Genomic DNA, 72,089 nt, shown 5'->3' on the forward strand with positions numbered 1-72,089 from the left:
AGACCACCTCCCATCGTGGGCCAGGTCGAAGAATGGCGCCAAAAGCGGAGACCGCCCCCACCAGCAGAGACTGCAATGATTGAGATGTCCATCAGTGTGAGAGAACTGCCCCTGGAGCTGACAATCACCAAGTTGCCCCGGAACCACCCTGAATGGGGGAGGAGAGAGGACAAAAGAGAGAAGATGGGAGCCGCTTGGAGGAGTCTAGAGAGATCGCACCCGGAGATGGAGGGAGAGTCAGGCAGCACCGACCCTGTGGTCAGGAGCCTGTTGCAGGCCGCCACTCCAGAAGGCCTGCTGGAGATCCTGGCGCAGCTCCCCGGAGATCGGGAGCGTGCACAGACCGCGCTGGAGGGCCTCGCACGGAAGATGGCCCGGGTACAGCAGGAAGCGCTGGCGGAGTGGAGCAAGGAGATGGCCCAGCAGGCTGGAACCCGCCAGCGAAGCACGCCACCCACGACAAGGAGCATGTCCGCCTCTGAGGAAGGTGCAGGAGGGACGACGGCCGGAGACGACGCCGCGGAGGGAGTTGAAGAAAAGGGAGCAGGTAATGGGGACGACAACACCCCGTGCCCGATGGTCGCAAGCCTGCCCCAGCTCCCCGTCGCAGAGCCCGAGACCCCACTCACCACTCACGTTGCTGCATCGTCACCGCTCCGAGCTAGGCCTCAGGCGGCAGGAGCCGCGGCCACGCCCCCTGCTACGTCATGCGCCTCGACTCAGAGCGCGGCCAAGCAAGAAGCGCCCCCGGCCTGGTCGCAAGGCCAAGTACCCCCGGGCGCCGCCGTCTTCACAGCGCCCTCTACCTCCATCATGCCACCGGTCTGGTCGCAAGGCCTGGTAGACCCGGGCGCCGCAGCCTTTAAAGCGCCCTTTGTATTCAGACTACCTTCGGCCTGGACGCAAGGCCAGGAGCCCCTGGGCGCCGCAAACACCACAGCGCCCTCTGCCTCCACAGCACCCCGTCTGGGCGAAGACCGCTCCGCACAAAACACCACCCAGGACGGGCTGCTCTTCGTGTGGCCACCTGAATATATTCACCCTCGATTCCGGAGGGAACGGCCTCTGGATGAGCCTCTAATTCCGGCTCCTGCGGCCGCCAAACTCGATCCGCTTCCGTTGGACGCCCAATTTGAGTGGGACCCTACCGGTGAGGACCTGATGGGATTCACCGAGGAGACCCGGGCAGCCGCAGCCCAGCGTACGGAGTGCTGCCGGCAAAAATTGGAGGTTTTTGCTAAGGAGCGACGAGAGAGGCGGGTCCGCGAGGAGAGGCTCCAAGTCCAGAGCGCCGAGCAATAGCGCCGGGCCCGCAGACACCCCCGTACTGCCCACGGTCCCCGTGCCAGCGGGACTGTAATAAAATTCCAAATGGAGCACGGGTGGGGTTTTATACGGGACCACAGAACCCCCGGCGACGTATTTGTCACCCGCAGAGACGTAGAAAGCCATCTGCCGGAGAGACACAGAGGTCGTGACCTTTACTTGGGAGATGAGGTCACCTTCACCCGGCACCAGTGTGCCAAAGGACCCTATGCCCTTCATGTACATCGCCTGACTGAGGAGGAGTTACGGAGTGAGGAGGATCAAGAGGACCCGGACGGGTCTGAAGATTACCCTCAGGCAGGAGCAGGAGGACGTCACCACTGATGTACAGTAAGAGCATTGTAAATAGTTACCCGTGAGAGTACAGGAACTGTTACCAGTACGATGTAGTCCCCGTTGGGACCAGCAAACTGTTACCGTGTATTCCCTATCCCTTACCAGGCTGAGGACTGTGAACAGCCATGCCTATTCCCCACTGGCCGAGGACTGAGAGCGGCCATATCCCTTGTAAATAGTTGTGCTTCTTAAAGCGCCCCCTACTGGTTTTATAGGAAACTGTTTTTTCTACAAGAGACTGTGGCACTTACCTGGTCACAATTTGCACAAGTGGCCAGAGGTCAAAATTGTTTTATATGAAAAGTTTTATTATGCTGAAAGAGTTAATATTATTTTATGATGTGTCCGTAACATTTTAAAAGAGAAGTACCTCCCATAAAGGGATGATTGAAGGTTACTGTTTATATATTTTATATGTAGTGCACTTTAAAAAACTTGTATGTTTTATGTTTTGTTCTTTTACAGCCCGAGGACGTGCTGTGATTTACCAGGGGGGAATGTAGCACCCCGAGGACTCGGCTGATACAGGGGTATTGCACCTCGAACCAGAGGTGTGGTATTCCACTCCCGGGTTAGGATGGAGTGTGGGACTGAGCTCAGAAGGCTGCATGCACTACATGCATCCCATTTCCGGGGGACAGAACTACGGTACTCCCACCAGATAAATGTGCAGGTACGACAGCGTCTGTCCCTGGCTGGAGTGGGAGGGGGGGTGGAACATCCCAGTAGTGTAGGGGCAGATAGGGAAGGGGCTCTGGGCATAGAGGTAGGAGCCCATTGGGTGCTAGTCACCTGGGCTCACACATAGAGGGAGTATATATGGTGGGCACCATCTTAGATCAGGGTCAGTCAGTCAGTCAGACAGTCCAGGAGAAGCAGAGCAGAGGAGCTCAGCCAGGAGGGCTGACAGGGAGCTGTGGCTCCGGCTGGGCCCAGCTCCAGGGCCAGGCCTGAAGCAGAGAGGAAGAAGAAAGGCCCAGAGACGCAGAGCCAGAGGGAACCCTGAGATCCCAGAATTAAGCCAAAAGGGTGAAGGGTTGGCAGAAGAGGGCACCGGATCCCAAGCTGGCGGAGGCAAAAGTAACCCTTAGCCAGGAACCGGAGGTCGTGGTCAAGCTTTGCCACGACCCTCACCACATCCACCAGGAAGGTACACCAAGAGTAGGGTCAGGAAAGCCAGAGAAGGTTTTGCCACCAGGAGGCCCAAGGGAACCGGACAAAGGTGGATCCCTGGTGGGGACGGCCAGCAGAGAGAGAAAGAGAAGGGAGCTCAGGACCACGCTCCGGAACTGCCTGGGGGTTAGCCGAGTCCCACACCTGGTGAATGCAGCACGGCTCGGGTGGTCACTCAAGGCCAGAGTGACTGAAGGAACACCAGTGAGTAAAAACCCTGAAACTGCATCTCACGTCTCTGACTCTCCTTTCTGCACTATCACTACCCCCATCATCCGCACCAGCTGCCCTGAGGCCATACCCCTCCCGTTGGGGGTTATACCACCATCGCTGCACCCATACTACCGGCCTCAGCGGACTGTTCTGCAGCGGCGGCCTTGTGACCGCAAATCAACAGGTGGCGTAGTCGACACTTAACAACATCTGCAAAGACTGCCACACACTTAGTTTGACACCCTGGGCACGGACCGGGTCACCGCCACGAGGACTACTACCCCTGTCAGATCCGGCTCCGGGTATCCCCTGAACATGGCCCAGGGGGCGTGTCAACTTCCCGGCAAACTGCCGGTCTGTGAGGAAGATGCAGGCGGACATGTTAGGTTGCCTTGATCCAAAGGTGGTGCTATCGATGTCGGACAGCGCTCAACACCAGCTGGTGTTACCACCTCCAAAGAAAATGATGACCTGCCAATCACGCTGGCTGTTGCGGGTAAAGAGGTGGCAGGTCTGCGCCCCAAAACAGGTGTGACTGCTGTCCCCCCAGTCACAGAGGATGAAGAGGCCGCGGATGCACAAGATATGGCAGACGGTGGTTGGCCCGGCCGGCTAGGCCGCATTGTAGCACACTGAGCTTCCCACTGCAACTTATGCTTCATGTCCATGTGCCGGTTCATGCATGAAGTACTCAAACTATGTACTTTTTGGCCTCTACTTAGCTTTTGCTGACAAATGTTACAGATAACACGAGTTGGGTCATCTTTATCGATCTGAAAAAATGACCAGGCTATGCAAGGCTTAGCACCCATGCGACCTGAAGAGCCACCACGACTTGTGGTGAGAGGCAGAGTTGTGTTTGAGGATGCAGTTGTTGACGTGCTTCCAGTACTACGTCTCTGTCCAGGAAGGCGCAACCTGACCTCGTCGTCACTAGCATCTTCCTCCACCTCCTCTGCTGACCTCATCTCTTGGCTGACTGTGGGTTGACAGTAAGTGGGATCTCCAACCTCATCATCATCACCCTGTGCGTTATCACACCCGTCGTCCTCAGAGCCAACCTGTTCCTGCCCTGACAAAAAACTAAAGTTGTCGCTCCAATCAGGTATTTGAGTCTCATCATCGTCTTCCTCATTGTCTCCACCAACAGGAGTTACAGTTTGGGAATGAGGGTCTACATTATGGTCAGAACCTTCTGCGTCTGGTCCTGGATCCGACTCATAAAGATTCTGGGCATCAGTGCAGATCATTTCCTCGTCTGGATTCACAGAAGCGCTGGAGTCGACCTCTGATTCCCAGGCTATAGTATGAGTAAACAGCTCTGCAGACTCAACCATCTGTTCTACCTCATACTCAGTATTTGTGATGTTGAAGTTGATGTGGAGGAGAGCCCACTTAAAGGAGCACTTGATATCCGTTGAAGCACCTGCTGTTTTTGTGCCTCATCTGGAATTTGTAGCGATTGGCGTGGCCGTAAGAAAGGGATCTTATCACATTGTCCGCTAAAAGAAGTAGACATTTTAGTTTGGCTGGAAGATGGTCTTTCTTCTGCAGATGTTACTGTTGCTTTAACACCTACCCCACGGACACAACCTTTTTTCCCCTTCCCAACACGCCTATTCCCCTTTCCACCAGCAGCAGGCCTTTTTCCACTCATTTTGGTGGTTAACTAATTCACAACTCTGGAGTTGTTTGCACAAAAAAACAATGGATGGGAACCGAGCAGAGCTGAGTGGCCAAACTGTGGTATTAGGCCAAAACTATTGGCTGGGTTAGATGCAGAAAAAAATTATATTCAATTTGCAACCTGATGGAGGTCAGTATAGATGGACTAATAGAACAAGTCCCACACACAGCTAGAAGCCCAAATATTTTTTCAGAGGTAGATGCAGAAAAAAAAATATTCAGTTTGCAACCTGATGGAGGTCAGTATAGATGGACTAATAGAGAAAGTCCCACACACTGCTAGAAGGCCAAATATTTTTTCAGAGCTAGATGCAGAAAAAAATTATATTCAGTTTGCAACCTGATGGAGGTCAGTATAGATGGACTAATAGAGAAAGTCCCACACACTGCTAGAAGGCCAAATATTTTTTCAGAGCTAGATGCAGAAAAAAATTATATTCAGTTTGCAACCTGATGGAGGTCAGTATAGATGGACTAATAGAGAAAGTCCCACACACTGCTAGAAGGCCAAATATTTTTTCAGAGCTAGATGCAGAAAAAAATTATATTCAGTTTGCAACCTGATGGAGGTCAGTATAGATGGACTAATACAACAAGTCCCACACACAGCTAGAAGCCCAATATTTTTTCAGAGGTAGATGCAGAAAAAAATATATTTAGTTTGCAACCTGATGGAGGTCAGTATAGATGGACTAATACAACAAGTCCCACACACAGCTAGAAGCCCAATATTTTTTCAGAGCTAGATGCAGAAAAAAATTATATTCAATTTGCAACCTGATGGAGGTCTGTATAGATGGATTAATAGAACAAGTCCCACACACAGCTAGAAGCCCAATATTTTTTCAGAGGTAGATGCAGAAAAAAATATATTCAGTTTGCAACCTGATGGAGGTCAGTATAGATGGACTAATACAACAAGTCCCACACACAGCTAGAAGCCCAATATTTTTTCAGAGCTAGATGCAGAAAAAAATTATATTCAATTTGCAACCTGATGGAGGTCAGTATAGATGGACTAATAGAACAAGTCCCACACACAGCTAGAAGCCCAAATATTTTTTCAGAGCTAGATGCAGATAAAAATTATTTTTAATTTGCAACCTGATGGAGGTCAGTATAGATGGACTAATAGAGAAAGTCCCACACACTGCTAGAAGCCCAAATATTTTTTCAGAGTTAGATGCAGAAAAAAATTATATTCAGTTTGCAACCTGATGGAGGTCAGTATAGATGGACTAATAGAACAAGTCCCACACACTGCTAGAAGGCCAAATATTTTTTCAGAGCTAGATGCAGAAAAAAATTATATTCAGTTTGCAACCTGATGGAGGTCTGTATAGATGGATTAATAGAACAAGTCCCACACACAGCTAGAAGCCCAATATTTTTTCAGAGGTAGATGCAGAAAAAAATATATTCAGTTTGCAACCTGATGGAGGTCAGTATAGATGGACTAATACAACAAGTCCCACACACAGCTAGAAGCCCAATATTTTTTCAGAGCTAGATGCAGAAAAAAATTATATTCAATTTGCAACCTGATGGAGGCCAGTATAGATGGAGTAATAGAACAAGTCCCACACACAGCTAGAAGCCCAAATATTTTTTCAGAGCTAGATGCAGATAAAAATTATTTTTAATTTGCAACCTGATGGAGGTCAGTATAGATGGACTAATAGAGAAAGTCCCACACACTGCTAGAAGGCCAAATATTTTTTCAGAGGTAGATGCAGAAAAAAATTATATTCAGTTTGCAACCTGATGGAGGTCAGTATAGATGGACTAATAGAGAAAGTCCCACACACTGCTAGAAGGCCAAATATTTTTTCAGAGCTAGATGCAGAAAAAAATTATATTCAGTTTGCAACCTGATGGAGGTCAGTATAGATGGACTAATAGAACAAGTCCCACACACTGCTAGAAGGCCAAATATTTTTTCAGAGCTAGATGCAGAAAAAAATTATATTCAGTTTGCAACCTGATGGAGGTCTGTATAGATGGATTAATAGAACAAGTCCCACACACAGCTAGAAGCCCAATATTTTTTCAGAGGTAGATGCAGAAAAAAATATATTCAGTTTGCAACCTGATGGAGGTCAGTATAGATGGACTAATACAACAAGTCCCACACACAGCTAGAAGCCCAATATTTTTTCAGAGCTAGATGCAGAAAAAAATTATATTCAATTTGCAACCTGATAGAGGTCAGTATAGATGGAGTAATAGAACAAGTCCCACACACAGCTAGAAGCCCAAATATTTTTTCAGAGCTAGATGCAGATAAAAATTATTTTTAATTTGCAACCTGATGGAGGTCAGTATAGATGGACTAATAGAGAAAGTCCCACACACTGCTAGAAGGCCAAATATTTTTTCAGAGGTAGATGCAGAAAAAAATATATTCAGTTTGCAACCTGATGGAGGTCAGTATAGATGGAGTAATAGAACAAGTCCCACACACTGCTAGAAGCCCAAATATTTTTTCAGAGGTAGATGCAGAAAAAAATATATTCAGTTTGCAACCTGATGGAGGTCAGTATAGATGGACTAATAGAGAAAGTCCCACACACTGCTAGAAGGCCAAATATTTTTTCAGAGCTAGATGCAGAAAAAAATTATATTCAATTTGCAACCTGATGGAGGTCAGTATAGATGGACTAATAGAATGATGCTATGCCCAAAAGATTTTACTTCACTAGGTGCAGTAAAAAAATTGGTATTCTATACACAGGTGGTATATCTTGCAACACAGATAGGCTACTCCACTGACTAACACACTCTGCAATAGGCCAAAAAGGATTAGCTTTGCTAGATTCAGCCAAATGCTGTGAAAAAAACTTGCACAGCACTGGCACAGACCTGCCTGGCAAAAACTGATAGGAACTGATGTAACCTAGTCCTGAAAAGGACTGCAATTACAATTAGTCTTTACTCCCACAATCTATCTATTTAAGAGCACAGACCTGCCTGATAAAAGTCGTAGGAAATGCTGTAACCTAGTCCTTAAAAGGACTGCAATCACAACTATTCCCTACTCCCAAGCTATCTGTAGATTTGTGCGAAAATTGGCTTGAAATTAACAAGGTATAGCGCACACAGCAACAGCGGTGCCGTCTAACACGCAGCTGCAGCAGTGAGAAAATGGTGGCGACGGGGAAAATGGCTTGGTCTTATAGGGCAAGGACATGTGACATACACTGCCAATCACACATGCCCTTGCTTGTGTGAAAAAAAGCACTTCGCTCCGTGTGTGCGCTGCTGATAGGCTGACAGACTGCACCTCCCCACTGTAAATGCGGGAAAGAGAAAAAAAAATGGAATTCTTCATTATTCCTGCAGAGATCCATCCCCTGCCCCTCCCCCCACCCCGCTGTACACTCAAACTGCGTATTAACATTAATTTTCATCATTACTGAGAAAAAATCCAGTTATGATTTTGGTGCACGAACAGTTATCGAACATAACCTCGAACAGCCGAATTTTTCTCAAATCGTTCGTGTTCGCCGAACGGCTCGAACACCGCCCAAAACAGCTCGAATTTGAGATTGGCGAACAGTTCAAGTAGAACAACGCTCATCTCTACTCATCACCTGCTGTTATAATCTTAGCATCAGTGGATACCAGGTCACTTCCACTTCAGGATCAATGAAGTCCTCTTCTTCTGCATAGCTCATTTTCATCAACTTACTCATGGCCCTCTATGCCCTCTTGATGACACCGTTCTTATAGTAAACCTGCCTTACCTTATATAATGACGTGAGTGGAAAGGTCACTGCCTCCCAAAACGTAGACACAATCCTTTTCTGCTGTATAGCTCAGTTCCATCAACTGACTGGTTGCAGTTATCTATGTAAACTGCACTGCACGATACTGCCCTCACAGTAATCCTGTTATATTTAATATAATGACATGAGTGGACAGGTCACTGACTCCCACAAGGTAAACATAATGCTCCCTTAGTGCTGTGATGAATCTATAGATATAATTTGCTGCAGTAAGTTCAAACACCATATAGGCTATGATGTCATTTCTCCAAAAACACGCACTACCTCTGTGTTATATAGCCTGTTCTTTATAATATAAATATACAGGTGTGTATGAGTTTACAGGTCACTTTCTTACATATTAGTCATCACACTCATCACCTGCAGTTATAATTCGCATGATTTGATTGACTACATGTTATTTTCTCTTTTTGTACTTACAGCACTGTGTCCTATTCAATGTTGTACTCAATAAAAGACACAATCCTTTTTGTTAAAGGGGTTGTTTGAGAACATATACCACCTGTACACAAGATAAGTGCTATTGTAGAATTACTGTTGACCGCTGAGAACCCCATCAATCATGAGAACCAAGGTCTCCCCGTGTGAATGAAGTGGTACTGAGCATGTGCGGCTGCCTATCCATTCACTCTCTATATGTAGTTATTGCACATGCTCACTGCCGCTCCAGTCACTTAGAGGGTCTTGGGTCCACTGTTCTCAGGAACACTGGGGGGGTTAAACATCTGCGCCCCCAGTGAGCATATATTTATTATTTCCAACTGTTTTAATCAATACACTCATCTCCTTCCACTGCAACAGATCTTGACTTGATTGACTGCGCTGACATCCCGCTCTTGATAATGTATTTATATAGGTCACTGCCCCCCCATACTAATCATCACAATCATCTCCTGCTGTTATGGCCATTCCCAAAATTTGATTGCTTACACAACATTTTTTTCTTTATGCTTTCTCTCCTTTCCTACACAATCTACTCCAGATATTATATGCCTTCAGGTCACTGCCCCCCCCCCCAATACTAATCATCACACTCATCTCCTGCTGTTATAGCCATTCCCAACATTTTATTGGCTACACTGCATTTTTTCCTTTACACTTTCTCTTCTTTCCTAGACAACCTACTCTCCTCTCCCTTCCTAGACAACCCACTATATATCCTAGACAACCCATTATATGCATACAGGTCACTGCCCCCCCATACTAATCATCACACTAATGTCCTGCTGTTATAGCCATTCCCAACATGTTATTGGCTACACTGCATTTTTTCCTTTACACGTTCTCTCCTTTCCTAGACAACCCACTCTCCTCTCCTTTCCTAGACAACCCACTATATATCCTAGACAACCCATGGCCATTTCTAAAACTTAAATCTTACAATTTTATTCTGTTCACTTACATGTAATATTCTTTCCTATGCAGTCCAGTCTTAATAGCAGGAATATACAGGTCACTGCCCCCCGTACTAATCATCACACTCATCTCCTGCTGTTATGATCATTCCAATCCTCTGATACGTTAATAAACCTCGGGGACTAGTAAAATGCACCATAAAAAGGGATATAACATTGCCACAAAAAGTAACGACTTTACATCCGCCTCCCTTTTGCACATTTGACAACTAATTACTAATTTGTAGCCGGGGGTTAAAGAACATTATGCTCGTGCCGTTGAATAAGACTCTGAATGTTTTGCTCCTCATCCGCTCGACAATGAGAAGTCTTAAGAGCCAAGTGACTCTTTTCATTTTCCTTTTATTGGAAAACACAAAGGGAAGACCACGTTCAGGCGAGGTGAGATCCGAGCACTCAAGGAAATAGCTTTCCTACTCTCGGAAATAAGTCTGTGGGCAAAAGATGTTCGACGGCGGCAGACAAATACACAATTACACCGGCTTTCTTCTTAATATGTGATGAGTTTAGGAAGTTCTCCGCAGAGTTTGTTGTCCAAAAGTGTGAAAATAATGCACAAACCCAATTTGATTTACGCACCTTTTGTAGCCGGATTAATATTTCGGCTTATACGCATGCAGTTCCTTCTTGGCATGAGACTTTGGCTTTCACATACGTGAATATTTATCCTCAGATACTTGTAGCCAAGCCCGGGTTTAAGCAATGGACTGTTCTTTGTATTGTACCAGATGTTTCCGTTCCCGCCGCCTGGTAACTGCTAGCATTGTGGCACCTTATTAAACAGCTCCTTCTGGTAATGATGCCAGAGCACCTTTAGAATCAGCCAACAGAGTGGCTGAGTCAATGAGACAGCTGGTGCTAACCTCCCGAGAGAGTGAATACGGTACCTACATGATTCATGCGGCTTGTACGAGCCCGAATTCAGGATCACATGAATGATTTTTCTTAGAGAGAGGAGATAAATGAGGACAGAAATGCTTTGTAAACCTAATTCAGGAGGAGTTGGGAACTTCTCGGTTTTTGGAGAGTGATATCGTCAGATTGATTCCTTATCTTTTCTTCTTTTTTTTTTTTAAGTATCGGGATTGTCAAAAAGAAAAAAAAAATATTCGAAATCTTTACATTTCTTAAAAGTCCTTGGGATGATACCTTCATGAAATGAGAAAGACTTGAAAATTGCATTGGAGAAGAAGCAAAAATGAGATGGAAAAAAAGGACAAACTTGTAATTCGGTTTTCGAGGAGTGTAACAAAGGATATGGTCTACGGCAGTGTTCCCCAACTCCAGTTCTCAAGAGCCACCAACAGATCATGTTTTCAGGGTTTCCTTAGTATTGCACAAGTGATGAAGTTATCACCTGGGCAATGATAATGAAATCCTGAAAAAATGATCTATTGTAAAGTTGAGGTCTTTGGCGCTCTACATGGTCCTTCACTGGTCCTAACCATTTGCAAGCTGTGCTTGAACTTTTAGTTATAACACCTTCATTGATAGATCCTTGATCTCCATAGTTCAGGAGGGCTTGCCCAAGCTTTACTGCTATTTTTGAATTTGAAAGCTGTGCTTGATCTTTTAGTTATCTCCACACCTTCATTGATACACCCTTGATCTCCATGGTTCAGCAGGGCTTTTTGATGTATATTCGGCATGGACCATACAGTTAGAATCCTTGGTTGGCCCTTCTGGATCTATTTGGCTTGGGAGCCTAGTTCTGACTTCCCTACCTTCTACCATACCTCTTGTCTATCCAACAAGTATTTAGTTGTCTTTCTGGTGCCACTTCAGGTATTCATATTTTGGGTTTCCTTAGTATTGCACAGGTGATGAAGTTATCACTTGGGCAATAATAATGAATTCCGGAAAAAAATGATCTATTGGTGCCTCTTGAGGAGCTGAAGAGCACTGGTCTAGGGTTTTGTAAAGCTGACATCTTTGGTGCTCTACATGGTCCTTCACTGGTCCTAACGATTTGAAAGCTGTGCTTTATCTTCACACCTCCATTGATGTCAAGGATGGCTAGTCATGTCTTATTGTTAGATCCTTGATCTTCATGGTTCAGGAGGACTTGCTCATAAGATACTGTCTTTGTGCCTTTTCTGCAAAATTGGTCCCATCCGGTGTCCGGCCAATTGCAGTGACGGAAGCAAGTGTGCCCATTCCTAGTTCTTCTACCCCTTCTTACTCCGTGTTCATTACATCAGTCCTCACAACTATCTTTAGATCATCTTGTATCCCAGCCAGACTACACTAAACTTCCGCAGCATCTATCGTACAGTATCTTACATTTTGTCCCACCATTTAGCCTTCAGCCAAATCCAGTCATGATGAGTAAGTCTGCATACCTCACCAAAAATAAAGAAACACAACAGTTTCCTCAAGATTTTTTTCAACATCCTAGTCAATCATTTAAATGGTTTTCTCTTTAATAGTAGAGGAGGACGAGGGCTGCACTGCGATAAATGAGAAGCCTTTTGTTTTCCAAAATGGTTCTTTATTGTTCCAATGCGTTTTGGTACCAGACCAACGCCTTTCTCAAGTTTCAAGATAAAAAAACAAATATATGAAATATATTTGTTTGTTTTTTACCTTGAGAAAGTTGGCGGTTCAACACCGAAATGCATTGGAACAATAAAGAGCCATTTTGGAATACAAAAGGCTACTTATTTAGCACAATGCAGCCGATCCAACGTGATATCATCTTCCTCTACTATTATTCGTCTGGAAGTAATTTTTTTCCTCCAGCCATGGGGCCGCAACAGCAGTTACGCGCGTCTACAGGTGTTGTGCCTTCACACACTCCTACCTATCACTAACCTTCCCAGGTGACACTGCTCTATGTGTGAGAACTTTTGTCCCACAAAGAGTTCTTCAGTTTTCTCTTTAAAAGGTTCATGACTTTAACAAATGGAAGAAAGATTGCAAAATGTAGATGTGTTACTTGCACTACTTTTCTGTGCCTCTCCTTTAGTTACAACTATTAAGCCTGAATGCCTCTGCGGAGAAAAGTTAAATTTTTGTGAAGACACTTTGTGACAATACTGCAAAATTTACCCCATCTGATGCCCAGCCAATTTGAGCAATGGTAGCCTGTGTGCCCATTCCTGGTTCTTCTGCACTTTCTTACAAACTGTTCAATATCTCGGCTGTTACAATTATCTCCTGACTCTGGCCGGGCCAGATAACACTACACTTCCTCAGTCTAATCTGAACAGTATTGTACATTTGTCCCACAATTTAGCTCTCAGCTATTTCCAGCGATCTTGTTCACCTCACGAGAAATGGAATTTACAACAGTTGCCTAAAGGTAATTTTTGACACCTTAGTTGGTTACTCAGCTGCTTTTTTCTTCAAAGATCCTGTGACATCACCCAAAGGAAGGAAGACGGTAAAACGTTATCTCTGTAGATGTTATTGCTCCGTAATGTTACTTGCCCCTTTTGTTGATGATCGATGTTACTTGCCCCTTTTTAGGTAATATAGATGCCAGGAAAATGGAGTGAGAATTTGTATAGTTGGGAAGCTTTTTTTTTTTTTTTTCCGAGCAAACATCAAAAATATTTTTCTGTATAAATCCTGACAGCCGTGTAGCTGAGAAGCGAGCACAATGAATGTGATATCTTATTATTAAAGCAGACACATTGGATCGACAGGATCTTAAACAGCGGACTTCACGTAGGGGGGTTATTTGTGAAAGGGAATTTCAATGCACCTTATCGTCAGCGCGTTTGACCCTCTGTGTACTTAACTTATAGGAATTTCACACACAGATAGTTATTCTTTATTAATATGGGAATACACAGTTATTTCGACGGAGCCGGATGAAAAGAACTTGTAAAAAAAAGTTATTCTAGATACAAACTCTTTCACTGAACCGAAACAGCATCAGATGAATCAGCTGGGAATACAAGGAAATGATCATGTTCTCCTTATTAGTCCTTGTAATAGAAGATTCCTGCAAAGAATAGGATTTTACGTTGTATATCGGGGAAAGAGTGACTTCGGCACACAAAGCATAGATGTTCAAGCACCACTATGAAAAGTTCTAAACCCAACCATCTTGCCATACAAATAATACCCCCCTATGTTATAATCGCATTAAAAATCCATAGACCGTACATACAAATATTATAGATTCAACTACTTTGGCTAAGAAAAATTTAAAAAAATTGAACATATTAATAAAAATGTAAAAACCCACTGCCAGGTCATGGCGAACCTCTTAGTAGATCCCTAACCTATTAGGAGTAGCGCTGAGCAGTAGCTACCACTGCCATGACCCCGCTCCATCAGGGGGAGCGACCCTGATGCCCCACAACACCAATGCTGCCCTCGGATTAACACCACCCCACCCCACAGGCACAACACCACAGCAGCAATGGTGTTAAAGAGGTTGTCCACAACTTTTACTTTCATGGCCTATACTTAGGATAGGTCATCAATGTTTGACCGGCCGTGGTTCGACACCCGGCACCCCTGTTGATCAGCTGTTGTCGATGGCAGAGGCCACAGGCCGGAAGTACTTACTTGCAGAGCTGGCTGTCTACTTGTAGTGGCTGCCAAAGGGTACTACACATCCGCCTCCTATTGATTTGAACGGGGGGCGAATGTGCAGTAACAAGCCCCAGCCACTACAAGTAGACGGCCAGCTCCGCAAGTAAGTACTTTCTTCCGTCGTCGTCAACACCGATAACAGCTGATCGGTGGGGGTGCAGGGTGTCAGACCTTGGCCGATCAGATATTGATGGCCTATCCTAAAGATAGGCCATCAGTGTGAAACTTGTGGACAACCTCTAAAAGGCTCAAAAGGTGGTGTGGATCCTTTAAGCCCCAGGTCCGGGTGAGCACATGGACCTTGGGTACTGATGCAGCAAGCTGGAAGGCACAAGAGTAGCGAGAACTTGGCACACACAGGAACGGCAGGACGGATGAAGTGGAATCCAACGGGAATGAATGCAAGTAAAGCACAGTGTGTACAACAGGTGGAGCACATCAAACTTAGAGGTCCAGAGACTCACAGGTTTGTGTCTACATGGGCTTTAAGTACGTCTAGGGAGATGATGTCATTGATCCACACTGGGCAACCTGCAAAACAGTACGTGAAGTGCAACAGAGGGCAGCAGATCCAGGGGAAGGAAGCGGAGCTCGGGATGCCTAGGACAGGTGTAAACACTAAGTGAACTGATCTAAAAAAATCACTTATATATGGTCTCAGGCAAAATGCTCAGTAGCAAAACAGGCAGTACTCTTTTTTTTGCAGTCCCCTAGTTTAAAAACACCTGGGCCAAATGGGGGGAGAGCTGGCATGAAAGAAAACTGAAAAAAGCAGGTGACAGACTATGCAATACACCATAGCTGTAGAAATAGACATGGACCGTGCAGCCAAATATTATACATTGATCTAAGCAACACCATCAGAACTGAAGCCAGGGTTCTTAGTTAACATTTTGATCAAAATGTATGAGCTCACTGCCACATCACAGAAGGTCCTTAACTTTTTAGGGAACCTGCTACCCCTGAGTGCGCTCTCAGTTCTTGTCTCCACATTCTTAGTTCACAGTGTAGTTAATGCACTATGGATGGATTATAACCCCTTGGTCCCTCCTTTAATGCCAACGGTTGGGGTTAATGAGGACATCGACCATGCAAAAGAAAGACATGTTTTAACTCAAATTCATAAAACTGCTTGGCTAAAAAATCATGTTAATAATTGGGTTTCAATTAAAAATGTTGCACTGTTTTCCTTCTATATCCTCTGTGTTGTGCTGTGTTTTGCTGGCGGCAGGATGAGTTAACTGAGATTCTGTAAGTGAGCTCGTTATGATGGTCCAATAGAAGAGTTTGTGAAAACTCTTTTATCTGCCCTTTTCTGAGTTTTCTTGTGGCCATCTATAAGCTTCTTGCTCTTCTCAGCTGGGATTTTCTCCACTCTTACTTTGTAGTTTGTTCAAGCTCTTGAATGTTTGCAGGGTTCTTTCTCCCAATGGCAGATTTCTGCTCACCCCAAAGATTTTCAACGTGATTGAGGTCAGAACTCATTGCTGGCCATTTCAAAACAGTCCATTTTTTATTTTTCAACCATTCCTATTGTATGTGTTCTTTGGGTCATTGTCTTGCTGGAGAACCCATGATCTTCAACTCAAACCAAGTTTTCTTAGACTGGGTAGGACATTTCGCTCTAAAATCCTTGATAATTCTCTGATTTCATGACTCCTGTGATACGGTCAAGGCCTCCAATACCGGATGCACCAAAGCAACTCCACAGCATTATGGATCCTCCAACATGCTTAACTGTTGGTAAGGTGTTCTTTTTCTTATAAGCTTCATTGCCCAGTCTGTAAACAAACTGTTGCTTTGCATTGCCAAAAAGCTCTATTTTTGTTTCATCTGTCCACAGAACATTTTCCCAGAAGGATTGTGGTTTGTCAAGGTACTCTTTGGTAAAGATCAGTCGTTCCTTTTATGTCTTTTCTTCAGCAATGATTTCTTCCTTGGCCTTTGCCCATAAAACTTTGTTTTTGTTTAGTGTGCAGCATATGGTACTTGTTGAAACCATGACCCCAAACTGTTCCTGGTTGACCTTCAGGTCTTCGGATGGTTGACGTGGTGTTTTTTCCACCAATCGTATCAACCTTCGAAGACATCTCTTGTAAATTTTCCTCTTCCCCCACGTACAGGGAGGTTGTTGACAATTCCATGCTTGCCAAACTTATAATAACATTGCGCACTGTTGAAACTGGGATACCAAGGTCTTTGGAGACGGCCTTCTACCGTTTGGAAGTCTTGTGTTTGTTAATAATAGCAGTTCTGATGTCCTTAGACAGCTCCTTTGTCTGAATCATTGTGACAAAGGAACAGGGCCTACCATGTGTTTTTTTAAAACACTGAAGTCATCATTCATTGGCTAATTCATGTCACATGGGCACGGACAATTAATCACAGGTGAATCTCTTTTGTGATTTACCACAGGCGAGTCAAAATGTGTTTCCATAAAATTAATGTAAAGGTGCCAATACCAGTGACACAGCAAGCTTTAGGATTTTCTAATTTTCCTTCCCATTGTTTTTGGTTTTAAATTATTGTTTATCATCTGTTCTTTTGTATTTAACACGAGTCTCTATACAAAAAAACTGTTTCACTGGATTCATTTCTTTCGGGAGATATTCCACATTATGTACTTACACTTCATGAATGCCAATAACGATGAGCAGGACTGTAGGTATTATTTGACATAACATACTAATCATGGGAGTCCAACTGCTGGGGCCCCAAAACTGACCGAACTCAATCTTTGGCACTCTGAGTAAGACCTCAAACTACATTTTTTTTCTATAGCACCATCACTGTTCATGTACTATGCAGTGCAAAGAACACCAGTCACTTCAATGTGGCAGAGCAGCAGTTTTTTGCACATTGGTGGATCGGACCCCCATTATCTGCTAATGATTACTTATCCTAACTGTATACCTTTAATTAGATATCCCTTTAAATGGATAAGTGAGGTCAAATCAATAAGGAGTTAAATGCCAGAGCTTTGACAGGTTTTAGTAAACAGTTCTAATACTTTCTTCCAAAACTGTAAGTCCGAGTCTCCAAACACATTCTCATTCATCTCCATAGTGACATATCAAACCTGATACTTTTACGAGACATTTGTATTTTATTTTAGCGTTTATTTCAAGGACTAAGAGTTCTGCAAATCAACCAATGAAGAAAAATTGTCAACATTTTTTGGGGGTCTAATTTTTGATGTTTTCGCCTTATTCTTGCTTTAACTTACGCCATTTTTAAAGTCTATTTTATATATATTTACCTAGGGGTTTTTGTTTATGTTCATCATTGTAGGTTCGTTTTTTTTTTTCCAGATGTTTTCAGGTTAATCCATCAACAGCGACTTTTAAAAATAGTTGCAAAATTTTGAATAAATGTACTCCAGCATTCCCCCTGGAGGGGTGATTTTATGCATGCCTGAATTTTTTTGCTAAAATTTTGTGACATATTTGGACAATAGGATGCATAAAAAAGTGGAAGACAAATATTGAAGAGCATTTCTGGTACAAAATGAATGATCCACACGCGCCATATTGAAGAATTTGCTGCAAAAAAAACACCACAAATAAAAAGTGACCTAAAAAAATGCAAACTTTGAATCGAGCCATAAGAACTTCTAACTATTGTCTATAAATGTCTTGAAGGGGACATCCACTTCTACCTAAAAAGTTAGTAACAGATGAACAGATGCTACTTGATATATACTTTCTTAACTTCCAGGAGTCAGTCCATAATTCAAGGTAACTCTTCTTGTTACCCTTCTTCACAGTTGGTGTAAAGCAGTGAAGACCTCCCTCATCATGTGAGATATACTGTCTAAATTACACTCTAAAGATAAGATAAGGAGGGCACAACAGCCGGGCTTCTGACCCAGAATGGTGGGGCAATGATTATTACTATCTCGGCCACTATTTTATATTTTAATTTGCGCTCTTGATCTTTCGCTTAATAAATGGTCCATTCCAAATTGAAATCCATCGTGACCTCCATTGACCCATTTCTCACTCCATGTCGTCAGCCGATTGGTATCACCAATGGTATTCTTCCCAAGTCAGTCAAGCTCCAGGTCCAAGGAATCTGGAAGACTTGCATATGGATGGATAGAGGTAGCATTTTTTTTAAAGGGTTAACTCAAGAAGCAGAGACAACCAAAAAGAAAAAAGCCCCCTAAAAAATAACTTTTAATAATTTAATCTAAAAAGGACTGAAACAATCCATAAACAAACAACATTGATACTCCTAATGATAGGACATCAAAATTAGGTAATACACCGACAGGGAGGGAATACAGATTAATCCTGTCCCTATTTTATCCCTAATTCCTCTCCCTTCCTAGCAGCGAAGGTTGGCACCCTAATTTGTACTTCGTGGCGCATCCGCTCCACGTCGGTGTCCCTAATGTCCCTACAAAAACCCTTATCATAATATTAACAAAACCACAATGGTGAGAAAGGGTAGAAAAAAGTGAACGTATAAGTAAAGAAGTCGATCAGCCTTATCCAAGGAATCTGGTAGACTTGCATATGGACGGATAGCGGTAGCATTTTTTTTTAAAGGGTTAACTCAAGAAGCCACTGTAGCATCGGCGTCTCTGCCTCCTGCCGGTCAGAGACGCCGTTCCCCTCACCGCCGCGGTCCCGGTCGGGTGTCTTCCTGTTCTCCTCCTGCTGCTATGGCGCGCACTGTGCTCAGCTTCCCGGGCACTGTGCTTAGGGCGCGCACGCGCGCGCTCCCTCCCTCTTAAAGGGGCCACGCGCGCCGTCCTAAAGAGTCCCCGGCCAATGGCCGGAGGACTTCCCCTATATAAGGCACCTCCTCCAAAATGGAGGTGCCTGTGCAAGGTTGTTGTTTTGTGTGCTAAGACTTTCCTCAGCCCTCAGGTCCCGCTGCCTGTCAGCCTTGCCCGCCAGTCTGTCTATCAGCCGTGCCCACCAGCCTGCCTACCTGGAGCACCTGCCAGTTACCTGCCGTGCCCGCCAGCCAGCCTACCCGGAGCACCTGTCAGTTACCTGCCGTGCCCACCAGCCTGCCTAACTGGAGCACCTGCCAGTTACCTTTGCCCGCCAGCCTGCCTACCTGGTGCACCTGCCAGTTACCTGTCGTGCCTGCCAACTTACCTACCCGGAGCACCTGTCTGGCTATCAGCCGTACCTGCCTGCTTATCTACCCGGATCACTCGCCAGCCTTCCTGCCGTGCTCATCAGCTGTACCAGTCAGCTCCTGTCATCTGACCCGTGGGAGTCACCTGCTCTCACACAAGGTCAGTCCCAGAGTGGCACCTGGTTCACTTGCCCGGTCCCTCCCTGGTTCACGGAGTTGACTAAGCCGCCGTGTGACCTGGGTCGGTCCAAGTAGGCACTTAGTTACGCCCCTCTGGTCCCTCCTTGCACCGAAGCAAAGATGTTCCACCACCCTGACCCATAACAGTTTGCACAGGCCATGGAACCCGGTTGTTCCCAGGCTCCTTTGCTCTCAGACCTGTACCAAGAGGTCTCTCACCAGAGATCCCAACAGAATACTATCTTGTCCTATCGGTGGACAGTCAACTCCCGCCTGGATGCGCTGTCCACCCCGACTGTGTCCGTCTCTAACCAAGCGGCACCCGCATCGGCGGCACCTCAACCCAGTGGCGCTGTGGCACACGGTTTTGGATCCCGGCTCTCTACGCCTTCACGTTTTGGTGATGACCCCGTCCTATGTCGGGTCTTTATAAATCAGTGCACGCTGCACTTTGAACTCCTGGCACACCAGTTCACCTCCGACCGGGCCCAGGTGGTGTTCATTATGTCTCACCTCACCGGAGAGGCGCTGGCATGGCTTAACCCTCTGTGGGAAAGAGGGGATCCCCTGGTGTACGATATTCTGGCTTTCATCGCTGCCTTCCGGAAGGTCTTCGATGAGCCCGGATGAAAATCTTCTACTGCCTCCTCACTTCTCCGTCTCCACCAAGGGAGTCTCAATGTGGGCCAGTATGCCGTACGTTTACGAACCTTGCATCTGAACTTGCCTGGAACAATGAGGCCCTGGTGTCCACCTTTTGGGAGGGCCTTTCCGGACAGATCAAGGATGAGCTAGCCAGTCGTGACATTCCTTCCACCCTGGACGACCTGGTGTCATTAGCTACCCGGATTGACATCCATTTTCGGGAACATGCTAAGGAGATGTGTAGCGCCCCGAGGGTTCGGTCGCTACAGAGGTATTGCACCTCAACCAGAGGTGTGATATCCCACTCCCGGGTAAGGATGGTGTGTGGACCGAGACTCAGTTAGCTGCATGCATCACACGCACCCCATTTCCGGGGGACAGCTCAACGGTGCTCCCATTAGTACAGTAATGCAGGCACGACAGAACATGTCCCTGGCTGGAGTGAGGAGGGGGGAGGAAAACCCAGTGATGTAGGAGCAGGAGGGGACGGTTTCAGGGCATAGGTAGGAGCCCATTGGTTGCAAGTCACCTGGGCTCATACACAGAGAGGGAGGTATAAGAGGTGGGCACCATCTTAGTTCTGTGTTCAGTGAGAGAAGGAGTTCAGCCAGAGAGGGCTGACAGGGAGCTGTGGCTCAGTCTGGGCCCAGCTCCACGAGGCAGGCCTGGAGTGGAGGCCAGAGCCAGAGGAGAGGAACGGAAACAGAAAGGAACAGAAAGGAAAGTAAGAAGGAACAGAACACCAAGAGAGGCCCAGAGACACGAAGGCGGAAGGAACCCTAAGGACCCAGGAGATTACGGGTGACGGGTTGGCAGAACAGGGTACTGGATCCCAAGTTGGTGGAGGTGACTAATCCTCAGCCAAGGACCGGCGGTCGTGACCATTTACTGGTGCGACCCCTCACGACACCTACTAGAAAGGCGCACCACATAGGGTCAGGGAAGTGGACACCCAGCCTCCCAAGAGAAGACCCGAGGCAGCTGGACAGAAGTAGTGTCACTGGTGGGGCACGGCTGACGAAAGGATAGAAGGGAGTCCTGTGCCACACTCCGGAATTACCTGGGGGTTGACCGAGCCCCCTGCCTGGTGGATGCAGCACGGCTCGGGCGGTCTTACCTGCGCATAAGTGACCTGGATGAGAACTGTGAGTAAAGAACTTGAACTGCAATACCTTGTCTCTGTGCTTTCTCACCGCATACAGCACTACTAGTGCTGGGACGCCCGCACCATCACCCCCACCATCTACTACACTGCCCTGGGGCTGCACTCCTCCCGTGGGGAGTTACACGACCTCAGCTGCATACACCATCAGCCCCAGCGGTCTGCCTTGCAGCGGTGGTTCGCACTGACCGCAATCCACGGGTGGCGTAGTCGGACATTAAACCACAAAAACCCTATAAAGACTGCCACTGGTTTGACCACCCTGAGCCACGGGACCGGGTCGCCGCCACGGTGACTACAACCCCCAGCGTCCACAAAAAGGGCCCGGTTCCGGGTTCCCCACGCGGCCCAGGGGGCACGTCAGATGACCCGAGAGAGAAGATTTCTGCATCTCGCTCCAACATTCCAAAGGCCAGTCTCGCAACCAGCAATCCCCCGGGCATGTTCGTCTGAGCCTATGCAAATTGACCAAACCAAGATGGTCAAGTCTCGCCTGGAGACATGCCGCGCCAAGGGGAGTTGTTTCTACTGAGGCAGTACAGAGCATCTGATCCGTTCCTACCCGGTGAGGCCGGGAATGTCCAGTGTCTAGGACCGCTCGGAGAGGTCGTCCTAGGCAAGAGTAAATCCTCTCCGCCCAGACCCTGTCTGTTTCTATTTCCAGTGGTGAGACCCGCTTCTTCGAGACTGCCCATCTGGATTCCAGAGCCGCTGGGAACCTCATTCAACAGGCTGTTGTGGAGCGTTATCAGATTCCTACTGTACGTCTGGCTGAACCGTTGGCAGTTGCCTCCGTGGATGGGAGGCTTTTTCTGGAAACCATCTTGCTTGTCACAGATCCTGTAACCCTTCAGGTGGGAATGCTGCACTCGGAGAAGATCTCCTTTCATGTGCTGTCCGGTCTCTCTCACTCCCTCTTGCTTGGTCTACCCTGGTTACAAAGACATGAGCCCATCCTGAATTGGAGATCTGGTGAAGTGCTCCGTTGGGGGTCAGGAATGCCATGAGTCCTGTCTGGTTCCGGTTCGTCCTGCTCGACCCCCATCTACTCAGGCTAATCTACCAGGTCTGCCGGCACCCTACTGGTCCTATGCGGACGTCTTTGACAAAAAGGAAGCGGAGACACTACCACCTCATGGCCAAATTATTGCCCCATCGACCTGGTACCTGGTGCTTCTCCTCCCCGTGGGCGAATCTACCCTTTGTCGCTGGCCGAGACCCATGCCATGTTTGAGTACATAGAGGAGAATCTTGCTAGGGGATTTATCCTGAAATCTACCTCCCCGGCTGGAGCAGGATTCTTCTTCGTCAAGAAGAAAGACAGCTCTCTACGTCCCTGTATCGATTACAAGGGCCTAAATCAGATTACCATCAAAAACAAGTACCCCCTACCTCTCATCTCGGAGCTATTTGACCGCATTAAAGGCGCGAAGATCTTCACCAAGCTCGATCTTCGTGGGGCATACAATTTGGTCCGGATTCGCCAGGGAGACGAAGACGGCATTCAACACCCGGGACGGTCACTACGAATACCGCGTGATGCCCTTTGGTCTCTGTAATACTCCAGCCGTCTTCCAGGACCTGGTTAACGACATCTTCCGAGATCTCCTGTATTCTTGCGTGGTGGTGAACCTGGATGATATCTTGGTTTTCTCTCCAGATCTGCTCTCACACCGGAGGGATGTTCATCAGGTTCTGCTGAGGCTCCAGAAGAATCACCTGTACGCTAAATACGAGAAATGCCTCTTTGAGCAGACCTCTCTGCCGTTCCTGGGTTATATTATCTCCGAGACTGGTCTGCAGATGGATCCCGAGAAGGTGTTTGCCATCTTAAATTGGCCCCGTCCAGAGGGGTTGAAGGCGATTCAACGATTCCTGGGCTTCTCAAACTATTACCGCCTCTTCATTCCTCATTTCTCCTACCGGACAGTTCCCATCTCTGCGCTCACCCGTAAAGGAGCAAATCCCAGGGAATGGACTTCCGAAGCGGAGAAGGCCTTCATCTCCCTTAAACAAGACTTCTCCACCGCTCCTGTGCGACACCGTCTGGATTGCAACAAGCAGTTCTTCCCGGAGGTTTATGCCTCCTCCTCCGGGGCCAGAGCAGTGCTCACCCTCGTCCGGGTGAATGGTGACCTGCGGATTCTTCTCCAAGCTCTTCTCCTCGTCCGAACCCAACTACTCTATAGGAGATAGAGAGCTGCTGGCCATCAAGTTAGCGCTGGAGGAGTGGCACTATTTGCTTGAGGGGGCTCTGCACCAGGTAATCATCTACACTCACCATAATAACCTCGCTTATTTGCAGAACGCCCAAAGATTAAATCCGAGTCAGGCCAGGTGGTCTCTATTCTTTGCCCGATTCTGCTTCACTCTGCACTACCGCCCGGCGGACAAGAACATTAAAACATACGCTCTATCCCGCTCATTCCTGTCTTCCGACCAAGAGGAGGAGCCTCTACATATCATTGACCCCTCCAAAGTAATGACTGTTGCTCCGTTTGACCTATCTCATCTTCCACTCGGTAAGACCTTTGTAGCGGTTCCGGATTGGAAGAAGGTTCTACTCTGGGGCCATTCATTCAAACTAGCCGGTCATGCAGGCCAGAGGAAGACCTTTCTGCTCGTTGCCCGACATTACTAGTGGCCTTCCCTGCGCAAGGATGTTGCGGACTTTGTCGCAGCTTGTTCCTCTTGTGCCCGTAGCAAGGTTCCCAGGCACCTTCCAGCCGGCCGTCTCCTTCCTCTTCCCCTGCCTTCCGCTCTGTGGCAACACACTGCAATGGATTCATCACGGATCTCCCTGTTTCTGCCGGTTGTACTGGCATTTGGGTGGTCGCCGACCGCTTTTCTAAGATGGCCCACTTCATCCCTCTGCCTGGTCTTCAGTCTGCATCTTTGCTGGCTAAGGACTTCATCCATCACATCTTCCATCTTTACGGCTTACCCCTCCACATTGTCTAGGATCGCGGAGTTCAATTCACTTCATGCTTCTAGAGAGCCACGTGCAAGCTGCTGGATGTCTCTTTGGATTTCTCTTCTGTTTATCATCCTCAGTCCAATGGTCAAGTGGAACATATCAATCAGATCCTTACCAGCTTTCTTTGGCACTTTGTCAACGCTAACCGTTGAGCAGGGGGTGGACACGATGACCCTGGAGGTCCCCTCCAACTCTAATATTCTAGGATTGTATGAAGCCATGTTGTCCACATCTGGAGGTGAGCAGCCTCAGTGTGGATCTGACCACCACTGGGACCCGCAACGATCTGCAAAATGGGACAACTTTGTAATATATCTTATCAGAGAAATCGTTTTTTCTCCTGGCCTAATTTTTCACACTTAATTTATGGGTAAAATCCCTCGTATCACAGATATCAGATCAGTGAGGGTGATCAATGAGTGGAACAGGCGGCCACAAGAGGTGGTGAGTTCTCCTTCATTGGAGGTCTTCAAGCAGAGGCTGGACAGACATCTGTCTGAGATAGTTTAGTGAATCCTGCATTGAGCAGGGGGTTGAACACGATAACCCTGGAGGTCCCTTCCAACTGTAACATTCAACTATTCTATGAGGGCCCCTCTTCTGTCTGTGTCCCTTAGTTGCGCATGCGCACCAGTGCTCCATTCATTCTTTATGGGACAGCTGGGAAAAAAATCTAATCCTGATGTGGCATTTCACAGACCCATTTTCAGATTCTCAAATGTCGGACCCTTACCGATCCACAAGGTAACATATATGATAATTTTTAACCCTTTAAAGGGGTTGTCTCATCTTCTGAGTTGAGTACAACTGCAGAGTGCTCATAAACAATTAACTTTTTATAAGAAATCATCTCTGTCCCTTAAGAATTTAGGGATTTTTATATTTATTGTTTACTGCTCTCTGCCTAAGTTACCAGCCGCCGCAGTTGTCTATCAGAGATGGCTGGTCTACTAGCAAAGAAGGGCAGAAATTGCATTTTTTTGCCATAGAGCTGTTTCAGTTTCGGTGCCCCTGCACCCCCTGGTTCTGCCCCAAGGCAAAGCGGCTTCTGCTTGCAACATCATAGAGGGCTCAGGTCATGTCAGCGGCTAAGCCGTGCCACTGATTCGAACTGTCAATCATCAGGAGCACATCCCCCCACCTCCCAGGCAAACAGGAAGCTAAGAGGCAGGGGAACTGTGTGCTCCTGAAGACAGAAATCCCCTGTAATATGTAAGGCCAATCCAACCATGACTACTGCAGGATTTTTGCCTGCTCCTTCCCCAAAAATGAGCACTCAATAAGGGTGTGCACAGTGAAATTCTGCATATTTCCATTCGTATAGAGGACCAGATGTAATAGATCTTGCCGCCTGGCAGATAATCCTGTACCTGCCGCAGAGCGAGCTGGAGATTTTCATTGCTAATTCAGTGAATGATGAGATTTGACTAAACACAAGGAAGAAATTCTGCAACATAAGCAGCGGCATGGCATTTGCCACAGCAGTATTTTCCCTGTGATAGCATTTATATGAATTCTTTCCATTTAATCAAGGATTCTATTGCCTTCTAATACAAGATGGTGATTGATGGGCTCTGCGTCTACAGATGGCGGCTTCTTCCTAAACACGTGCAGAGATTTATTACTAAGTTTGCAGCTGTAAATTAACTACTTTGTTTTAATGGTCTGAAAAAATGCAGTATGCTGATTCCACGGCCTCACAACGGTGAGTGTGTATGGGTGTGTGCGCAAAGGTAGCAGGCGTGTCTGGGCCCTAGTGCCCGAGGGGGCCCGATGGGCTTCTGGCCGCATGAGATGATGCTAGTATTATAAGCGCCACATGGCCAGTAGGGGAATGTTACAAAATAAGTATTAGGGGCCCGGCGGTTCAACTTACACCTCTGTGTGTGTGTTCTTGTGTGTGTAATTGTGTATGTTTTGTGAATGTATGAATATACAGATGTGTCCTTCCTTATCTTCTTTCATGGCTCAAAATATCCTATAATATGTGGCATTAGAAGACCAGCTATGGAGGACTATGGGGAGTGAAATATACTGTATGGAGTACTATTGGGGGTGCATTATACTATATGGAGGACTATAGGGATGGCATTATACTGTATGGAGGACTATGGGGTGTGCATTATACTGTATGGAGGACTATGGGGAGTGCATTATACTTTATGGAGGTATATGGGGTGTGCATTATACTATTTGGAGGACTATGGGAGGGAGCATTATACTGTAAGGAAGAATATGGTGGGTGCATTATACTGTATGGAGGACTATGGGAAGTGCATTATACTGTATGGAGGACTATGGGGAGTACATTATACTGTATGTAGGACTATGGGGAGAGCATTATACTGTATGGAGGACTATGGGGTGCATTATACTGTATGGAGGACTATGGGAAGTGTATTATACTATATGGAGGACTATGGGGAGTGCATTATACTATATAGAGGACTATGGGGAGTGCATTATACTGTATGGAGGACTATGGTGAGCACATTATACTGTATGGAGGACTATGGGGAGTGCATTATACTGTATGGAGGACTATGGGGAGTGCTTCATACTATAGAGAGGACTATGGGGAGTGCATTAAACTATATAGAGGACTATGGGGGGTGCATTATGTTATTTGGAGGACTATGGGGAGTGCATTATACTGTATGGAGGACTATTTGGAGTGCATTATACTGAATGGAGGACTGTGGTGAGTGCATTATACTGTATGGAGGACTATTGGGAATGTATTATACTGTATGGAGGACTATGGGGAGTGCATTATACTATATGGAGGACTATGGGGAGTGCATTATGCTGTTTGGAGGACTATGGTGAGCACATTATACTGTATGGAGGACTATGGGGAGTGCATTATACTGTATGGAGGACTATGGGGAGTGCTTCATACTATAGGGAGGACTATGGGGAGTGCATTATACTATATAGAGGACTGCTATATGGAGGACTATGGGGAGTGCATTATACTATATGGAGGACTATGGGGAGTGCTTTATACTGTATGGAGGACTATGGGGAGTACATTATACTATATGGAGGACTATGGGAAGTACATTATACTGTATGGAGGACTATGGGGAGTGCATTATACTATATGGAGGACTATAGGGAGTGCATTATACTATATAGAGGACTATGCGGAGTGCATTATAGTATATAGAGGACTGTGGGGAGTGCATTATAGTATATGGAGGACTATGGGGAGTGCACTATACTATATGGAGGACTATGGGGAGTTCATTATACTATATGAAGGACTATGGGAGTGCATTATACTGTATGGAGGACTATGGGGAGTGCTTTATAATATATGGAGGACTATGGGGTGTGCTTTATACTTTATGGAGGACTATTGGGAGTGCACTATACTATATGGAGGACTATGGGGAGTGCATTATACAAAATGGAGGACTATGGGGGTACATTATACTATATGGAGAACTAAGAGGGGTGCATTATACTATATGGATGAGTGTGGGGAGTGCATTATACCATATGGAGGACTATGGGGAGTGCATTATACTATATGGAGGACTATGGGGAGTGCACTATACTATATGAGGACTATGGGGAGTTCATTATACTGTATGGAGGACTATGGGAGTGCATTATACTATATGAAGGACTATGAGAGTGCATTATACTATATGGAGAACTATGGGGACTGTTTTATACTGTATGGAGGACTATGGGGAGTGCACTATACTATATGAGGACTATGGGGAGTACATTATACTATATGGAGGACTATGGGAGTACATTATACTATATGGAGGACTATGGGGAGTGCATTATACCATATGGAGAACTATGGGAACTACTCAGTGATCAGCAGCTGCATGCAGTTATATAGAAAAAACTGTCAATCACTGAGTAGGACCGCCCACTGGACTCATACATACAAACACCAAGGATTTCAATTAATAAAATACAAGTTTTATTGAAACATTTCCCAAAAAATAGTTAAGATGCAGCATACAAATGTGTCCTTCCTTACCTTTCATTTTAGCTCATTATATCCCAAGATGACCAGCTTTTGCTTTTACACATAATTTTGTGATACTCGGTTTGGAGATATTTATACTACACGTGTCTATATGTGGCCACCTAGTGGTTGTTATGTTGATTTCAGCTTGTCGAGCATATTGCTAGCATGTCAATATAAAGTATTACATTTGCATTGTGTACTGCAGAAATTTAAAGTTGTTTCATCTTATCGAAATTATAAAATTGCAAAGTGATTGTTAAAACAAAACTTCTTAATTTACCTCTTATTAAAGATACTCGAGAGAGGGGGGATTTTCTACTCTATGGTTTACCTCTATCCTTGGCAACGAGCTGCAGTCCGCCTCCTAGACAAGGAACACAGTATTTGTAAGCTGCTTGCTAAACAGCTTGTAAGCGCTGCTCTGAAGTTTATCAAGTTGCCAGATTTTGCCAGTACCGGTGCTCCTGTTCTCCATGCAGCATCAGAGAGCGCACAGTTCAGGCCAGAGACGCAACCATGCCTCCGTCCCGAATTATAAATTATCCTGGCAATTAAAAGGGTATGCTCAAGTTTCGGATAGGGGATACCCAACCCTACTGATCCCGTGTGAATGGAGCAAAGGTTGATCATGCGATGCTCACCTCGGGGAACGCTGAAGATAACTGAACATCTTCGGCACCTCTTTAAGAATAAATGGAGTGGCAGTGCACATGATAGACCACCGCTCCATTCACATGGAGCTCTTCAGATCCCTGGTTCCTCAGTGGTTGGGCCACAGATAGGGGATGACTTCCATACTTAAAGACATTGTCTACTACTTGGACAACTCCTTGTCACCCCCCACGCTTGGCCCCGATAAAATAAAAAGCTTATACTCACCTCCCGTGCCGGCGCTGTTCCCGCAGTGTCGACACTCGCTCTCCCCGGAGCTCCCATGCAGTTGTTCAGACATGTGACCCCAGCGCCCAATCAGCTCTGGCGTCACTGTCCCCATCTCCTGTCGAATTGAACATGAAGAGAAAGTCAAAATTAGCCACAGCTCGGACTTCCTCTTCCTGTTCGATTTGTCTGAAAGCAGGGACAGTGACGCCAGTGCTGATTGGGCGCTGGGGTCACATGTTTGAACAACCGCATGAGAACCCCGGGGAGAGCAAGTGCAGACACTGCTGGAACAGCGCCAGCACGGGACATGGATAGGCTTTTTTATTTTATCGGGGCCAAACATTTACATCAAGAAGGCGTTGTCCAAGTAGTGGACAACCCCTTTAAGAACACCCCTTAAATACATGTGTCCGACCCTTTAACATGTGAATCACTGCTTTGTTCCCATGCAGCAAAATTGATGTCAAAACCATTATTTTTACATGTAATTTTTCTGCACCTTTTACCAAAACTGCTATTGTGTTCGATTTACCGGATGCAGCAAGAGCAGCACAGAGTGTAGCCAGGAACGTGTCTATGTGGGGCTTTATTTTCAGGATCATTGGGGTCCCGGCAGTCTCAGCCCCAACCTAATGAAAATGAAAATGATGTCTTATCCTAATAATATATCTGGTGATACTTACAAAAAAACACTACTTCACATAACATCAGTAAGTTCCTAGTACTAAAATCTGCAGCGGAAATTTAAGCTATCCGTCGAGTCGACCTACAGGTGGAAAAAAAATCTGCAACTCATACCTGGGATAAATTTCCGCCCGGTATTTGCATGAATAATTTTGGAAATATTTTCTAGATGTATTGTGGATTTTGTGTGCAAAATTCAAGTGCAAAATCGGCAACACAAATCTGCAGCAAACACCAGATGTTATGAAATCTGCGATGATAATTCTGCTTGCATTTTTGGCTGTGGATGTTGTGGTTTCCCGCCTTAGGATATATTCAAATGTAATGAAATACGCACAATTGCAATGCAAGAGGCGGAATCCAAAGCGGTAATTGACGTTGCAGATTTCCGCAGTGCCGGTGCTGTAATATGTAGCGTCACCGGACATAACTGATAATTAGCAGAGCTGAGATCTTTCACTAAATAAACTTTCAGGGACCTTATTGCACTTTGGCAATTCTTCCGCTTCACTCGAGGACCCCGATCTGCAGGGCACATAGGGCGAAGTCAGTCCGAGGAAATCATCCCTGATCGGCTCCAGTCTTCGGCTGAACTGATACTTTTTGCTTTGTAAACAAACAATGCCGAACGGAGCAGTAATAACCGATACTGCGCGAGCGGTTAAAGGGCCGCAGACGCTCAGCCTGTGGTCTTGTGCCTCATTACACCGTCTGCCAGGGTATTATAACCGTCTAATGAACAGACCTTTGTGTATCATTACTTACTGCTCGCAACATTGATTTGTCATCTCGCGCTCATTTCTTTATCTCTTTATTTTCCTAGCATGTTGTTTGACGAATGCATAATTATAGCCGTGCTCCAGGTGAAGGCAGCGCTTAATTATAATTGTTACTGTTCACATCGTGTTATCGGTGGAGAAACCTGAGCACACAAGACTTGCAGAGAGAATATGATTAACCCCTTAAAGTGGTTTTCCTAGTCTATCATTATAGGATACTACCCATCGTAGGTGTCAGACTCCCGACACTGTTGGTGATTGACTTGAAGATGCTGCAGCGCTTCTCTTCAGTATCTACAAGGCACGGCGCCGTATACTCAGTAGTGGTTGGTCCTGGTATTGCAGCTGTGTCCCATCAACTAGACCGGACTTGAGCTCCAGTGAGTTGCAATTTCAGGCTCAGACATTACCACTATTGAAAACCTCCTGTAATAATCTCTCTCCCATGATTTTTTGGAGAGAAAAAAACAAATGGACAGTGCAATTTCAGCACTTTCATATTTCTTTCATGACTTTGGTAAGGATTGAGCTACTCAACAGATCCCACAACTTTGGTGCCAGGACTAAGGTACCAGGACATACAGTGGTGGCGAAAAGTATTGGCACCCCTGCAATTCTGTCAGATAATACTCAGTTTCTTCCTGAAAATGATTGCAATCACAAACTCTTTGGTATTATTATCTTCATTTAATTTGTCTTCAATGGAAAAACACAAAAAGAATTGTCCTAAAGCCAAATTGGATATAATTCCACACCAAACCTAAAAAAGGGGGTGGACAAAAGTATTGGCACTGTTTGAAAAATCATGTGATGCTTCTGTAATTCGTGTAATTAACAGCACCTGTAACTTACCTGTGGCACCTAACAGGTGTTGGCAATAACTAAATCACACTTGCAGCCAGTTAACATGGATTAAAGTAGACTCAACCTCTGTCCTGTGTCCTTGTGTGTATCACATTGAGCATGGAGAAAAGAAAGAAGACCAAAGAACTGTCTGAGGACTTGAGAAACCAAATTGTGAGGAAGCATGAGCAATCTCAAGGCTACAAGTCCATCTCCAAAGACCTGAATGTTCCTGTGTCTTCCGTGCGCAGTGTCATCAAGAAGTTTAAAGCCCATGGCACTGTGTCTAACCTCCCTAGATGTGGACGGAAAAGAAAAATTGACGAGAGATTTCAACGCAAGATTGTGCAGATGGTGGATAAAGAACCTCGACTAACATCCAAACAAGTTCAAGCTGCCCTGCAGTCCGAGGGTACAACAGTGTCAACCCGTACTATCCATCGGCGTCTGAATGAAAAAGGACTGTATGGTAGGATACCCAGGAAGACCCCACTTCTTACCCCGAGACATAAAAAAGCCAGGCTGGAGTTTGCCAAAACTTACCTGAGAAAGACTAAAATGTTTTGGAAGAATGTTCTCTGGTCAGATGAGACAAAAGTAGAGCTTTTTGGCAAAAAGCATCAACATAGAGTGTACAGGAAAAAAAAAGAGGCATTCAAAGAAAAGAGCACAGTCCCTACAGTCAAACACGGCGGAGGCTCCCTGATGTTTTGAGGTTGCTTTGCTGCCTGTGGCACTGGACTGCTTGACCGTGTGCATGGCATTATGAAGTCTGAAGACTACCAACAAATTTTGCAGCATAATGTAGGGCCCAGTGTGAGAAAGCTGGGTCTCCCTCAGAGGTCATGGGTCTTCCAGCAGGACAATGACCCAAAACACACTTCCAAAAGCACTATACAATGGTTTGAGAGAAAGCACTGGAGACTTCTAAGGTGGCCAGCAATGAGTCCAGACCGGAATCCCATAGAACACCTGTGGAGAGATCTCAAAATGGCAGTTTGGAGAAGGCACCCTTCAAATATCAGGGACCTGGAGCAGTTTGCCAAAGAAGAATGGTCTACAATTCCAGCAGAGCATTGTAAGAAACTCATTGATGGTTACCGGAAGCAGTTGTTCGCAGTTATCTCGGCTAAAGGTTGTGCAACCAAGTATTAGGCTGAGGGTGCCAATACTTTTGTCTGGCCCATTTTTGGAGTTTTGTGTGAAATGATCAATGATTTGATTTTTGCTTCATTCTCTTTTGTGTTTTTTCCTTGCAAGCAAATTAAATGAAGATAATAAGACCAAAGAATTTGTGATTGCAATCATTTTCAGGAAGAAACTGAGTATTATCTGACAGAATTGCAGGGGTGCCAATACTTTTGGCCACCACTGTAGATGTCAAGATTTGGGTACCAAGACCTGGGTTTCCGTACTTGGGTGATGGGACATAGGTGCAGGACTTTGTTGCCGATATTTGGGTGTCAGGAGTTAGGTGCCAGTGACGCGCCCCCAGGGCCGTGGGGTGCTCGGCAGCCGGGCCTCTGGATGCCGGTGGGGGGTTATCACGGTGGCTGGCCCGGCCCGTGGCTCACAGCGGTCTCCCAAAAGGGGAATTAGGTGCCAGATCTTAGGTACCAGGACTTAGAAGCGAAGACTTAGATGCAAAGACTTACAGTACAGACCAAAAGTTTGGACACACCTTCTCATTTAAAGATTTTTCTGTATTTTCATTACTATGAAAATTGTACATTCACACTGAAGGCATCAAAACTATCAATTAACACATGTGGAATTATATACTTAACAAAAAAGTGTGAAACAACTGAAAATATGTCTTATATTCTAGGTTCTTCAAAGTAGCCACCTTTTGCTTTGATGACTGCTTTGCACACTCTTGGCATTCTCTTGATGAGCTTCAAGAGGTAGTTACCGAAAATGGTTTTCACTTCACAGGTGTGCCCTGTCAGGTTTCATAAGTGGGATTTCTTGCCTTATAAATGGGGTTGGGACCATCAGTTGTGTTGTGCAGAAGTCTGGTGGATACACAGCTGATAGTCCTACTGAATAGACTGTTAGAATTTGTATTATGGCAAGAAAAAAGCAGCTAAGTAAAGAAAAACGAGTGGCCATCATTACTTTAAGAAATGAAGGTCAGTCAGTCCTAAAAATTGGGAAAACTTTGAAAGTGTCCCCAAGTGCAGTTGCAAAAACCATCAAGCACTACAAAGAAACTGGCTCACATGAGGACCGCCCCAGGAAAGGAAGACCAAGAGTCACCTCTGCTTCTGAGGATAAGTTTATCCAAGTCACCAGCCTCAGAAATCGCAGGTTAACAGCAGCTTAGATTAGAGACCAGGTCAATGCCACACAGAGTTCTAGCAGCAGACACATCTCTTCAACAACTGTTAAGAGGAGACTTTGTGCAGCAGGCCTTCATGGTAAAATAGCTGCTAGGAAACCACTGCTAAGGACAGGCAACAAGCAGAAGAGACTTGTTTGGGCTAAAGAACACAAGGAATGGACATTAGAACAGTGGAAATCTGTGCTTTGGTCTGATGAGTCCAATTTTGAGATCTTTGGTTCCAAACACCGTTTCTTTGTGCGACGCAGAAAAGGTGAACGGATGGACTCTACATGCCTGGTTCCCACCGTGAAGCATGGAGGAGGAGGTGTGATGGTGTGGGGGTGCTTTGCTGGTGACAATGTTGGGGATTTATTCAAAATTGAAGACATACTGAACCAGCATGGCTACCACAGCATCTTGCAGCGGCATGCTATTCCATCCCGTTTGCGTTTAGTTGGACCATCATTTATTTTTCAACAGGACAATGACCCCAAACACACCTCCAGGCTGTGTAAGGGCTATTTGACCAAGAAGGAGAGTGATGGGGTGCTACACCAGATGACCTGGCCTCCACAGTCACCAGACCTGAACCCAATTGAGATGGTTTGGGGTGAGCTGGACCGCAAAGTGAAGGCAAAAGGGCCAACAAGTGCTAAGCATCTCTGGGAACTCCTTCAAGATTGTTGGAAGACCATTTCCGGTGACTACCTCTTGAAGCTCATCAAGAGAATGCCAAGAGTGTGCAAAGCAGTCATCAAAGCAAAAGATGGCTACTTTGAAGAACCTAGAATATAAGACATATTTTCAGTTGTTTCACACTTTTTTGTTAAGTATATAATTCCACATGTATAATTCATAGTTTTGATGCCTTCAGTGTGAATGTACAATTTTCATAGTCATGAAAATACAGAAAAATATTTAAATGAGATGGTGTGTCCAAACTTTTGGTCTGTACTGTAGATGCCAAGACTTGAGTGCCAGTATTTGGGCACCAGGACTTACAATGCTCTGCTGCAATTGTAGACCATTCTCCTTTGGCAAACTGCTCCAGGTCCCTGATATTTGAAGGGTGCCTTCTCCAAACTGCCATTTTGAGATCTCTCCACATGTGTTCTATGGGATTCAGGTCTGGACTCATTGCTGGCCACCTTAGAAGTCTCCAGTGCTTTCTCTCAAACCATTTTATAGTGCTTTTGGAAGTGTGTTTTGGGTCATTGTCCTGCTGGAAGACCCATGACCTCTGAGGGAGACCCAGCTTTCTCACACTGGGCCCTACATTATGCTGCAAAATTTGTTGGTAGTCTTCAGACTTCATAATGCCATGCACACGGTCAAGCAGTCCAGTGCCAGAGGCAGCAAAGCAACCCCAAAACATCAGGGAACCTCCGCCATGTTTGACTGTAGGAACAGTGTTCTTTTCTTTGAATGCCTCTTTTTTTTACCTGTACACTCTATGTTGATGCTTTTTGCCAAAAAGCTCTACTTTTGTCTCATCTGACCAGAGAACATTCTTCCAAAACATTTTAGTCTTTCTCATGTAAGTTTTGGCAAACTCCAGCCTGGCTTTTTTATGTCTCGGGGTAAGAAGTGGGGCCTTCCTGGGTATCCTACCATACAGTCCCTTTTCATTCAGACGCCGACGGATAGTACGGGTTGACACTGTTGTACCCTCGGACTGCAGGGCAGCTTGAACTTGTTTGGATGTTAGTCGAGGTTCTTTATCCACCATCCGCACAATCTTGCGTTGAAATCTCTCGTCAATTTTTCTTTTCCGTCCACATCTAGGGAGGTTAGCCACAGTGCCATGGGCTTTAAACTTCTTGATGACACTGCACAAGGAAGACACAGGAACATTCAGGTCTTTGGAGATGGACTTGTAGCCTTGAGCTTGCTCATGCTTCCTCACAATTTGGTTTCTCAAGTCCTCAGACAGTTCTTTGGTCTTCTTTCTTTTCTCCATGCTCAATGTGGTACACACAAGGACACAGGACAGAGGTTGAGTCAACTTTAATCCATGTTAACTGGCTGCAAGTATGATTTAGTTATTGCCAACACCTGTTAGGTGCCACAGGTAAGTTACAGGTGCTGTTAATTACACAAATTAGAGAAGCATCACATGATTTTTCAAACAGTGCCAATACTTTTGTCCACCCCCTTTTTTAGGTTTGGTGTGGAATTATATCCAATTTGGCTTTAGGACAATTCTTTTTGTGTTTTTTCATTGAAGACAAATTAAATGAAGATAATAATACAAAAGAATTTGTGATTGCAATCATTTTCAGGAAGAAACTGAGTATTATCTGACAGAATTGCAGGGGTGCCAATACTTTTGGCCACCACTGTACATGCCAGTTTTGGGGTGCCAGGAATTGGTGCCAGGTCTTTGGTGCCAATAATTGGGTGCTAGGACTTAGGTACCAGGACATAGATTCCAAGACTTGGATGTCAAAGACTAGGTGCCAGGACTTTGATGCCAGGACTTTGGTGCCAGGACTTGGGTGGCAAGACTTGAGTCACAGGACAAAGGTTACAGGACTTAGGTACAAGGAATTAGATGTCAAGATTGCTTTCCAGGACTTGGGTGCCAGGAATTGGTGCCAGGAATTGGAAGCCAAGAATTAGGTGCTAGGACTTGGGTGCCAGAACTTAGATACCAGGACTTAGATGCCAAGACTTGAGTGCCAGGATTTGGGAGCCAGGATATGGAAGCCAGTACTTGGGTGCCAGGAAATGGTTCCAGGACTTGATGCCAATATTAGGGTGCTAGGACTTAGGTACCAGAACATAGATTCCAAGACTTGGATGCCGTGACTTAGATGCCATGTATTTGGTGCCAGGACTTTGGGCGGTAAGACTTGAGTGCCAGGACAAGGGTGCCAGGACTTTGATGTCAAAACTTGGGTGCTAGGACTTAGGTACCAGGATATAAATGCCAAGACTTGGATGCCATGATTTTGGTGCCAGGACTTGGATGCCATGAGTTTAGAGCTAGGACTTGGATGCCATGAGTTTAGAGCTAGGACTTGGCTGCCAGGGATTAGCTCCCAGGACTTTGGTGCCAATACTTGGGTTCCAGGAATCGGTCCCAGAACATGGGTGACAGGAGTTCAGTGTTAACATTTGGGTGTCACGACTTAGCTGCCAAGTATTATGCTCCAGGAGTTTCATGCTAGGAGAAGGGAGCTGCCAGAGGTATAGTGCAGCTATGTATTACAGCCATCCTCCTGCTTTGCACAGTGGCAGCGCTCGGACAATCAATCTAATGAACATAGTAGTACATCACGGTTCCTTGATTGCCTAAAACCCATAACTTACTATTACATTGTAGTGCATTAAAGGGTTAACTATGAAAACACAGATGACATCACTTCAATCATATTCAAGATAGACCATGAAATAAGTGATTGGGGTCAAGTTGAACTACCCACTGTCCCCAGTAGGTGGCATACTTAGTAGAGTTGGTGCAAATCAATTTGCAGAGCCCGGTCCATCGACCACGTCAGTATCTCTGATTCTGTCGGGGGAATATGCATGCTAATTGGGGCAATATCTATCACCTCTTTCAGTTCAAGATGCACCGAATTTGTCAGGAATTCAAGTCGGGACAGTCCCTGCAAATTTGGGACATTTGTCAGATATGCTGCAGCTCCAGGATCGCTCTGCAAGAAACATAAGTTGAACTTATAAAGTGCGTGTACTAATCAGTGAGCGATGGCGTATACAAGTGTCAGGCCGAAATTTGCTATCACAAAACAAAAAAAGAAAGACTGGAAAGGTTAAAATTTTTAACTACTTGCAGGCACCACTAGGGGGAGCTCCCAACACATGGATCTACACAGTGTCTATTGATTTCAATGAGCTCCCCCTAGTGGTGGTTAGAAGTGTTATAAGTCTATATGGGTCCGTATACATGTAACCCCACCTCCCTGAGCGGAGCCGATCACCGCCAATCAAAGCCGAAGAGCGATCAGCAGGGATCACAGCAGCTAAACTTCAACGTCAAAAGTTTCATAAAACAATATATATATATATTTTTTTTTTTTTTTACCCCTTTAATGGCTTCTCCTGATAGATGTAGATCATTTTACATTTCTTTTTATTATTTTTTTTTTCCCTTGACGGTATACTGGAGAGCAATCTGTCGTCCAGCATATAAAATACAGCATCCAATCGAGATTCGGGGGCGATTTCTGATCTGCTCTGTTTGCTTGTACACGGCCGAAGGAGTCGGGGGAGGGGGGGGGGGATGCGGCTGTTTCTTAATCTCTTTCTGCACCACTTACTCTCATCATTCCAATTCTTCCCCGAATAAATTAACTTTATCTGTACGAGTAAATATATGATTTTCAAGCATGGAAAGAGGAAAAAAAAAAAAAAAAAAAAGAAAAGGCCGACGGGTACCATCCGTTGCTCCGCCGCGCGGCTCGACTTCAGCCGCTGATATAGTTTAGAATTAATATAGCTTATATCTATTAACCCCTTGCTGGGGGCTGTCCATGGCATTACTGCAAAAACACATTTACAGCCCCTCCAGCTCCAAAATAAAAAGGATTTAAGTAGAAATACGGCGAGACTCATTGCAGTAAAATGATGGCACCTCTTCCCGGCGACTCACCATCCGTCTTCTCTAACGGCCCTGACACATTTATTTTTATTACTATTATGGTTTTAAACTTATTTTTCTAGTTTGAGTTTAACAAGATGTAAGAATCTAGAAACAGTGAAAACAAATGGTGGCGGAGGGGGGGGTAGGGTTTAGGGGGCTATGATTAATGCACCCAACATGGAGACTTGATGAAAACATGGTAACCCGAGGGGACGGTGAACGCGGATCAGTCAGAAAACAGGCAATGAGATTATCGGAGCAGCTATTCTGCTGTATGAAATCAAAAAGACACACGTCTACAGGCGCTCGCTTAGCCAATATGTACGCCCAATATGTACTGGCTCCAATATTGCGCTGACGGACAGAAATATGATTGTATATTTACAGGGGGGGGGTAGAGGTAAGTATCCGGGGGTCTACCTTTACTTGAATGGAGAGAAGCCGGGAAAAGGAAAGAAAAAATTATAAATATATACTGTTGCTTTAAGTGGGCTAAATAGGACCCTCATAGTGCCAAAGAGGACATAATGTGCAATATAAGGGCTATATAGTGTACAACCGAAACTTCCATACAGTGATGAAATAACAATTCCGTACTGTGACCATATTAAACCTCCATACAGTGCTGAAATAACAGTACCATATAATGACCATATAAAACCTACATACATTGCTGAAATAATAGTACCATAGAGTGACTGTATAAAGTAACCATACAGTGCTGAAATAATAGACCCATACAGTGACCATATAAAACCTCCATAAAGTGCGAAAATAATAGTACCATAAAGTGACTGTATAGGACCTCCATACAGTGCTGAAATAATAGTACCATTTTACTGCAATGAGTCTCGCCGTATTTCTACTTAAATCCTTTTTATTTTGGAGCTGGAGGGGCTGTAAATGTGTTTTTGCAGTAATGCCATGGACAGCCCACAGCAAGGGGTTAATAGATATAAGCTATATTAATTCTAAACTATATCAGCGGCTGAAGTCGAGCCGCGCGCCGGAGCAACGGATGGTACCCGTCGGCCTTTTCTTTTTTTTTTTTCCTCTTTCCATGCTTGACCATATAAAACCTCCATAAAGTGCTGAAATAATAGTACCATACAGTGAGCGTATAAAACTTCCATACAGTGCTGAAATAATAGATCCATACAGTGACCATATAAAACCTCCATAAAATGCTGAAATAATAGTACCATAGAGTGACCACATAAAACCTCCATACAGTGCTAAAATAATAGTACTATACAGTGACCATATAAAACCTCCATAAAGTGTTGAAATAATACTACCATACAGTGACCGTAAAAACTTCCATACAGTGCTGAAATAATAGTACCATAGAGTGACCATATAAAATCTTCATACAGTGCTGAAATAATAGTATTATACAGTGACCATATAAAACCTCCATAAAGTGCTGAAACAATAGTACCATACAGTGACTGTATAAAACTTCCATACTGTGCTGAAATAATAGAGTCACCATATATGACCTCCATACAGTTCTGAAATAATAGTAACATAGAGTGACTATATAAAACCTCATTACAGTGCTGAAATAATAGTACTATACAGTGACCATATAAAACCTCCATAAAATGCTGAAATAGAACCATACAGTGACAGTATAAAACCTCCATACATTTCTGGAAAAAATAGCACCATAGAGTGGCCATATAAAACCTCTACATAGTTCTGAAATAATAGTACTATACAGTGACCATATAAAGTCTCCATACAGTGCAGAAATAATAGTACCATAGAGTGACCATATAAAACTTCCCTATATAACATTCAGTGGCAATAAAACTATGTTTAGTGCTGAAAAATAAGTGCAATACAATTGTCATAAAAAAATCTCCTTACAGTGATAAGACAGCTGTAACATGCAATAACCTTACAAAACACAAACACAGTGGTAAAAGAGTAGTATCATAAAGTGACTATATAAAACCGCCATATAGTGCTTAAACCGTAGCACACAATGATCATTTAAAACTTCCCTACACTGATGAAATATCAGTATCGTACTGTGATCATATAAAACCTATAAAGTGTTTAAACTTTTTTATACAGTGACTGTATAAAACCTCTTTACAGTGCTGAATACCAGTGTCATAATGTGACCATATAAAACTTCCCTACAGTGCTAAGATAACATCCAGTGGTCATAAACTAAGTTTATTGCTGAAAAAGAAGCACCGTACTGTGATCATATAAAACCTTCCCACATTGATAAGACGACAGTACCATACCATGGCCATAAAAAACTTTCATACAGTGCTGAAATAACTGTACAATACTGTGACCATATCAAACATTCAGTGCTTGTGAAATAATAGTACCATATTGGGACGATATACAATCTCCATACAGTGCTGAAATAACAGTTCCATAAAGTGACCATATAAAACCTCTATACAGTGCTGATGTAGATGTATTATTCAGAAAACCCATCTCCATCACTGTGTCCCTCACCCACAATTCCCATCACTGCGTGTGCCCCTGCCCTCACACGTAATCCCCACATTGCTGTGCCTTTGCCTTAAACCATAATCCCAACATCATTGTGCTCCTTCCCTCACCCACAGGCCCCATCACCGTGCCCCTACTCTGACCCACAGCTCCCCATCACTGTGCCCCTTCCCTTACCCACAGCCCCATAACTGTGCCCCTGCCCTCACCCACATCCCCCATAACTGTGCCCCTGCCCTCACCCACATCCCCCAAAACTGTGCCCCTGCCACAACCATTGCCCCCATCACTGTGCCCCTACCCTCACCCACAGCCCCCATCACTGTGCCTTGCTCTCAACACTGCCCCCTTCACTGTGTCCCTATACTCCCCATAGCTAGCCCCCATCACTGTACCCCTGTCCTCACCCACAGCTCCCATCACTGTGCTCCTACTTTCACCCACAGCCCCATCACTATACCCCTGCTCTCACTACAGCCCCATCACTGCATCACTGTGTCCCTGCTCTCACCACAGCCTCCATAACTGTGCTCCTGATCTCACCCACAGCCCCATCACTGTGCCCCTACTCTCACCCACAGCCCCATCACTTTGCCCCTGCTCTCACTACAGCCCCATCACTGTGCCCCTACTCTCACCCACAGCCCCATCACTTTGCCCCTGCTTTCACTACAGCCCCATCACTGTGCCCCTGCTCTCACCACAGACCCCATAACTGTGCCCCTGCCCTCACCCACATCCCCCATAACTGTGCCCCTGCCCTCACCCACATGCCCCAAAACTGTGCCCCTGCCACAACCATTGCCCCCATCACTGTGCCCCTACCCTCACCCACAGCCCCCATCACTGTGCCTTGCTCTCAACACTGCCCCCTTCACTGTGTCCCTATACTCCCCATAGCTAGCCCCCATCACTGTACCCCTGTCCTCACCCACAGCTCCCATCACTGTGCTCCTACTTTCACCCACAGCCCCATCACTATACCCCTGCTCTCACTACAGCCCCATCACTGCATCACTGTGTCCCTGCTCTCACCACAGCCTCCATAACTGTGCTCCTGATCTCACCCACAGCCCCATCACTGTGCCCCTACTCTCACCCACAGCCCCATCACTTTGCCCCTGCTCTCACTACAGCCCCATCACTGTGCCCCTACTCTCACCCACAGCCCCATCACTTTGCCCCTGCTTTCACTACAGCCCCATCACTGTGCCCCTGCTCTCACCACAGACCCCATAACTGTGCCCCTGATCACACCCACAGCCCCATCACTGTGCCCCTACTCTCACCCACAGCCCCATCACTATGCCCCTGCTCTCAATACAGTCCCATCACTGTGCCCCTGCTCTCACCGCAGCCCCATCACTGTGCCCCTGTTCTCACTACAGCCCCATCACTGTGCCCTTGCTCTCACTACAGCCCCATCACTATGCCCCTGCTCTCACTACAGCCCCATCACTGTGCCCCTGCTCTCACTACAGCCCCATCACTGTGCCCCTGCTCTCACTACAGCCCCATCAGTGTGCCCCTGCTCTCACCTACAGCCCCATCACTGTGCCCCTGCTCCCACCCACAGCCCCATCATTGTGCCCATACTCTCACCACAGTCCCATCACTGTGCCCCTGCTCTCACTACAGCCCCATCACTGTGCCCCTACTCTCACCACAGCCCCATCAATGTGCCCCTGCTCTCACTACAGCCCCATCACTGTGCCCCTGCTCTCACCACAGCCCCATCACTATGCCCCTGCTCTCACTACAGCCCCATCACTGTGCCTTACTCTCACCACAGCACCATCACTGTTCCCCTGCTCTCACCACAGCCCCATCACTATGACCCTGCTTTCACTACAGCCCCATCACTGTGCCCCTGTTCTCACCCACAGCCCCATCACTATGCCCCTGCTCTCACTACAGCCCCATCACTGTGCCCCTGCTCTCACTACTGCCCCTTCACTGTGCCCCTGCTCTCACCCACAGCCCCATCACTGTGCCCCTGCTCTCACCACAGCCCCATCACTATGCCCCTGCTCTCACTACAGCCCCATCACTATGCCCCTGCTCTCACTACAGCCCCATCACTGTGCCCCTGCTCTCACCACAGCCCCATCACTATGCCCCTGCTCTCACCACAGCCCCATCACTGTGCCCCTACTCTCACCACAGCCCCCATCACTGTGCCCCTGCTCTAACACACAGTGCCATTGTGGCACCCTGCTGTTCACAGGTACCACAGGACCCAAAAGGGTGCATGGACGGACTTCTCCACAAGAGGCCCTCACTACAAACAAATTTCTCCACCCTTCCACCTCATACCACCAGAGGGAGCCCTGATAGGGATATATATATATGGAGGGTGGAGCGAGGCAGTTCAGTTAGTTTAGTCAGAGAGTGTGCTGCCACTGAGAGCAGTGAAGATGCAGCACGTCTGCTGCTGTATTGAGGGACTCGAGTGTGGCCGGAGGCAAGAGGAGAAAGGAGAGAGGAGTTGAGGGGTCAGAGGAGCATCATAGGCTCACCCCAAGACACAAACCGGACACCCGATCCGCGACTACAGTGTCCTTTATACCTAGTAGGGATCACCGGCATTCCAGGAGGACTACAAGTCCCTGGTCGACCTGAAGCTAAACCCTTGACAGGACTAGCAACCACGAAGGCCCCGGCGTCCAGGGATAGTGGTTGCCAAAGAAAGGTCCTACTACCAAGCGGTCAGGTGAGAGAGCAACACAACACAGAAGCTAGGCCAAGTTCCTGGCCGGCTAGAAGCTTAGAGAGAGGGAGACACGGATCAGGAGGCCTTGTACCCGCTCACTGGGGAGAAGTCCTGAAGTGCACCCTTCCTACCGAGTACCCTGGACCGTACCTGACATCCGCACCAGTAAAGGTATTGAAGCGAATCCCCTGTCTTTGTCAGTTACTCCTGCTGCGCCATCTCGCCTGCACTACAAGCCCCAGCATCACCACCCACCATCAAACTCTACACTGCCCTGAGGCCCGCTCCACATGTGGGGAGCCGTTCCATCCCAGCTGCCCTATCAACTGCCTCAGAGGTCTGCAGCAGCGCTGGTACAAATTACCAGAAACCACAGGTCATGATCAAACTGCAAATCCCATATAAACAATCCCCTTTTTGTTGACCGCCATGGGCCACGGACCGGCCAGCCACTGTGACATATCCCCCCCCAGCATCTATAGGCCCGGCTGCTGAGTACCCCATTGCCCTGGGGGCGCGTCATCTCTGGCGTCACGAACAGGATTTCGTGCCCGTGGCCATCAGGTACTGTGTGCCATAACTGAACTGAGTTTTAACTGTGGTGAACATCGCCGCCATTACCGCGTCGCCGCGCGGGAAGAAGAGGGGCGTAACCGCGGGAACCAGAAAGGCGTGACCACTGGAAGCACGCGAAACCCAAGCCCCGCCTCGCGCTCTGATGCAGCACCAGGAAGCGTCAGGTCCTGGAAGGAGACCGTCGTCTGCGGAGCTGCGGCCTACCTGATTAAAGAAGCAGGAGGTAGGCTACGGTTTACTAGGTGGGCGCAACCATGGCCGGTAAACGCTCCTGATGCTCAACTTGCGCCCGGCGCTGCTCAGGCCGGAGCGGCCGCCCCACCAGCAGGGGTCATGACTCCGTTGATACCCATGGCCCTGCCGTACATCCCCGGAGCAAAATGGCTTCCCCAGTATGATGGCAAACCAGACACCCTGTCTGGGTACAAGAGAAAAATATGCGGTGTATTGGATATGTACTCAATGACTGGTAAACAGAGAGCCGCTGTTGTGCTGGGTCAATTGACTGGTGCCGCAGAGCGGGAAGTTGAAACCTGGCCAGCCGCAGACCAGGAATCAGTATCCATTATCTTTAAGAGACTGCAAACTGTCTTTGAAAACCGCACTGAGACAGATCTCTGGATGAGGTTCTACCACTGTACCCAGAAACCTGAGGACAGTATCCGGGACTATGCCTTGCGCTTACAGGAAGCCCTGCGGGCCCTGAAACAGGTTAGTCCAGCCAACATACATGGTGAGGATAAAATGCTGATAGAACAGTTCATCCGGGGGTTGAGGTCCCAGGAGGAGAGCAGAACCGTATGGTGGTGGGCCTTAGATCATCCAAATGCCACCTTTGACATCCTGAAGGACATAGCTATTAAGGGTCTGCAGTCCCTGGAACCATCAGATACTGCTATCCAGCGTTACCAGGGTGGGGCCACCCCAGTGCCCGCAGCACCCACTGCTCCTTCATTAACGGCTGAAACTAAAGTGCAAACAGTGCCCCCTAGCGAGCTTGACAGCCTGCGCTCTGAAGTGCGTCAGCTAAGTAAAACCCTGGCCACTGTCCTGAGCACCCTGCAACTACATATGGAGCCCGAGCAGGAAGGAAGGATCCTGCTTGCCGACAGTCCGGAGGATGTCCCCTGGATGAGGAGAAGAAGGAGGACAATGCCACCCCGTAGGAGGACAACGCCACCCCGTGGGAGGACCAACGACCAACGTCGCCCCCCAGGAGAATTCATCTGCTACCGTTGCCACAAGACAGGACACACCGCGCAGAACTGTCCTTTAAACGGGCAAACCCTGGGGCCGAGGGCCGACACCCAGGAGTAGACCAACAAGGCCCATCAAGCTGGTACCAAAGGTTTGTAGGAGGAAGGCCTTTCCTGTCCATCGTGCTGGACGGCATAGCAACACCTGCACTACTGGACACCGGCTCACAGGTAACCATCATACCTGATATCCTCTACAAAAGGTACTGGTCCCTAGATGAACTCCATCCGCCAGCCCCGAACCTCTCTGTGTATGCCTCTAACGGCCTTCCTCTTAACCTAGTAGGGGTTAAGGACGTGACAGTGAAGGTGGGGAGAGCGGAACTGAAGGACCAAGGACTGATTGTAGTGGAGTCTAACCCTGGTGATACAGACTTGTATATGATACTTGGTAGAAATGTAGTTGGTAACTGTTTGGGAGAAGTGTTGTTCTTACTCCAACAGATAGCTGACACTGCCAAACCGGGGCAGAGGAAGGTGCTCCAGAAAGAAATTCGAGCCCTCCTGTACCAGCAGCAGGTAAAACTAACAGGTGGTGAGATTGGTAATGTACGGGTGACAGATCCGATACCCATTGTGATTCCCCCAATGAGTGAAATGCTGATTTGGTGTAGGGCAGCGATAGGTCTCAAGAGACAGAACTACCAGGCGGTAGTGGAGCCCACTAGCTCAGAGCACAGACCTACACTCCTAACTGCTAGAGGGGTAGTTGATGTACGCAATGGAAGGGTACCTGTACGTCTCCTAAATTGTGGGGAGGAGGAAGTCAAATTGCCAAGATGCGCCACTGTTGCCAGACTGTATACTGTGAATAATGATGCAATACACACAGTGGAATCCTTGACCCCACCAGATACGGTGGAGGACAATGACTCCGAAGCTCAGCTGGAGGATTGGTATCAACAGCTCCATGTTGGGACTGACGCTACTCCTGTCCATCAGAAACATGGTGTTTACAGAGTGGTTCAGGAATATGAACAAGTGTTTAGTAAATACCCAATTGATTTTGGAAGGGTTAAAGGTGTACAACACCACATACCCACCGGTAACCATCCACCCATTAAGGAGCGTTACCGACCCGTACCACCAGCACATTATCAAAAAGCCAAAGAAATGTTGCATGACATGAAAAAGGCAGGGGTAGTAAGGGATAGCTGTAGCCCTTGGGCAGCTCCCCTAGTCCTAGTCAGGAAGAAGGACGGTAGCATGAGGATGTGTGTTGATTATAGACAAATTAATCGAATAACACATAAAGATGCATACCCTTTGCCCAGTATAGAGGAATCCCTGGCTGCACTAAAATCTGCCAATTACTTCTCTACATTGGATCTCACTAGCGGGTACTGGCAAGTCTCTGTTGCTGAGGAAAACCGGGAGAAGACAGCCTTCACCACCCCGATGGGACTGTGCGAATTCAATAGCATGCCGTTTGGACTCTGCAATGCACCCGGAACGTTCCAGAGGTTGATGGAGTGTTGCTTAGGACACCGGAACTTTGAGACAGTGCTGCTGTACCTGGATGACGTTATTGTGTACTTGAGGATGTATGAAGACCATCTGAAGCACCTGGCGGAGGTATTTGAAGCATTGTCCCGGTATGGGATGAAACTAAAACCTTCTAAGTGCCACCTGCTCAAGCAGAAGGTTCAGTACCTGGGACACGTAGTCAGCTCAGAGGGAGTAGCACCAGACCCGGAGAAGGTCACTGCCATTCAGAAGTGGCCTGAACCGAGAAGCATCAAAGAAGTACGGCAATTCCTGGGACTGGTCGGGTACTACAGGAGGTTCATAAAGGACTATTCCAAAAAGGTAGCACCTCTACAAGACCTCCTGGTAGGGCAGTCCAAAAGAGGAAAAAGTCCCCCATTCCAGTGGGGCAAAGAGCAGACTGAGTCCTTTGCAGCAATGAATGAAGCCCTAACCGGTGAGGAAATCCTGGCTTACCCTGACTACAGCCAGCCTTTTCTGCTGTACACCGACGCCAGCAACGAGGGACTGGCAGCTGTGTTGTCCCAGAAGCAAAATGGCAGAGAAAAGGTAATTGCGTATGCCAGTAGGAAGCTTCGCCCTACTGAGAGGAACCTGGAGAATTACAATTCCTTCAAGCTGGTGTTCCTGGCCTTAGTCTGGGCCATCACTGAAAGGTTCAAGCATTACCTAGCCGCAACGAAATTCACAGCCTTTACTGACAATAATCCCTTGACACACATGGAGACAGCCAGGTTGGGAGCCATGGAACAGCGTTGGGTGGCCAGACTGTCGAATTATCAGTTCACCATCAAGTATCGGGCAGGTCACAAGAACACCAATGCTGATGCCCTCTCAAGGATGCCCCACTAGTCAGACACCGAGGATGAAGTGGATGATTTAGAGGAAGTTGAATTACCTGCTTTCCACTGAAGCGGAGTGGTCCACGAGCAGCACGCCACCAGAAGACGTCATGGAAGGACGCTGAACCCTCTACCTCATCACAGTTGGAAGGAGACTCAAGACAGTGACCCGGTTGTCAGCCTCATCAAAAGACTGATCACCCAGGAAGGTTCTCACCTGGAGAAGGATGCTCCCCCACAAGCCAAACACCTGTGGAATGAAAGAAGCCGGCTGTTCATCTACAGAGAGAAGCTGTGCAGTAGATATGTCAACCCCAAGACCCATGAAATGGTGTGGCAGATTGTTGTACCCAGGACAGATATCAAGATGGTGTTGGAGGCCTACCACGATCAAACAGGTCACTTTGGCTGGAAGAAACTGGAAACCCTGCTGAAAGACCGATTCTATTGGGATGGAATGCGGAGTTCCATAGAGAGGTGGTGCCAGAATTGTGGGCCCTGTAGCCTCAGAAGAAAAGACTACGGCAGCCAGAAAGCACCCTTGCAGTCCATCAAAACAACCCAACCCCTGGAGATTGTCGCTCTGGATCACGTCAAGCTGTCACCCAGCAGATCAGGTTATTCCTATGCACTGACCATGGTGGATCACTATTCCCGGTTCTTGGTGGTAGCCCCTGTCAAGAACCTGACAACAGAAACTGCAGCAAGAACGTTCCAAGCCTACTTCTGCAGACCCCACGGATATCCGGAAAAGGTGCTCACAGATCAAGGCCCTGCTTTCGAAGCCGAGCTATTTAAAGAATTCTGTCACCTGTATGGATGCAAAAAGATCCGGACTACGCCATATCATCCGCAAACCAACGGTATGTGCAAGAAAATGAACAACATAGTCATAGACCTGCTGAAAACCTTACCTTTGGAGGAGAGGAACCAGTGGCCAGACAAGCTACCTGACCTGGTGGACCTGTATAACCACATACCCGTGAGTTCTACTAATTGTTCCCCAGCATACCTCATGAGAGCAAGACCTGGAAAATTGCCCATGGACCTGGAACTCGGAGTGGTAGAACCTACTGCAGATATGTCCACTGAAGATTGGGACACAAGTCGGCAAGAACAGTACAGGAAGGTACAGGCCTGTGTCGAAGACAGTCTGAACAGAGTAAGGGAAAGACAGGAAGAATAGTACAATAAACATGCACCAGCAGAACCCTTGGCACCTGGAGAGATAGTGCTAAAGCGGAAGAGAAGAGGTCACAAGCTCGATGACCAGTGGTAAAGAGAGTCCTAGACACTGTTGAACTCCAAATTTGACAACAGTAAAACCTGTCTGATTAGCAAAGATGGAGGTAAAACAACCGCAACAGTCTCAATAGACCACTTGAAAGTGTGCCAGGGTCTACTGAAGACAACGGAGGAAGAAGTACCTCTTATAGCACCGGAAGAACCCAAGGAAGACGTGCTTCACACAGTTCTAGGAGATTTGCCAGCGGACTGGCCTCAACTTGATGGAGCAGTTATTATACCCGTAATACACTTCTATCAGACACAAGAAGAACCTGCGAGCGCTCTAGAAGAACCTGCTCAAGAACAGGAAGAGTCCCCAGTAAGAGGAGGATCACCCGTTGAAGCAGAGCCTGAAGGCCCAGTAATTAGTGCACTTGCCAGTCCCATAGAGAGATTAAGGCAGTTCTATTGTGACGCTCACAGCCCTCCCTGGGAGATGGTGAACTCGGTCAGATGTTGGGGGAGCAGTCGTGGCCTGGACCAGTCCCGTGCCCAGGGCCGTCACATAAAAGTAATGGGCTTACAGGGTTGAGTGGTTCTTATCGACTACGCCACCTGTGGTACCTGGTGAAGGCCACCAGCGCTGCTGCAGTCCTCTGAGGCGGGATGTTGCGGCAGCCGTCGTTGATACTACTCCCCACAGGCGGAGCAGGGCCTCAGGGCAGAGAAGAGGATGGCGGGAGTCGTAGTGAAGGGGGTCTAGTGCTGTGCGGTGCGGTGCAGAAATAAAGAGTCCAGACGCCATAGGGGTTGACTTCCAGAGCTTTTACTCACGGTAGAGCGTGCAGCTGCAAGGCTTCTCCCTGATCCTCACAGAGTTCTGCGGTCACCAGAAAACGGGGGTTCGACAACCTCCGAGTAATTCAAGTGCTTAACAGGACCCCGCACCAGAGTGTTCCTAGACTTCAGACTGAGTCCTCTCCTGTCTGTGTGTGTAGATAGGCCGGGTCTCCCTCTGGACTACGCTCAGAAAAAGGGTACGGGTGGCGACTCCGCTCCTTCCGTTACCCGGTGGGATCCTCTGTGCCTGCCAGGCTTCCCTGACTAGGACGTAGAGTAGCAAAGTCAGGTTTCGGGGGCCGGTACCCCTCTTGCAGCCGGAATCCCTCTGACAAGGCCAGAATAGCGAGGACAGGTGGCGTATACCACTCCGTCTGCATCCCCCTGGGATCCTTTTGCGATGGAGCTACACTCCTAAGCTCCAGGCCTTCTTGGGCAGGGACCTTGACCGGGACGAGACAGCCGTTAACTCAAACCCACTCCTCGACTCAAGGCCAGAGTACGAGGACCGTGTCTCCATCATTTGCAGGTTCACACAGAAAGCCACGTTCAGTGATGAAGATCACGACCAAAGAACCTTGAGCCCAAGATGGCTGTTTATTAAATATGAATTATTAAGTGTAACCTAAATGTGCGTCCTCCACCCTCACCCTCTACATGGTTCCCCCTATCTTTTGGTTCCCCAGTCTCCCATTATCCCGGGAGGGGCAGCACACTGGTGCCTATAAGCCCCCCCTAATGGTGGGAGAAGTGTGGTGTCGAAGGAGGGATACCACACCCCATTGAAGAGGTGCAGCATCCCTGTGGCGGTCGAACCCTCAGGGGCGCCACACTATAATCTACCAGCACGTACACCTGCTAGATTAACAGAGAGTGCATGCACAGACACTAGTAACACCCCAGTGCTACGGAGATCCACACGCAGCACACAAGGACAAATCCCTGCCAGGTTTAGGGAATAAGCACAAAGTGCCTACATTATAAATAGTTACCCAGTGGGGTATTTCCTATTGTTTATTGTGTAAATTGAAATTAATGTGTGCCTTTAGTTACCCGTAAGGGTATAAAGACTTGTAGGCTGAGGACTGTGAGCAGCCAAAAACTGTCCTTGTAAATAGTTGCACTCTTCAAAAGTGCCCCCTTATTCGACCACTGAACGAAAACCCGTTTGGCGTGGCCGAAGACGTGGTCCAACACCTGGATCACTTATGCCCTGCAGCCAGGCCCAGGGCCTATGTTGAGGGTATTCAGGCGGGTCCCTCATGCTACTCATTTTACGCTTTCTTCTGTGAAATGGACACCTGGTTACGGGACTTACTGTAACTTAATTATTGTTATTATAATTATTGTTGTAACCTGTTACAAAATGCTTCAGTCCAGGAGTACTGAATTGTACTAGGGGGGAATGTGGCACCCTGCTGTTCACAGGTACCACAGGACCCAAAAGGGTGCATGGACGGACTTCTCCACAAGAGGCCCTCACTACAAACAAACACCTCCACCCTTCCGCCTCATACCACCAGAGGGAGCCCGGATAGGGATATATATATGGAGGGTGGAGCGAGGTAGTTCAGTTAGTTTAGTCAGAGAGTGTGCTGTCACTGAGAGCAGTGAAGACGCAGCACGTCTGCTGCTGTATTGAGAGCCCCGAGTGTGACCGGAGGCAAGAGGAGAAAGGAGAGAGGAGTTGAGGGGTCAGAGGAGCATCATAGGCTCACCCCAAGACACAAACCGGACACCGGGTCGGCGCCTACAGGGTCCTTTATACCCAGTAGGGATCACCGGCATTCCAGGACTATAAGTCCCTGGTCGACCTGAAGCTAAACCCTTGACAGGACTGGGGACCACGAAGGCCCCGGCGTCCAGGGATAGTGGTTGCCAGCGGAAGGTCCTACTACCAAGTGACAGGTAAAGGAACAGCATGACACATAAGCTAGGCCCAGTTGCAGGCTGGCCAGGAGCTTAGAGAGAGGGAGACATGGACCAGGAGGCCTTATACTCGCTCACTGGGGAGAAGTCCTGAAGTGCACCCTTCCTACTGAGTACCCTGGACCATACCTGACATCAGCACCAGTAAAGGTATTGAAGCGAATCCCCTGTCTCTGTCAGTTACTCCTGCTGCGCCATCTCGCCTGCACTACAAGCCCCAGCATCACCACCCACCATCAAACTCTACACTGCCCTGAGGTCTGCTCCACCTGTGGGAACCGTTCCATCCCAGCTGCCCTATCAACTGCCTCAGAGGTCTGCAGCAGCGCTGGTACAAATTACCAGAAACCACAGGTGGCGTCACGATCAAACTACAAATCCCATATAAACAATCCCCTTCTTGTTGACAGCCCTGGGCCACGGACCGGGCCAGCCATTGTGACATCCCCCCCCCCCCCCCCAGCATCCATAGGCCCGGCTGCCGAGTACCCCATTGCCCTGGGGGCGCGTCACCTCCACTGCTCTCACTGCAGCCCCATCACTGTGCCCCTTCTCTCACCACAGCCCTCATCACTGTGCCCCTACTCTCACCCACAGCCCCATCACTGTGCCCCTGCTCTCACTACAGCCCCATCACTATGCCCCTGCTCTCACCCACAGTGCCATCACTGTGCCCCTGCTCTCACCACAGCCCCATCACTGTGCCCCTGCTCTCACCCACAGTGCCATCACTGTGCCCCTGCTCTCACCACAGCCCCATCACTGTGCCCCTGCTCTCACCCACAGTGCCATCACTGTGCCCCTGCTCTCACCACAGCCCCATCACTGTGCCCCTGCTCTCACCCACAGTGCCATCACTGTGCCCCTGCTCTCACTGCAGCCCCATCACTGTGCCCCTGCTCTCACCACAGCCCTCATCACTGTGCCCCTACTCTCACCCACAGCCCCATCACTGTGCCCCTACTCTCACCCACAGCCCCATCACTGTGCCCCTGTTCTCACTGAAGCCCCATCACTGTGCCCCTACTCTCACCCACAGCCCCATCACTGTGCCTCTTTTGTCACCGACAGCCCCCATCACTGTGCCCCTGTTCTTAACCACAGCCCCATCACTGTGCCCCTGTTCTTACCCACAGCCCCATCACTGTGCCCCTGCTCTCACCCACAATCCTGATCACTGTGCCCCTGCTCTCACTACAGCCCCTTCACTGTGCCCCTACTCTCCCCTAGGGGAAAGGCACTAAGGGTGTTTTGCAATAGTTGGTTGCAAGAGAAGAAGGACTAAGGCACTGGCACTAATGGGGAGCAGAACTAAGGGGGAGCGGCACTAAGGGGGAGAGGTGCTAAGGGTGAGCAGAACTAATCATGATGAGCACTAAGGGGGAGCCACAAAAAAGAGCAGCAGCACTCAGGGGGAGAAGCACTAAGTAAAAGATGCAATAACAGAAAATGATACTAATAGTGAGATAGTGAGCAAAAAGGGGAAAAAGTACTAAGGCCAGAGTCACGCATGTGTTCTGTCTGTGTTTATCATGGATAGAACATGCACCCATTATAGTCTATGGCGCTGTTCACATGTCCATGTTTTTCTTTTAACTGAGTGGTCTACGAAAAAAAAAAACATAGACATGTTCTGTGTTGATCCGGGTCACAGATCAAACTTGCCAGGAATAGCTTTGCAATTTATTTTATGGCATATGAGAAAATCACTGATGGAACACTGATGGTAAAAACGGACACACTGGCCAAACACTGATGAAAATGGTCCTTGTTTTATCTACTAGAAAAATCACAGAAGACTGAATGACGCCTAAGAGCCAATAAAGGGGAGAAGCAGCAAAGGGAAGAGGAACTAAAGGGGAAGAGGAAGGTAGAGAGGCAGTAAGGGGGTAAGGCATTAAGAGGGAGAGGTTCTGTTAGGGAGATTTATTTTTGGGAGCACCTGACTGATGGCGGAAGATAGGACAACTATAGAACCTGTCATGCTTGTGGATCATGGACCCACTGCGCCATGACCTGGGGAGAGCCTAACTAAGAGAGTAACTAAGCTCTCAACTGAGTTTTCACTAGAGCCCATGATGGTGGGGTTAGACTTGGGCCCAGGCGGACGCCAGGTGCTCATCCAGGACATATCCCGGTACCGCAAAAGCAGACCCCATGGGTCAGGACAGTAAAAAGGACTAGGAGTCCAACGCAGGACATGATACAGGTGATAAAGATGTAGCTGCTCGTTCAGATGGGATGGATACCAGAACTGGTACTGGCAGCGTGGGATTCAGGCTCAACTACCGCAGAAGCGATAATAGTAAGATTAGCAAATACTTGTTATGATTTGCAACAAGTACTAAGGAAAGATAGGGGAAAGCTGTCCCTACAGTAAGACTAAGCTGAATCCCTACGATGTAGCGGGCTGCCTGTTCCTTGCGAACAGACCCGCCTTAGTCCTCGGCTAGTCCGAACGAAGACCTATAGCATAAGGGAAGGGGTCCCTAAAAGAACTAAGGACTGGAACAAAAATGGGACACCTCCTAAACAGAGAAGTTGTTGCAGGACACAAAAAGATAAACTGACAAAAGGTACTAGAGGTCCCAGAAGGACCAAGCGAACTGACAGAGAAAGGCACAGAAGCACCTGGCTAGAAAAACAGTCAAACAACATTGAAGACCAGCACAGCCAAAAGGGCGGAGCTAGAATATAAAGGCAGATGGTCACGTGAGCGCAAAACTCAAGATGGAAAAAACAAACAGGAGGGTTCTAACAATACTTCCAATTAGAAAAATAGTATAGTTTTTCTGATTTGCTATGTCTCTTTGCTCATGTGTAGGCATTGCAGGGCCTTAGGTATCCATGGTTATGACCACTAGCAACTAGCTAACTAACTGTCACTATATCAGTGGTCGTAACCATGGATACCTAAGGTCCTGCAATGTCTGCACATGAGGAAAGAGACATAGCGAATCAGAAAAAACAATACTACATTTCTAATTGGAGGTATTTGCTAATATTATTATTATTACACCTGCTATACAGTCATATGAAAAAGTTTGGGCACCCCTATTAATCTTAAGCTTAATGTTTTATAAAAATTGGTGTTTTTGCAACAGCTATTTCAGTTTGATATATGTAATAACTGTTGGACACAGTAATGTTTCTGCCTTGAAATGAGGTTTATTGTACTAACAGAAAATGTGCAATCTGCATTCAAACAAAATTTGACAGGTGCATAAGTATGGGCACCCTTATCATTTTCTTGTTTTAAATACTCCTACCTACTTTTTACTGACTTGCTAAAGCACTTTTTTTGGTTTTGTAACCTCATTAAGCTTTGAACTTCATAGCCAGGTGTATGCAATCATGAGAAAAGCTACTTAAAGTGGCCACTTTGCAAGTTGTTCTCCTGTTTGAATTTCCTCTGTAGAGTGGCATCATGGGCTCCTCAAAAAAAACTGTCAAATGATCTGAAAACAAAGATTATTCAACATAGTTGTTCAGGGGAAGGATACAAAAAGCTGTCTCAGAGATTTAACCTGTCAGTTTCCACTGTGAGAAACATAGTAAGGAAATGGAAGAACACAGTGACAGTTCTTGTTAAGGCCAGAAGTGGCAGGCCAAGAAAAACATCAGAAAGGCAGAGAAGAAGAATGGTGAGATCAGTCAAGGACAATCCTCAGACCACCTCCAGAGAGCTGCAGCATCAATTGCTGCAGATGGTGTCACTGTGCATCGGTCAACTATACAACGCACTTTGCACAAGGAGAAGCTGTATGGGAGAGTGATGCGAAAGAAGCCGTTTCTGCAAGCATGCCACAAACAGAGTCCGCTGAGGTATGCAAAAGCACATTTGGAGAAGCCAATTTCTTTTTGGAAGAAGGTCCTGTGGACAGATGAAACCAAGACTGAGTTTTTTGGTCATACAAAAAGGCGTTATGCATGGTGGCAAAAAAAAACACAGCACTCCAAGAAAAACACTTGCTACCCACAGTAAAATTTGGTGGAGGTTCCATCATGCTTTGGGGTTGTGTGGTCAATGCTAGCACTGGGAATCTTGTTAAAGTTGAGGGACGCATGGATTCCACTCAGTATCAGCAGATTCTTGACAATAGTGTTCAAGAATCAGTGATAAAGTTGAAGTTACGCAGTGGATGGATCTTTCAGCAAGACAATGATCCAAAACACCGCTCCAAATCTATTCAGGCATTCATGCAGAGGAACAATTACAATGTTCTGGAATGGCCATCCCAGTCCCCAGACCTGAATATCATTGAACATCTGTGGGATCATTTGAAGATGGCTGTCCATGCTCGGCGACCATCAAACTTAACTGAACTGGAATTGTTTTGTAAAGAGGAATGGTCAAAAATACCTTCATCCAGGATCCAGGTAATCATTAAAAGCTACAGGAAGCGACTAGAGGCTGTTATTTTTGCAAAAGGAGGATCTACTAAATATTAATGTCACTTTTCTGGTGAGGTGCCTATACTTATGCACCTGTCAAATTTTGTTTGAATGCAGATTGCACATTTTCTGTTAGTACAATAAACCTCATTTCACGGCAGAAACATTACTGTGTCCAACAGTTATTACAAATATCAAACTGAAATAGCTGTTGCAAAAACACCAATTTTTATAAAACATTAAGCTTAAGATTAATAGGGGTGCCCAAACTTTTTCATATGACTGTATATAGGGATAGGATCTTGGAGATGGGAATACCCCTTTAAGTATTAAGTGCCTCCTAGCTGTTGGCTGGAGACACATTAGGAGTGTTCACACTGTCTCTCTAAGAGACTAAGAGACAGGAAGAGCGCGCGTGCCCTGAGCACTCTGCCAGAGAACCTGCAGGGCAGGCACAGACCTTGGGACATGGAAGGCGAAGCTGGAGACGCAGCAGGGTGGCCTGGGCAGTGAGTAAGTCGGTGTCCCTGCTGGGTGGGAGGAGCAGAGCCATGCAGGGACGCTGGTGTTACAGAGCGCTATCCATCGTGGAGCAGCGTGGGCCGTGGCTTACAGATGACAACACTTGTGGCAATAACATATAATGGAATAATTGCAGGCACCAGCAAAGTGCAGTCAGATGTTTATTGAAAAGTATAAATGTAGATATAATAACGCACTTTACGTCTCTTCATATCAGCACCGGTGACGGGCTATTCTTCTCCACGTTTTCTGCACTTCTGGCAGATGGAGCAGAGGCAGCAGAATATGGACCTGATCAATCTACAAGATATAAAAGCAGAGTGAGGCTGTCAAGAGCGAGAATGGATCTTGTAGAGAGTGGTGACTGAAGAGTAGGGTGAGGACTTAAAGGGAATCGGTCAGCAGGTTTCTGATATGTAATGTGAAGACAGCAGGAGATAGAGGCTTAAACACAGAATTCAGGGATGTGTCACTTGTCAAAGTGTGTGCTGTTGCTTGCTAACTGTGAAGGTTTTATCACTAAGAGATTAACATTGCAGGACTAGTCCAGCAACTAAGCACCTCACTGTCTATGAACTTTGTACACAGAGAGCCTAGTGTGGGCGGGGTTAGCTTTCTCAGCTCTGCTTCATTCTAAATCTAAAAGCTCTGATTGTGTCAGGACGGCTGCACCCAGTAAACTAAGTGATACATCGTTGGATTCACCTTCTCTTTGCCTACATCAGGCTGCTCTCAGATGAGGCAGCAACAGCCTGCTGATAGATTCCCTTGAAGGGCAAGATAGGTGAACATTTTTTGAACAATCTTGGGGCAGGTCCTGGAGACATGAACTCATTATGCAGGGTCCGGCCAGTAGGACCCTGCACAATCAGCTGATATCAATGGAAGAACGTTGTTCTCACTGTCGGAGGGCAAATGGCCCTTAAAGCAGAAGAGACTTTCTGCAATATCTGTCTTCTATAGATATTAGAGGGGGGTCCTGGTGGGAGAATTTTACTATATTACCTTTATTTGTCCTAATTAGGAAGTTAAAAGGGGACATCTAAAATGTTGTATTTACCTTGATGGTTGTTTGGTGTCTTTGCTGCTGCTGAGAAAAAATAAAAACAGTTTAATAAAATCCCTGCATGGGCAAACGTAAGGAGAATCCAAATGGCAGGAGCAATCCCCATTATCTCCTTCAATCATACCCTTGTCCCCTTCTCCACTGGAGCAATTCACAAGTACTGATAATAATAACTGATCATCAATAAACTTTACATAGGCAAATGTCTTTGTGTCCCTGGAGAAGTCCATAAAAAAAATGTAACCAGTTCTGGACCACCCATAAAATGTATACGCCCAAACGGTCCACACTTTACTCTGCATTGACTGTCTAAAATGTCACTGCAGAGCAAGCAGCTTGCAGGAGATTGTGCATCTGCGGGAGCTGTCAGACACAGCCAGACTCCCAACAGAGAAGGCAGAGAGAGTTTATTACCATGTTTACCTTCTCAATCGCTGTTAACAGAACGTTAAACAAGTGCTTCTGTATACAGATTAAGAAGCACTGACAGTGCCTCCTTCTCCAGACCCAATGATCATTTAATCTCTAGATATAGGGAGAGAACTGGAGCTGCTGGGTCTTAGGACACAAAGTCAGCTCTGCTATACAGGCAGGAGGCTGAATTTCCCCCGTAACTGGGGATAATCTACCAGCCCCAATTACAGGAGAAATCAGCAATAAAAAGAATGTATTAATATGTTAAAATGCCCCCATACGTCTTTTAAGACCTTATTGTGGGCTCTGTGTGTAAAAAAAATGAGAAAAGAAATATTTTAAAAAAAGCAAAAAAAAAATGAATAGGAAAACTTAAAAAAAAGAGACACTGCCATATGAAATCGTTGCCTCATCCAGTTGAAAAAAAATATCTATATGTCTAATATCTAAAAATAATTTATACAGAAAAGGGATCACAATTTAAAATGTTTTTTGGCAGTCCTTTATGGTCATAAAAAATAAACAAATAAAAAATAAAATAATGTGAAAAATAGAGACAAAATTTTCTATTTTTCTTTAAGCACCACTCCAGCTTTTTTATTCCAGCACTGGAGTGGTGCAACTAATCTAAGCTCCTTGACTCCTTGCCAGCCGCCGTTTTCAGCTCTTCCCGACACTGCTCCGGTCCCGATCCGCCATCTTGTGACCGGAATTTCTGACTGACCGGAAGTCTAAGGTAACGGTCACAAGCTCTCAATGTCAGTCTATGAGAGCCTTATTCTGGCCTTGTTCAGGCTCTCGTAGACTTACACTGAGTTGTGACTTCCATGTATGTTAAAACCCGAAAGTGTGCCAGGTCAAGAATGAGGGAAAATGGTCCGGTCCTGAACGGGTTAAATAATAATAGCAAAAAATGAATTCTGCTGCCACTTGAAAGAGCTCACTGCATACTGAGTTATTATAAGGTGCAGAATTAGCTGAGCTGTATACATCCCTATGCAGTGAGCTCCCCCTAGTGGCAGCTGCAGGTATATCAAGTTCTCAGTCTCATGTTCTGTTTTGCGTCAGGGTCTCCACCCCCCGCATTGTGATCAGATCAGCTCCATCTCATGAGTGCATCAGTCAATCAGGTCTTTTACACTGAGATTCTCCTGTGTCAAATTAGGTTGACACTGAATTAGATGGAGTTCAAAGCAAAAAAATATGTGACCCCCTTCCACGTGGTGCAGCGGTGTAAATTCAATCCTATTTGTCCTATGTACTTACGGTACGTTTTCTTCCTCCTCCTCCTCCTCTACTATAACCACGGTTCTCTTCTGCTCTACTTTTTTCAGTTCTTCGCTATATGACATAAAACATAAATTATATCATCTATTAATAAATCTGTATTTTATTCTGACCACTCTGGGGGGCACGGATTATACGGAGATTGGGTGGGAATTGATTGTGGCGTCGTACGTCTATGTATTTAGTTCTATCAGAATGGGATAAAAAATTATTTGTGCAATGATCTATAGACACTGAAAGAAGCAGGTTTTAAAGGGATCCTGTCACATTGTACGTACAGTCCGATCTGTAGACAGCAACGTGTAGAGGAATAGAACCTGAGCAGAATGATATATAGGAGTGTAGGAAAAGATTCAGTGTAACTTGTAATTTATTCATTGAAATCCTTTGTGTTTGTATGTAGGAGTCCAGGGGGCGGTCCCACTCAGTGATTGACAGCTGTCTCTGCATGAACAGTCATAGGACCTCCCACTGGACTTATATGCATAAAACTCCAGGGATATCAGCAAAAAAAAAAAAAAGAAAAGAAAAATAGCAATCAAGTGTCATATATAAAAAGGGGACAAAAATTATTTCAATATCCCAGAAAATTTTTTATAGCCATTAAAGGTGACTGGATGATAAAACCTGAAATGTGCCTTGTCAGGAATGGGAGAAAAAAGCCCGGTCATGAAGTGGTTCTATAAAAAAAATCTTTATGCTGCCACTAGGAGGAGCTCTCTGCATACTGAGATGAAGGTGAAGTGGGAGCCGAGCTGTACACATCCCTATGCAGTGAGCTCCCCCTAGTGGGAGCTGCAGGTAGATCAAAAGTTCTCAGTCTCATGTTCTTCTCATTGTGTTGGTGTCTCCTCCACCTGTGTTGTGATCACATCAGCTCCATCTCTTGAGCGCATCAGTATATCAGGTCTTATGCACTGAGATTGCCCAGTGTAAAATTAGGTTGACACTGAATAAGATGGAACTCTAAGCAAAAAAGTATGTGACCCCCTTCCACGTGGTGCAGCAGTGTAAATTCAATCCTATTTGTCCTATGTACTTACGGTGCCTTTTCCTCCTCTATCATCACGGTTCCCGTCTGCTCCCCATTCTTCAACTCTTCGCTATATAACATAAAACATAAATTATATCGTCTATCATTAAATCGGTATTTTATTCTGACCACTCTGGGGGGCACGGATTATACGGACATTGGGTGGGAATTGATTGTGGTGTTGTAGTTCTGTATATGTCTCTCTATCAGAAAGGGATAAATCATAATAATTCTATGGACGCCGAAAGAAGCAGGGTTTAAAGGGATCCTGTCACTTTGTGTGTGCAGTTCAATCTGTGGACAACACAATATAGAGGAGGAGAAGCTGAGCAGAATTATATATAGGTTTGTAGGAAAAGATTCAGTATAACTTATATTTTATTCATTGAAATCCCTGTGTTTGTATGTAGGAGTCCAGTGGGCGGTCCATGCACAGTCATAGGACCGCCCATTGGACGCATGCATACAAACACAAGTTTTACTGAAACTTTTCCACCAAAAATGTATATCAATCTAATCAGCTCCTCCTAGTCTTTAACATCCTATACCATTTTCTACATGACAGGTTCCTTTTCAGAAATAAAAAGTTTGTGACCCCCCTACTCCCCTGGGCAGTAGCAATGTGGGCTCAGCCATGCTCACTTTATACACTTACATGACATTGATCTCAGGAGTTGTTGAATTCTCCATGTTTTCTCGTCTTATCCTATAAGAGAAAATACAGCTCTCGTTACTGGATGTGCTCATCAAGGGTTCCCCCATATGGCACCCCTATAAAATACTGTGTGACTGGCCCCAACAACCATAAGTGTATCACTCATCAGTATAATATATATAATACTTGTATTGTTTAATCCGTAATCCCTCTACATAATTAACCCCTTGGATTAATTTTTAGAAAAATGCTGTCGATAGAGCGAATCATTCAGATCAATAAAGTACAGAATCGTTTCCTTTTACGTCCCAATAAATTATACAGGATAATTGTCTTTTATATTAACCCCTTAACACTCCATGATGGATATATGTGTCATGGAGCCAGTCAGGGTGTGAGGAGCAGGCTCACAAATTGAGCCCGCTCCACACAGGGCAGATGACGGCGGTGCTACACAACCGGCATCTACCTTTAATAACATCGATCAGAGCTAGCTAGTGACGCTAGTGTACCAGGTGCCTGTTGAAGACCCCGCATCGCAGTATATAGTCTTAATCACAGTCTGGAATTCATAGAAGACTATGATCAGGACTATATACTGCAATACTGTAATATTGCAATATTGTTCAGATTCAGTATTGGCAGGTCTGTAAAAATTCAATGTAGCAAAATCTAACTGTGACTTACACTTTGAAAGAAAAAGAAAAGAAATGCCAGAATTTCCCTTTTTTTCATCACAGCACTTTTCTCGAAAAAAAATTTAAAAGTTACAAAAAATCCTATGCACTTCAAGATGGTCAGAATTTTTTTTAAAAATTATGAGTCTCTAAAGATGGCTACAATTTTTTAGTTTTTTTACTTTTGAAGGTTTTTTTTTACCAGTAATATATATATTATTGTAGAAATGCCAGGTAGGCTAGGGTTAAATCCTAGCTCTGCAGGCTTTGATTAGTGCACCTGGTTAGCTCTGCATATAAACAGGCTAGGTGTTCATCTAAGTCAGTCTGCTGGGGAGGCTGACCAAACTGGATGTGTCTTGGAGTTTCAGAAGGAGGCAGAACAGAATCCCTCTCTAAGAAGTGTATGCACAGGCCGTGTGCAGAGAACTGCAAGTATCAGTGGTTGCTATAAACAGCTGGTTTGTTTGACCGAGCTGGGGCTGGCTCAGCCATGTATGAATAGCCGGGGTCTGTTCTGTTAAGTTAGTGCATGGACAAGGCTAGGGATATATGTTTATGAGTTTGTTTTGGTTCTGTGCAACCTGTGGAAAGCAATAAAAAGTGCACATGTTTGGACCAAAACTGCATTGCCTGTGTGAACGCTACCTAAGGCCTAATGCTTACGAGAGAGGGTGAAGCCCTGCAGAATTTTTCCTTTCTTGGCCTTGTTTCAGAGAATATGAATGACAGCAAAAAAAAACGTTTTCTCCACTCATGCAAACAGGTCACAGGTGAGGATGTTACCTTTAGTAGCCATTCAAACCCATTTGTGTCAAATTCTGTGCAAGTTATCAGGCCAAAATCACCACACCAGGGTATGTGAACTTTTGATCAGCGTCATTTGGATGTTTTTGATTGTCATTAATATTTAAAAAGAGAAAACACAGTAGTTTGACAATAAATGGCTTCACCCAACCAATAACCATTAGTGGAGAAAAAGCTTTTTGTTATCATTCATATTCTCTGAAATAAGAAAGGGAATATTCTGCCGGGGTATGTAAACTTTTTAAGCACAACTGTACATTTTATATATATATATATATATATATATATATATATATATATATATAATATACTGAATATATCATATATACAAGCTTGGTGTCGCCGTAATTGTACTGACATGTAGACTCATATTGCCAGGGAATTTATACAACATAGTGAAAGCCATGAAAATGAACCCCAAAATAATGGCAGTATAGTTGTTTTTGGAATTTTCTTTCTCGTATGATTTTTTGAAAGAGGGGAGAAAAAAAATCAACTGTAAAAATGAAAAATTACTACGTACGGTAGGGGACTATTCACCCATTATTCTATAGTATAATTACCGTATGGAAGGCTCAGAATACTACACTCTCTGCATTCACCTGTAAGGAAAACACAAAGAGAAACTTGACATATACAGTTTAGGAATTTGTTTAATTTATAGACGTGATACCATATGAAATTGCTCTAACATTATATAGTAGCATAATGCCTGGCAGCTATCACATCACATGGTATTGCCCAGCCAATCAGGAGGCACTATCAGAGCCTGTATAAAAGCCGAGGCATGGAAAACAACAGCCACTTTGGGGTGAATCTGGACAGAGAAACAACATCACAGCTCAGTACTAGTAGAAAGGAGAGAAAGCGAGAAATAAATACACTGAAGAAACTGTAGAGATAGTGTGTGACAGCACCGCAGTGAAGATTAGTGTTTGAGGAAATTAGAACATTAGAGATTTATTTACAATATAATAGAGAGAAAGAGATAGGAGGGTCACTGTGTTTGCAAGGTGGGACCAAGGAGGGACAGCTAGTTGGCAGCTTCTGCAATTTAATTATTATTATTTTTATTTTTTTTGCGGAAGCTGCCACCAATGTTGCTAAAAGAAAAAAGACGTCTGGAAAGATGGGTATGAGTGCAAATAGATTGTTAAAATGGAGAGCAGTCAATTAAAACTAAGTGAGTGATGTTGAATGGGGTTCAGTGAGGATAATTGGACCACCCACAGTCCCTGGGACTGCCATCAGGGCGCTTTTAAGCTCATTTACATATCCCTCATAGTCTGCTTTTTGCAATGTAGATATGTTTGAATTTATTATAGTCCCCTACATGGTGAAGTTACTAATTTAGTAGCCAATTAACAAATATGGATCAGCATATAATTGTTGTGCAAACCCAAAACTATAATAACCTACAATTAGATTGCACAACGACACGTAGTAGCAAAATTGGAACAACTTTATTTAATAAAATTTAGACATATAAGATCAGCAAAAGAGAATCCAACAGGTGGTATACAAAAGATGGGGTACTAGAGTAACAATAGAAATTCATCATGGGTACATATAAATATTAATACATGATTAGCCATATTACATAGTGTAAAAAATAATGAAGTACCCATGAACATAAATTTAAATAATCACAAGGTAGGTAAGAAATAGGACACATAGTGTGTGTTCATCCGTATTGGAAAGGGTAATGTCAGAGGCTCAGAAGCAATAAATAACAAAATACAATTAATGTAGAAAAGGCACCTCTAAATATATAATCCACAAAATGGGGGTAGTGTAACACGGACGAAAGCTAATTCACATGATAACGAAGAATAATAAAGTGACCGTGCATGAAAGGTGCAAAAAACGCAAGAGTTGTTAAATAGAAACGGAGAAATTCCTAGAATTAAAGCAGCCACTGTCAAAATAGAGACAAATTCTCACCACATGATAAAGGGAAAGCTAGTATAGTAGAATGAACATGCTTACCACCGGAGTACTAGTACCCACACCATGTTTCCCGACGCGCGTTTCGTCACTGCGGGCTTTAATGAGGGATACTGGTGGCATAGGTATGGGGTCAATATATATTGTCCATTGGCCAATGGAGATGGGTTAATCAAAGAAGACACCTGCAGCTGGTAACTGCGTGGGGCCATCTGTGAAAACCGGCGTCACTTCCGTATCACATGACGTGACCAATGAGGTCGAGGCATGGGAGCGGAAGTGACATCGAGATGCGCTCCACCGTGGAACGCACAGGGAATATAACATACCGGCATGGAAGCGGAAGTGATGTCAGGATGCGCTCCACCGCGGAACGCATAAGAAATATAACATACCGGAAGTTCTAGGGAATATCGGTGGAAAGCGATGGAATATATTAGAGAAACCGGACAAGGGCATTGGAGGTAAACAAAGTGTCAAATTAAAGTATAAAGGATAGGGGAGTGGGGGGGGGGAATTAATACAGTGCAGAAGTGCAAAACAGAATAAAGGAATCAAAACATAAGGTACTAGAATAGAAAAGTGCAAAAGTAATCCAAAAAGGAATTCCTTTACTCTGTATAAATCTGTTTGCAGGGGGAGCTCACTGCAAACAGATTTATACAGCCACCACTATGAGGGGCTTACTACGTACAGAGTTATACAGCCACCACTAGGAGGAGCTCACTACATACAGAGTTATACAGCCACCACTAGAAGGAGCTCACTATATACAGAGTTATACAGCCACCACTAGAGGGAGCTCACTATATACAGAGTTATACAGCCACCACTAGGAGGAGCTCACTACATACAGATTTATACAGCCACCACTAGAGGGAGCTCACTACATACAGATTTATACAGCCACCACTAGAGGGAGCTCACTACATACAGAGTTATACAGCCACCACTAGGAAGAGCTCACTACATACAGATTTATACAGTCACCACTAGAAGGAGCTCACTATATACAGAGTTATACAGCCACCACTAGAAGGAGCTCACTATATACAGAGTTATACAGCCACCACTAGGAGGAGCTCACTATATACAGAGTTATACAGCCACCACTAGAAGGAGCTCACTATATACAGACTTATTCAGCCACCACTAGGAAGAGCTCACTACATACAGAGTTATACAGCCACCACTAGGGGGAGGTCACTATATACAGAGTTATACAGCCACCACTAGGAGGAGCTCACTACATACAGATTTATACAGCCACCACTAGGGGGAGGTCACTACATACAGAGTTATACAGCCACCACTAGAAGGAGCTCACTGCATACAGACGTATACAGCCACTACTAGAAGGGGTTCACTATATACAGAGTTATACAGCCACCACTAGGAGGAGCTCACTATATACAGAGTTATACAGCCACCACTAGGAGGAGCTCACTATATACAGAGTTATACAGCCACCACTAGAAGGAGCTCACTACATACAGAGTTATACAGCCACCACTAGGAGGAGCTCACTATATACAGAGTTATACAGCCACCACTAGAAGGAGCTCACTGCATACAGACGTATACAGCCACTACTAGAAGGAGTTCACTATATACAGAGTTATACAGCCACCACTAGGAGGAGCTCACTGCATACAGAGTTATACAGCCACCACTAGGAGGAGCTCACTACATACAGAGTTATACAGCCACCACTAGAAGGAGCTCACTGCATACAGACGTATACAGCCACTACTAGAAGGAGCTCACTATATACAGAGTTATACAGCCACCACTAGGAGGAGCTCACTACGTACAGAGTTATACAGCCACCACTAGAAGGAGCTCACTATATACAGAGTTATACAGCCACCACTAGGAGGAGCTCACTACGTACAGAGTTATACAGCCACCACTAGGAGGAGCTCACTATATACAGAGTTATACAGCCACCACTAGGAGGAGCTCACTACATACAGAGTTATACAGCCACCACTAGAGGGAGCTCACTACATACAGATTTATACAGCCACCACTAGGAGGAGATCACTACATATAGAGTTATACAGCCACCACTAGAGGGAGCTCACTACATACAGATTTATACAGCCACCACTAGGAGGAGCTCACTACATACAGGTTTATACAGCCACCACTAGGAGGAGCTCACTACATACAGAGTTATACAGCCACCACTAGGAGGAGCTCACTACATACAGAGTTATACAGCCACCACTAGGAGGAGCTCACTACATACAGATTTATACAGCCACCACTAGGAGGAGCTCACTACATACAGAGTTATACAGCCACCACTAGGAGGAGCTCACTACATACAGAGTTATACAGCCACCACTAGGAGGAGCTCACCACATACAGAGTTATACAGCCACCACTAGGAGGAGCTCACTACATACAGAGTTATACAGCCACCACTAGAAGGAGCTCACTGCATACAGACGTATACAGCCACTACTAGAAGGAGCTCACTATATACAGAGTTATACAGCCACCACTAGGAGGAGCTCACTACGTACAGAGTTATACAGCCACCACTAGAGGGAGCTCACTATATACAGAGCTATACAGCCACCACTAGGAGGAGCTCACTACATACAGAGTTATACAGCCACCACTAGGAGGAGCTCACTACATACAGAGTTATACAGCCACCACTAGAAGGAGCTCACTGCATACAGACGTATACAGCCACTACTAGAAGGAGCTCACTATATACAGAGTTATACAGCCACCACTAGGAGGAGCTCACTACGTACAGAGTTATATAGCCACCACTAGAAGGAGCTCACTATATACAGAGTTATACAGCCACCACTAGGAGGAGCTCACTACATACAGAGTTATACAGCCACCACTAGGAGGAGCTCACTATATACAGAGTTATACAGCCACCACTAGGAGGAGCTCACTACATACAGAGTTATACAGCCACCACTAGAGGGAGCTCACTACATACAGATTTATACAGCCACCACTAGGAGGAGATCACTACATATAGAGTTATACAGCCACCACTAGAGGGAGCTCACTACATACAGATTTATACAGCCACCACTAGGAGGAGCTCACTACATACAGGTTTATACAGCCACCACTAGGAGGAGCTCACTACATACAGAGTTATACAGCCGCCACTAGGAGGAGCTCACTACATACAGAGTTATACAGCCACCACTAGGAGGAGCTCACTACATACAGATTTATACAGCCACCACTACGAGGAGCTCACTACATACAGAGTTATACAGCCACCACTAGGAGGAGCTCACTACATACAGAGTTATACAGCCACCACTAGGAGGAGCTCACCACATACAGAGTTATACAGCCACCACTAGGAGGAGCTCACTACATACAGAGTTATACAGCCACCACTAGGGGAGCTCTATATGTATTTATGTAGCTGCTATGAAACTCCTTGGGAGTAGTATGCAGTGAGTTTGCCCAATACAACCAAGAACACATAATACATATCCAATCGATACAAGGGAATATTTGTACAATATGACTATATTTACTGTATATATGGTAATGATTTACATACATTATATAGAGAAAATGATGTGCCCCCTCCACATTACACCTATAGTACAAATGCTTTTCTGACCTCCTGTTCCACATCCGTAGACATTAATGTGGAATCGTCCTCTATGCAGATACAGTATAACGGCTTTCGCTCTTCTGGGAAGGATATTACAAGATTTTGGAGGCGTCTGGGGGAATTTTTGCCCCTTTATCCAGAAGAGCATTTGTGGGGTCAGACCCTGATGTTGAGGGGTCCGGGCTCACAATCTCCATTATAGGATGGGGCTGCAGTCCGGGCTCTGTGCGGCCACTCATGTTCTCCTCTCCATGTCTGTATGGAGCTTGTGCACTGGGCACCGTCATGGGGAACAAATAAGGGTCTTCTCCAAACTGGGGAAGCTGCCCCCTGATAACAAGCCCATAGCATTATCCTCCTCCTCCATCTGTACAACGGCACAATGCAGTCAGGGGGTAACATCCTCCAGGAATCACCAAACCCAGACGCCTGCATCAGATGCAGATAGAGAAGTGTGATCGGTCACTGCACAGAACACGTCTCCTCCAGTCCAGTGGTGGCGGCTTTACACCACTCCATCCGACATTGTGCTTGGTGATGTAAGGCTGCATGCAGCTGCTCAGCCATGAAGCTCCCGGCGGGGGAGCAGTGTTTGTGCTGATACCAGAGGAAGTCTGGGCTCAGCAGTTATGGGGTCAACACAGCGGTGGTGACTTTTCTGCCCTCTGTTCCTCAGCACTCGGCCCCCTGCTCTGTAACGTTACGGGGTCTCCACTTCGTGGCTCAGTTACTGCGGTTCCTTCCACTTCTCAATAATTTCACTCACAAGTGATGGGGGAAGATTCAGAAAGAGAAACGTCATGGACGGACTTGTTACCCCGGTGGCTCCTATTACAGGACCGCGCTGTGAGCTCTGCTCCACCGGCCGCTCTGTCACATGGTAGTAATTGACATGGCGTTGGGCGCCTGCTCTCCATGGATAGGGGCAGTTACACTGTTCTCTTCAGGTTTGAATGCTTTCTCATTGGATAATATAACTTTTGGTCTCCCATATTTTTTCTCACTAACAGTTTTTATTTGGAAAATATAAATTGTTACAAAATAAATGTAAAGCACAAACAAGTCCCCACACGGGGTCATTATTAGTAGATTTTTCTTTTTATGACAGAATAATGGTCTCCCATATTTTGATGGGTGTGAGATGAGATTATATTTAGTTAATGATGGAGAAGTAGTCGTGTTGTGGATGTGTCTCTAGAGTGATAACTTTATTCATTATAAGTTACTACAAGACAGCCGGGAACATGACTGATTACAGCTCTCTTCACTGGATAGGAAGAAAGGGTTCTATAAGATTTGGGCTTCACCTACATTTGCATTCGAGGACACTTTTTGCTTTTTTATTTATTTGTCATATATTAAGAAAACGTTTAAATAAAAAAAATGATAGAAGTGAATGCAGGACATGAAGTGAACACAGATAGAACTTACCTTCCACATTCAATTATAATCCTGCAGGCAGTGTCAGTGGTGCAGCTCCCTGACCACTGTCTGTGATGTCATAAAGTCTGAGGGAGGAGTCAACAACCACAACATTCTATGTGGGGAGGAGCCAACAACCACAGTGTTCTGTGAGGGGGAGGAGCCAACAGCCTCAATGTTGTATGAGGGGGAGGAGCGAACAACCACAATGTTCCCATTCCAGGGAGGAGCCAACAACCACAACATTCTATGGGGAGGAGCCAGCAGCCACAACATTCTATAGGGAGGAGCCAGCAGCCACAACATTTTAAGGCTGTGTGCCCACGTAGCATTTTTCAAGCGTTTATGCTGCGGAATTTCCGCAGCGGAAACGCTTGTGAAACGCATGTATATCCGCACCCCATGGTCCCCAAGGGGATTCCGCATGTTCTATGCACATGCTGCGGATTTTTCCGCAGCGTTTATGCTGCGTACAAAAATCCGCAGCATGTCATTTAATTTTGCGGAAGCGTAGCGGAACTCCCGCCATTGACTTGCATTGAGACGCACAGAAACCGCGACTGTACATTTGTACAAGCAGCTTCTATGCGTCTCTATGTGCGGATGGTACCCAGTTCTGGAGGAGAGGAGACTCTCATCCAGACCTGGGCACCATTGTACCTGTAAAAAAAGAATAAAATAACAAATAAAGTTTATACTCACCTGTCCGACGGCTTCTCTCTGAATGCCAGCATTGCTTGAGGACCTGCGGTGACGTCACAGTCATGTGACCGCAGGCCCTTCACTGCTCTGTCTCGCGAGATGCCGGCAGCCGGGAACCAGCCAGGAAGCAGCGCTGCAGCCACGCCGGGGCCTCGGGGGTGAGTATAGCTTTATTTGTTTTAATTTTTACGGTTCACACTGTATAAATCCATGCTGTTTGCATTGATTTATACAGTGTGACCTAGTTGTCAAGCACTTTCCAAGTGATGCTATCGCCAGGAAAGCGCTTGTCAATCTGCATGCGGAAACACATGTGAATCCGCATGTGGATCCGCATGTATTCTGCAGGAAAAACGCATGCACAATCTGCATGTACAATCTGCATGCGTTTTTTTCTGCCAGGGAGATGCAGAAATGCTGCAGAAATTTTCTGCTTCATTTCTGCATTGTGGGCACATAGCCTAAGGGAAGGAGCCCGCAGCCAGAACATTCTATGAGGAGGAGCCAGCAGCCACAACATTCTATGAGGAGGAGCCAGCAGCCACAGCATTCTATGGGGAGGAGCCAGCAGCCACAACATTCTATGAGGAGGAGCCAGCAGCCACAGCATTCTATGGGGAGGAGCCAGCAACCACAACATTCTATGAGGAGGAGCCTGGACCACAACATTATATAGGGAGGAACCAGCAGCCACAACATAATGTGGGGGAAAAAAAGTCTAAAGAGGTGAACTGGAATATAAGTTGGTGAACATGCAACGTGTAGGCGCGTGTTCACACTGGCCACAAAACAGACAAAACCCAAGATAAAAAATAAAATAAGCAAATACACTGAAGTAAATAGCAATCGTGCATGAAAATAATATAGAGTACTTAGTTAATATAATTTTGATCAAAAAAGTGTAAAAGCCATCCAACAAGGTCAAGGTGACCCTGTTCTTGCCACTGCCTGCCACTTATCCTAATTCCCTACTGCCAGGGAGGGACCAGTATCTGCCCTGACCACCAGCACTCACAGTCAGGGATAAGCATCAGGGCCCATCACTTAGATCTATGGCAGCTCTGTCAGCACCACAGCACTCTGACACCAGTTGCCTAATCTGCCTAGGACACCAAAATACCTTATTCTGGCCCTGTAGGGGGGCATTATTTCTGTATGGTGGCATGGAGAGGGCAGTGTTATTATATGGGACACAAAAGAAGGGTACAACCGATTATAGCACTATATGGTTTGTGAAGAGCTGGAAAATTCATAGGCCAAAGATGTCTATGTGTTACATTTTGAAGGGCCAAGTTATAGGTGGAAGAAGTGATCATGGTGGTCTGGGCCAAATGGAAAAAATAAATAAATAAATAAATAAATGACAACAATTATTGGTTGAGAACATCACTGGTGAGAACCTGCACAGTACACACATATGTGGACTGCAGAGCACTGGTGTGGAACTGATATTACCAATATATGGTCACTGTATGGTGGTAATATAGATCCCAGTACGGAGGTTTTGGTTAATGATCAG

The sequence above is a fragment of the Phyllobates terribilis genome, unplaced genomic scaffold (genome assembly GCF_046119375.1).
Source record: "Phyllobates terribilis strain yellow unplaced genomic scaffold, ASM4611937v1 Scaffold_4__5_contigs__length_816908805, whole genome shotgun sequence".
NCBI classification, from domain to species: Eukaryota; Metazoa; Chordata; class Amphibia; order Anura; family Dendrobatidae; genus Phyllobates; species Phyllobates terribilis.